Source organism: Babylonia areolata, chromosome 21, assembly GCF_041734735.1.
Source record: "Babylonia areolata isolate BAREFJ2019XMU chromosome 21, ASM4173473v1, whole genome shotgun sequence".
Lineage (NCBI taxonomy): Eukaryota > Metazoa > Mollusca > Gastropoda > Neogastropoda > Buccinidae > Babylonia > Babylonia areolata.
In genome coordinates this window covers 42,401,972-42,471,971 of record NC_134896.1, presented here as the reverse complement: position 1 = coordinate 42,471,971, position 70,000 = coordinate 42,401,972, and the positions used below count along the sequence as shown (strand labels likewise).

The 70,000-nt window shown below is 41.6% G+C and overlaps 3 protein-coding genes across 7 annotated transcripts; 1 reads left to right on the top strand and 2 right to left on the bottom strand.

Annotated features, from left to right (window-relative positions):
- Positions 1–9,169: 9,169 nt before the first annotated feature.
- On the bottom strand, positions 9,170–15,593 carry LOC143296119 (complex I intermediate-associated protein 30, mitochondrial-like). 3 transcript variants are annotated; one of them, XM_076607899.1, is made up of 4 exons: positions 15,496–15,593; positions 13,260–13,835; positions 12,043–12,216; positions 9,170–10,566 (listed from the first exon to the last, which is right to left on the bottom strand). In XM_076607899.1, the coding sequence occupies exons 2-4, from the start codon at positions 13,776–13,778 to the stop codon at positions 10,375–10,377; spliced, it is 885 nt and encodes a 294-aa protein (XP_076464014.1). In that variant the 5' UTR covers positions 13,779–13,835; positions 15,496–15,593; the 3' UTR covers positions 9,170–10,374. The 3 variants fall into 3 exon arrangements, with proteins under 3 accessions (XP_076464014.1, XP_076464015.1, XP_076464016.1); XM_076607900.1 differs by having other exon boundaries at positions 15,389–15,519; XM_076607901.1 differs by lacking the exon at positions 15,496–15,593 and adding an exon at positions 15,111–15,239.
- Positions 15,594–20,670: 5,077 nt separating this feature from the next.
- Positions 20,671–45,227, bottom strand: LOC143295808 (uncharacterized). 3 transcript variants are annotated; one of them, XM_076607441.1, is made up of 9 exons: positions 45,115–45,227; positions 30,735–30,896; positions 30,165–30,246; positions 28,553–28,684; positions 27,795–27,900; positions 26,552–26,609; positions 24,742–24,917; positions 23,327–23,502; positions 20,671–22,016 (listed from the first exon to the last, which is right to left on the bottom strand). In XM_076607441.1, the coding sequence occupies exons 2-9, from the start codon at positions 30,869–30,871 to the stop codon at positions 21,183–21,185; spliced, it is 1,701 nt and encodes a 566-aa protein (XP_076463556.1). In that variant the 5' UTR covers positions 30,872–30,896; positions 45,115–45,227; the 3' UTR covers positions 20,671–21,182. The 3 variants fall into 3 exon arrangements, with proteins under 3 accessions (XP_076463556.1, XP_076463554.1, XP_076463555.1); XM_076607439.1 differs by lacking the exon at positions 45,115–45,227 and adding an exon at positions 37,066–37,225; XM_076607440.1 differs by lacking the exon at positions 45,115–45,227 and adding an exon at positions 37,071–37,225.
- A 1,008-nt stretch (positions 45,228–46,235) lies between these two features.
- Positions 46,236–58,088, top strand: LOC143296628 (uncharacterized). The gene is made up of 5 exons (XM_076608658.1): positions 46,236–46,468; positions 47,487–47,682; positions 48,695–49,761; positions 53,298–53,420; positions 57,930–58,088. Exons 3-5 carry the CDS (start codon positions 48,781–48,783, stop codon positions 58,086–58,088), a joined length of 1,263 nt encoding a protein of 420 aa, XP_076464773.1. The 5' UTR covers positions 46,236–46,468; positions 47,487–47,682; positions 48,695–48,780.
- Positions 58,089–70,000: the final 11,912 nt, after the last annotated feature.

The following is a 70,000-nucleotide window of genomic DNA, read 5'->3' as shown; positions in this document are numbered from 1 at the left end:
CTTCCCGTCAGAACCAGTTTTCAACAATGATAAATTCAAGATTGGAAATGGTACCATAAGTTAGAGTGGGCTGACAAAGGGATGTATTGTTTCACATGACGTAAATGACAATGGGATTTTTCTTTAGAAAAGATGTACATTTTCTGGCATATAACGGCTGCTTGAAAGCAACTAAGAAATACGTAGAATATTCAGAATATTCATGATATACACGTGACATTGAAAATAATATACTCGACACCAAAAGAAAGGATCACGACGATACTATGATGTTTTGACGTTTGATGGTACATTCCCGAAATCTTGCCACAAGTGGTATGAGAAACTAGGAACAAATATTAGTATGGAAATTTTTTTTAACAAGCTTGATAAAGTCAAAGATGATAAACTAAGGTGGCAATCATTTAGCATAAATTATTACACAGAATAATTGGAACAAATGTTGTTTAGGACATGTGTCCCAAGCTTTTGGATTTTCAGACAAAATCCTGTTGTCATTGTTTTCACTGACCCCTTCATGTCGGGTCTAGGCCTGTGTGAATAAACCAGCAGTCAGTTCCCGGGGGCCGCAGCTCCGTGGATTCCCGTCTCCCGTGACACCGGAGCTGTTCATTGCTGCAGAAGAAAGCCAGATGGAAAACAGAACAATGGTCGTTGCAAAACCATTTCAAAGCCATTGAAGCGTTAGCGGTTGGCTTGAAATGGGGTTGTTCCTGCTTACTCTGCCTGTCTCTGTCTGTATCATTCTCTGTCCGTCAGTCTGTGTATTCGTTTGCCCCCCCCCCCCTTCCCCGCCCCCCTCCAGCATCCTCCACACACACACACACACACACACACACACACACAAATAGACATATATAAAGGAACAGTCTGTATGGCAGAGATCAATACCTAGGATATGTGGTAGAGATCAATGAACAGGATGTGTGGTAGAGATCAATGAACAGGATGTGATAGAGATCAACGATCAATGAAAGGATGTGATAGAGATCAACGATCAATGAACAGGATGTGTGGTAGAGATCAATGAACAGGATGTGATAGAGATCAACGATCAATGAACAGGATGTGTGGTAGAGATCAATGAACAGGATGTGACAGAGATCAACGATCAATGAACAGGATGTGTGGTAGAGATCAATGAACAGAATGTGATAGAGATCAATGAGCAACGAACAGGATGTAGAGATCAATGATCAATTAACAGGATGTGTGGTAGAGATAAATGGATAGGATGTGTGGCAGAGACCAATGGATAGGATGTGTGGTAGAGATCAATGGATAGGATGTGTGGCAGAGATCAATGGATAGGATGTGTGGTAGAGATCAATGACCCACAGAACCAGAAGAACAGAAGAGGTCAGTGGATGCCACCGTTGGCATCCAGAATGACGAAAAAACAGACATTCTGATGGTTGGAAGGCAACCATGCTGACCCTTACCGGAAGGCGGCAGAATGTTTAAGACTCTTATCGGCCAGTAGTGTCCCTAAGGGTCTGGGTTCGATTCCAGGACTCTCTTTCCCTGAAGCTGGACTGGAATATCGAACTGAGCGTCTTGTCATTAGGGCGAGACGATAAACCGAGGTACTGTGTGAAGCGCGCACCGTGCGCAACAAAATGGCTGTCTCCTAGCAACACTGTCTTCTAGGTACACAGCTATATAAGCATATAATATGCGCATCCAATAGCACGATGAGATACTGATGCTGCTGGTCAGGCATTTGCCTAGGAGATTTGGTGTAGCGTATATGGGTTTGTCCGAACCCCATAACCCCTTCTTGAGAAACTGAAACTCGGATGGTTGTCGCTGGTGACAGACCAGAAGCCCGGTGGCCATTGCATATGAACGTGTCCAACATTCTTGTCGATTCAGCAACGACTATAAGTCATAATGCTGTGACCCCACCTCCCCCCTCCCCCCCTCCCCCACACACGCCCCTCCTCCTGTCTCTCTGTCTTTAGTGTTTTCCATTTAGATGATTTTTCAAAGTATATTTTCATCAGAAGGAAGGATAAGCTTGCCAGGGGTGACTTAGTATCGACCATCAAAAACAACAACCGTTTTACAAAGCCAAAAGGGGGTGGGTGGAAGAAATACAAGAGAGAGAGAGAGAGAGAGAGAGAGAGAGAGAGAGAGAGAGAGAGAGAGAGAGAGAGAGAGAGAGAGTTTAAAGACCATTTGAGCACGTCAAAGGAAAAAAAAAGAAGCACCTACAGCTTTTGTACCCACGGTTTAAACAAAAACAAAACAAATAATGCATTCGTCCTGCAATGCAAGACTGGTAGAATGAACATCCGCTTGCAGCTCCAGTGACGACAGACTGTCACAGACAAAAGTCAGCCAAGCTGAAATTTTCATGAGAGAAAACCATCACTAGTTACCATCGGAAATGGGGAAGGTCAGAAGTCCTCAACAACGACGCAAACGTGTCAACTGTCCATGCATGAGATGCCACATACCCTGGAGGACTGTGCGGAAGAGACCGATACGTGTGCAGAGTACACTTCTAATGACAGCAGGGAGTGTGTCGGACCAGCGGTATGAGAAAGACGATTGATCAGGACGCACAGAAGAGGTTGAAAAGTAGAGGCGAATTAACAGACTGTATTGAAGACTGTATGAGAGAGATGAAAGAACAGGATGAATGGAAGACTGTGTGGGAGAGATGAGAGAACAACATGAATGGAAGACTGTATTATAGAGATGAAAGAACAGGATGAATGGAAGACTGTGTGGGAGAGATTAAAGAACAGGATGAATGGAAGACTGTATGGGAGAGATGAAAGAACAACATGAATGGAAGACTGGGAGAGATGAAAGAACAACATGAATGGAAGACTGTGTGGGAGAGATTAAAGAACAACATGAATGGAAGACTGTGTGGGAGAAATGAAAGAACAGGATTAATGGAAGACTGTATGGTAGAGATGAAAGAACAGGATTAATGGAAGACTGTATGGTAAAGATGAAAGAACAGGATGAATGGAAGACTGTATGGTAGAGATGAAAGAACAGGATGAATGGAAGACTGTGTGGAAGAGATGAGAGAACAGGATGAATGGAAGACTGTGTGGAAGAGATGAGAGAACAGGATGAATGGAAGACTGTGTGGAAGAGATGAGAGAACAGGATGAATGGAAGACTGTGTGGAAGAGATGAGAGAACAGGATGAATGGAAGACTGTGTGGAAGAGATGAGAGAACAGGATGAATGGAAGACTGTGTGGAAGAGATGAGAGAACAGGATGAATGGAAGACGTTAAGGAACGGATGGTTGTCGTTCTGGCGGATCAGATCCCAGGTGGCCATTAAATATGAACGTATCTAACATTCATGTCGATTCAGCAACGACTATAACTCACGATGTTGTGAAATCCTCCCCCCCCCCCCCCCCGCCCCCCCTCCTGTCTCTCTGTCTTTGTTTTCCATTTAGATTATTTTTCAAAGTTTTTCTTTATCAGAAGGAAGGTTAAGCTTGCCAGGGAAGACTTGATATCAACCATCAAACCAGTGTCAGAGTTGAAGCTATTGTCTTTGTCTCCATGTGCACCTTTGGAGAAAAAAAAGAAAGAAAAAGAAAGAAAGAACGTAAAAGTTTAACAAACCCAAAAAGGGAGAGAAATAAATACATGGAGAGATGAATAAACAGGATGAGGTGAATGCTGTGTGTGAACGTAATTGCCTGCAGCACTTCTGGTCAGAATTCAAAAGAATATTCAAGTGACTGACCGCCTTGTTTTTCCTCATAAATTCATACGACTGTGCTTTCATATCTGTGAAACTGCATGCTTGGTGCATATCTGTTATGCATATGTGTGTGTATGTGTGAATGTGTGTCTGCATGTTTTACATTTATTTGCTTATTTATCATCATTGTTGTCTTATTTATTTATTTTTTTTTTTGTAATTATAGTTGACTTCATCAAGTTTTTGCGCCTTATACATATCATTACTAGTAGTAGTTCTTTTTATGTGTTTATCTATTATTTATTTTCTCTTTTTTTTCTTCTTTTTTTTTCTCAAGGCCTGACTAAACGCGTTGGGTTACGCTGCTGGTCAGGCATCTGCTTGGCAGATGTGGTGTAGCGTATATGGATTTGTCCGAACGCAGTGACTTGAAACTGAAACTGAAACGCATACGAAGCTGTTATATTTGCTGCAGATTCCGGTGTTCAAACATGCACAGCATTTATTTTGGTTTTATGATGATGATAGTCTTGTAGCTTTAGATACTCACTGGACAAAGTAGATCGAGCCACATATTTTCAAGTTGCTCTCTGAAGGAAGATGAAATACAAAAGTAACACGAAAGAATACCCCCCCCCCCACACACACACACACACCACCACCACCACCACCACACACGGGAGGAGAGCGCCGAGAGGTTAAAGCGTTGGACATTTCAGTCTGAGGATCCGGGGTTCGAATCTCGGTAACGACGCCTGGAGGGGAAAGGGTGGAGATTTTCCCGATCTCCCAGGTCAACATATGTGCAGACCTGCTAGTGCCTGAACCCCTATTGCGCGTATACGCACACACAAGATCAAATACGCACGTTAAGATCTTGTAATCCATGTCAATGTTCGGTGGGTTATGGAAACGTACCCAGCACGCACATAAAAAACAACGGAGTATGGCTGCCTGCATGGCGAGGTAAATAAACAAAATGGACATACACGTAAATGTTACATGTCTGTGTGAGTGTGTATGTGTGCATGACAGAACCCTGATTGGAGGTCACAGGAAACGAATGGTGAGCGCCCAGCGGCAGCTATCAGTCGGCTCTACCCAGATAGGCAGCCTCCAGCTAGGCCAATCTGGCTACCGTAGCGGTCCCCGGGAATACACCCGACTGGCACATCCCCAGCCTTCTACGACACCACTTACCAATGGGGGGAAAAAAAGGAGAAAAAAAGTGGGGGTGGGTGGACTTGCTGGCTGGTGAGGGGTGGAGTTGGGGGGGGGGGGGGGGGCTAAACAGAGGTGTTGGAGGGTAGTGGGAGGGGGGGTGGGGGTGTGAGTCTACTCTACTCTGTTGTATCACAGGCAGGGAGGCAAGTCTAGACTTGAAGCAGTCCAGCGACTCGGCTGTGACGACCTCCTGGGGCAGTGTATTCCATTCTGGGATGGTACGGGGTAAGAAAAACATCTGTCTGTACTGCGTCCTGCAGGCAGGTATGTCGTAGTTGCAGGTGTTGTTTTTCCTGGAGCTCAGCCTGCTGTCTGATGGTGTTGGTAGGTAGACTGAGTTGATCATGAGACTATGGTGGAACTTGTAAAACATCTCCAGGCGATATTTTTTTCCGTTTGACTTGTAGAGGGTACCAGTTGATGCGGGAGCTAAGGATGGAGCTGACTGTGACAAGACGTCTGTCGATGTCGGTTTGTGACCCATCTTGTTGCTCGGCGCTGGACCTTTTCGATGGCCTGGATGTCACTGGCTGTATAGGGATCCCACGGCACACAGATGCAGCATACTCAAGGGTAGGCCGAACAAGAGCTTTGCATGCAGTTTCCTTTGTCTTCTTGTTTCTTATCTTCAAGTTGCGCCAGAGAAAGCCTAAGGTCTTGTTGGCTTTGTTGGTTGTAGAATTGATGCAGGATCCCCAGCGTAAGTCGTCTTGGATGTTCACACCAAGGTATTTTGTGGTGTTGACGTTTTCAAGCGGATGGCCATAGAGTTTGTAGTTTGGTGCGATCTTTTTCCTCTTTCTACTGACACTCATGGTGGAGCACTTTTGCGGATGGAATTGCATGGCCCACAGTTTCTCCCAGATGGAAATGGAAACTAGGTCTTCTTGGAGTGTGTGCTGGTCAGCTTCCTTCTAGATTTATTTTGTTGCAAATGGTGTCGTCTGCAAATAATCTGGCCTTAAATTTGATGGTATTTGATAGGTCATTGATGTAGAAAAGGAAGAGACAAGGGCCGAGGACCGAGCCCTGGGGAACACCTGAGTTGACTGGAATGTATTCTGAGGTGACTCCCTCCATCACAACTGCTTGCTGCCTGTCCTCAAGAAAGCTTTTGATCCAGGTGTTGAGCTGACCTTTAATTCCATAGCGCTGTAATTTATGGACAAGCAGGGCGTGGCTGACCTTGTCAAAGGCCTTGGAGAAGTCGAGGACAATTGTATCCCATCGAGATCGTGTTTATAGGTCAGTGTTGTATCCACTTGGTTTCCTTTTTCCAGCTCAGTTGTGTTCTCGTCAATGTATACGAACAGCAAAAATCACTTCTCAGTTCTATTTCCTTCCATCACCTGTCATTGGCATCTTCTGGAAAGCTCTGCATTGTGATTGCTATCTCACAGACATTATACTATACCTAAAAGGTGTCTCCAAATCACAAATTATGTCGAGGGAGAGAATCAAGGGTGGGGGTGGATGGAGAGTGTGGTTTACTTTCATGGCCGAGACATCTGACGAGTCCACGAAGGACGAAAGTTGAGTCGTATCAAGCAAAGTAGAAATTAATTAATGGCCGTCTCCGTTACAGAGAATTCAAATCGTCCACAGCTGCTGTTTTTGAAAGAGTCTACATCTTTTCCTGACCTCTCTTTTTTTTTCTTTTCTTATGTAAACAAATAATTTGTACAGTCGTTTTATAGTGATGGAAGAGTATTTTACCTGCACTTGTTTTCCTCCATTGGCATGGTTATTCTTTAAATACTCTTTAAATACCCTTTCACTTAGTTTTCATAGGGAAAAAATCAATTACGCAAGCATGTAATTCATGCCAAGAGTGGACAGAGAGCTCTGCCGAAACTTGGGCCCTGTCCCCCCACTGCCAGGACAGTGTCGGTGATGTGGTCTGCAGTGCAGCGCTCCAACGACCAAACCAGGTCTTGGAACCATTGGCAGTGACACTGACAGTGTGTCAAGTCAAGTCAAGTCAAGTCAAGATTTTATTTCATGATGGTAAATTGAATAAGCAACAATTGCTTTTTTACATCAAGCCATCAATAAAAAAAAAATTAAAAAGGAGAAAAAAAAAGAAAAATAGGAGAGAGAGAGAGAGAGAGAGAGAGAGAGAGAGAGAGAGAGAGAGAGAGAGAGAGAAGAAACAAGCAGATGAAGAGCAACAATAACAACAAAATGTGTGTGTGTGTGTGTGTGTGTGTGTGTGTGTGTGTGTGTGTGTGTGCACTTGACAGTCTGTGTCCTGCAGTTTGTATATCTCCTAGTGTTTACATATGCAGGAACACATCACTGATTAAAAAACTCAATCTTCTCTCTTTCCTTTTAAAGGAGTCCTGCACACAGTTCTTTGGTCTGTGGACTTCGTTTTTCACATGTTTCATTACATACTGTGTGAAACAGGCACTGCTTGTTGTCCAAACATAAAAAACAACAAACTATAACATGGATTATTTAAAAACCCCAAAGCATGAACGAACTAGTCTCCCACCATGTCTGTTCCTGTCATTCTCACCATCCTTCCTTTCAGCCAAGTTAAACCAAGCAGCAAAAAATGGAGTGCTGTGAAAGAGTTTGGAAAATGACTGGAGTATGAAAACAAACTAACAGACAAAAAAGGAAGGGCAGACAACTTCAATGATCTCCAGAAGTCATTCATCTTCTGCTGGGTCCTTTGCAAAGGAGGAGATGTAACTGTTGATAATGACCAAAGTAAAACAACACATGTTCCATTGGTTAATCTACTTATATAGTCTCTTCTCACAAACTGGTGAAATTACATTCAAAACAGATTGAAAAAAAAAAGGAAAAAAAAGAAAAAAAGAAAAAAAAGAAAGAAAAAAAGTGGAAACTTCATCAAAATGAGTTATACAGACAACAATAACCTAAACTAGACTAAAAAACAACAACCCACCAACAACATTAACCCTTTGAGCCCTGACCACCGCTTTACCGGTGGTAGAGAAAAATGACACAATGCCTAGCCACTGGTTGAGCAGTGCGTAAACACTTGAAGCGTGCAGTCTCAACCTGGCCCGTCAGGACAGAAATCAGGGACAAAACATGCGAGAAAACAACTGTACACAACGCAGCAAGTAATTGATATGCTTGATGATTTATCGGAAGTAGAGTATGACAATGACTACTCTGATAGTGAGGTGGAATTTGAATCGGATGATTTTGCTACAGATAGTGATGCTGAAAATGAATCTGAGCATGCAGAATCAGTTGATCAAAGGAGGCGTGTCAGGTTGAGACTCTGCACGCTTCATGGTAGAAATCGATCTTTTTTATCCAAAGCACATGCACAAAACACAGTGAAAAGGTGCGGCCATGTTGGTACTACATTCACTGACATCAGAATATTACGGTTTTTGTGATTGGCTCTTCAATATAAGTCAACCAATAGCAAAACACGACACAAGTGTTTCACGCACCGATCAACCGGTGGCTAGGCATTATGTCATTTTTCTCTACCACCGGTAAAGCGGTGGTCAGGGCTCAAAGGGTTAAGACAGCAGAGAAATGAAAGAGGAAATGAAACAACAGATACTAAGGAATATAGCTGCAGTAGGAAAGAATCAGAACTCATATATAATATACAAAACATTCTGTTGCCACCAGAGCCTGGCGTGACCCAAAAGTGTTCACACATGCACATTCTCATCTGCCTCGCTGAATCTCACCATCTGCTTCGCTCTCACCATCTGCCTAGCTAACTCTTGCCACCTGCCTAGCTAACTCTCAACATCTGCCTAGCTAACTCAACTATCACCATCTGACTAGCTAACTCTCACCATCTGCTTCGCTCTCACCATCTGCCTAGCTAACTCTCACCATCTGCCTAGCTAACTCTCTCTAACTCTCACCATCTGCCTAGCTAACTCTCACCATCTGCCTAACTAACTCTCGCCACCTGCCCAGCTAACTCTAACTCACCATCTGCCTAGCTAACTCTCTCTAACTCTCACCATCTGCCTAGCTAACTCTCTCTAACTCTCACCATCTGCCTAGCTAACTATCGCCACCTGCCTCGCTAACTCTCACCATCTGCCTAGTTTCAGTTTCAGTAGCTCAAGGAGGCGTCACTGCGTTCGGACAAAACCATATACGCTACACCACATCTGCCAAGCAGATGCCTGACCAGCAGCGTAACCCAACGCGCTTAGTCAGGCCTTGAGAACACACACACACACACACACACACACACAAAAAAAAACAAAAAACAAAAACAAAAACAAAAACATCTGCCTAGCTAACTCTCACCATCTGCCTAGCTAACTCTCACCATCTGCCTAGCTAACTCTCTCCATCTGCCTAGCTAACTCTCACCATCTGCCTTGCAGCTTGTGCATCACACCCAGCAGAAACATCACACACACAACAGACCCATGACAAAATCATCCAGTCACTCTTATCATATATATTGACTCTGCAAGAAGTTAGTTCTTGTCTTTTCCTTTGTTTAGCAGTAACAGGGAACACCCCTTTTTGAGTGTATATTTCTTACAATAAAGCCACTTTACAAACAGACACAAGCATTTCTCCATGATGTGAAGGCAAAATCAGAGTACTGGTATATGGAGAAAAAGCTCTTGGTGAGCCAGCTGCTGATCAGTTTTCCATCAAATATCACTTTCTCTGTGCCTTTCTAAACACCTGACATTGAAAGTTACTATATTTCAAAGTTCTGGTTAAGTAAAATAACAATTTTAACTGTTGAAAGTACACGTCCACCCCCTCCCTCTCCAGTTTTGAAAATACAAGAAGTCATACAAATATTTAGAAATGCTATACTCCTTTTGAAACACGAGCGTCACATAATAATAAAATATGGTAATATTTTATGATAAAGGGATTCAGGCAAAACTATTTCATGATAGATTTTGTAATTATCTTTTTGGCAACACACACACATCATTAATGATAATATACCCCCGGAAACAACCATAGATAATAAGTACTTTAATGAGCTTCAATGTCTGTTATAAATAACTTTCTGTTATAAATAGTTGGCCAGCAGATTTTAACAATAGTCATACACAGATCAAGACAAATGCACAAATATAAGTATGGCCCTAAACATTTTTGTCATCTTCCTGTTTTCATAAGCAGTCAGACATTTCTACTTACAACAGTACTTATAAAAGACAGATGTATGCTAATGTTCATTTGGATTTTTGAATAGAAGATTGCTCATTAGCAGAGTCAATTTTGCAAAACGTTTTACTTTCTTCCATAAGAACTTTGACTTCAAACACACACACAGAATATTGGAAGTGCACAACCAAATGACCAAACTTGCTTTGGTTGGATCTAATTTTCATGCAAGACAAAACACAGGTATCAATAAGATCAGTTAAGATTCAGGCTGATAGTAAGGTGAAGATCTCAAGTGCACTTGAAACTCTGTGAAGCATAACAGCTGAATATACTTATCTATCATTCTCTCTCATCACTCGTAGGCAAACTGTTCCTCATGATTCTCATCATACGTCAAAGATATTGAATCAATTTCCAAACTGAAAGGTCCTTCATTGTCATCCCCTAGGGTGATTCCCAGGTGACTGACTTGATCCAGCTGAATTGGAGCTTGCTTGTCCTGTATTCTTCCCTTACTTGTGGCATAGAATTTGGAAAATGGAACCTGAAAAAAAGAAGACATTACTTATGAAAGTGATCAGTAAAAACAGAAACAACAAAACTATAATAACAACCAGCAGCAACCACATTCAAGTGCATGTGCACACATGTGCATTAGGATGCCTTCTTAGGACATGAAGTCATAGATATAATGAAAAATAATTCTGTATAAATGATGAGTTTTCAGAATCATGCTATCCCCTCTTAATTAATCAAATGACAACGAATATGAAGAATATATATATATATATATATATATATATATATATATATATATATATATATATATATATATATATAAAAGAAGACAAGAGAAGTCAGAAAGCAATATAAAATAAAATGAAAACCAGCAGTGATTTCAAATGGAGGGTACATACGATGGTACCAGCATCTCTAGAACACCAAAACACAGACCTGTGCTTGAAAGGAGAAAGAACTTGCTGAGCAACACACACACACAGACACACACACACACATACACAGACACACACAATCAAACAAAAATATAGAAAAAACAAAACCAGAAAAACAACAAAACAAAACAAACAAACAACAAAAACAACAAAACAAAACAAAGATATTACAGATAAAATTAAAAGTCTTTCTTATTTCAATTTCATTTTATTATAAATTCATGGATGGGAAATCGTGAAACAGTCTGCATGGCAATGCTTAATGTTTTACAAAAGTTAAACAAACTAAAAAAAAAAAAAAAAAAAAAAAATTAACAATTTACTTGCTTACTTGTCATCATTCTCTTAAACAAAATAACAGTACAGAATAATCTAATATCAACCCCACTTACATTACAACATGAAGCAGTCAACACAGAAAAGAGATGTAACTGTGCTCAGTGAAAATATTTGTGTATGACTGAAATTCCAACACTCTGTGTGGAGCATGTAACCATAGTCTTACCATTTTGTGAGGAATGTCTCACAAATGTTATTTAAACATCAAGAGGCAATGCCTCACAATTCAAGACAGATGCACAGACCACAGCACAAAAAGTAAGACTATTATGTAGCTTCACGAAAATGCCACTGATATCCACATCCAGAATCACCTTCACTTGGAGGTGTGTGATGGTCTCTAGGAGGACAATGTACTTTACATCATGGCAGTGAAAAGGAATTGTAGAGAAGGAAGTGAAGGAGCATAAAAAGACAGAGACATTCTCTAAATCCAGTTCTGATTTTGATATCCAAAAACATTCATATAAAAGAAACATGGAATCAATGTACATAATAATTTTCTGATATGTTCAATCTTTCCCCAAGTTTACACTTTTTATGAAAGAGTAGGTAAACATGTAGAACAGAAAAAAACTTTACACACACAGAGAAAAAAAAAGAGAGCAAAAAACTAAAAGAACCAATCAACCAATGAAATAAACAAACAAAACATGGAAATAAAATCATACAAGAATTTGGTCAAATGAGTGTGACTGACAGGATTCTCTCAACTTTTGCCCCTTTACCTTTGCTGTCTGCCAATATGGCCCCCCCTGAGTGAAGAGAGCATAGTGGTACTGATCGTGCCAGTAAACGTCAAAGTGTCGCTTCATGCTGATGACCAGCATATATGTGCGTCCATCTCCTCGAATCTTCAGCAGCAAATGAGTGAATGATGACCAGTCGTGTACATCCTCTGGCTTGAAGGACAGATTTTGAAACACACATGTGTATGAGATAATTAAATCAATCTATAAATGAAAGAAAGAAAGAATGAATATATAAATAAATACAATAATTATGATAAAATTATGATAAAGAAATTCTTTCCATGGTACCTCCTCCCAAAACAAAACAAAACAAAATAACAAAAAACAACAAAAAACAAACAAAAACAACAACAGTGGAAATGCTGGATTATGATTTCTCACTTGACATATTTTCAACATTACTGAAAGATTATGCACTTATATCTCTGATAATACTTAATCTGAGTAACTTTTACTTGCACTGAACAAAGTTTTTTTTTTTTTTTTTTTGTTTTTTTTTTAATTTGATAAAAGTACTACATTTTGTACTGCTGCTTTTGCTCTACAGTGATTGAAAAGAACTATTAGCTATAGACTGAATATTTCAGTATTCAAAAACACTGAACATTTTAGTATTCAAAACATTAAATGCTGAAATGCTGAAAAATTAAATTAATTCACAAAAACATCAGGTACAAGTTTTCCTTTAAAAAATGCTATGATATGCCCTGACCATAGTTCTCTGTGTTTATTTTTTTTGGTGGTGGGTGGGGAGGGGGGCTGCTTCTTTTGTTTTCTTTTTTTTTTCCATACAGTAAAAAAAAAAAAAAAATCCTCTCTATCACTGCATCTGAAACATCATTATAAATTAAAAATACATCAATAGGAACACTGTAATCTATCTGATGCATGTGAAAACACCTAACAATCTTGTGAAATGTATTTTGAGAGAATACAACCTCCATGCAAGGGGAAAAAAATTGCACACACAATTAACACTCCACCACCTAACACCTACACACCCACACCACAACATACATGTACACACATGCACACACACATGCGTAAACACACATACACACTGTCACTCACACACATGCTAAAACACACACAAAATCACCTCCCCGGTCCCCACTCAAACCCTCCCCTCCCACCCAGAAAAAAAAAAAAAAAAAAAAAAAAAAATCACACCCCATGCAGAATCTGACACTTACATATTTGGTTGGTGAGCGTATGCTGCAGTAACCAGCACGTTTGGTGACTCCATCCTTGGGCACCTGTCTGGACAGATGTCCATAGAAAAGACCAGTTCTGTTTTGGGAGAAGACAAAGTTTGCCTGACTGAAGCCCTGTTTGTTATCACTGTCAGCAGTCACCTTCCATGCGTCAACCTTCTCCCGACCATGGAAATTCCACACACACTTACAGTCTTCATGCTGCCCAGCACTGAGGATGCTCGGTTCCCCTCCAAATTTCTGCTTCTTTTCCTGGACCCACATCTCCATTTCTGGGTCCAATGTTTTCTGGCCATCACTAACATGCTTGAGTTTTGGTTTGATTCTCTTAAAGTTGTACCCTGATTTTCTGTCCTTTTCCCAAACACTCATGCAAACCAATGGCTGTCTTGAGATCTCTGTCTGATGACAGAGTACAAACTTAGCTGATGTGTGACTGTGTGAAGGATACAGGGAAAGCAGTTTGCTGTTTGTTTGTCGAAGAAGCTGCTGAGCCATAGTGAACTATATAATGTACTCCACGTTCACTGAGTGCTGTATGGAAGCTGTCTCAAACTGAAAAAGATATAAATTATTTAATATATGAAAATGTATATATATATACATACATATAGGGGGTGAACAAAGAGAAAGAGAGAGAGAGAGGATCAGTTTAAGCATCAAATGTGTGTGTGTGTGTGTGTGTGTGTGTGTGTGTGTGTGTGTTTCATGGAAAGGAACAGATAGCAATCACAGAAATGAATATATGCGGGCACACATACACAATAATAATTAACATTTATATAGCGCTGTCATTCACATGCTTGCATAACTCTAAACTGGGGAAACTGGCAGAGGAGGGAGGCTATCTTGGAAAGAGGTAGGTTTTAAGGCCAGACTTGAGTGTGGAGACCTTTTGAAGCGAATGAGGAATTTCACTCCAAATGCAAGGTCCTGAGACAGAGGAAGAATGGCAGCATATGTATGAATAGGCTACTGAATAACACAGCTTCAACAAATGGACAAGCTGCGCCATTTCACAATTGAGCAAAAAGTATGAAGGGCTTCTACATCAACAGCTGTCAATGACTTTGTGATAGCCTAAGCTGTGCTGTTAGGTAGTGTTCTCAAAAACAGAACAACAGATAATGATAAAACTTTGCTTCCATTGACTTGTTCAGACTGCTTGCTTGCTTCTTTTGTTGTTAATGTGAATAATGGGTATCTTCTACTTCTGAAAAAACCAAAAAAAACCCCAAGCATAATAGAAATAGACAGAACATAATTTCTGTAGGCTTGTCTGGGTTGTTTGAGTCTAACTTATATGTGTGTCTGTGTGACTGTATACATCCATTTATATGCATGCTTAATGCCTGCACCACCCACTCCTCCCAACAACACCAAAACAATATAATCTTTAGATCTACATACAACTATAGTCAATCATCTTGTCGACATAACTTCAACATGAACTTTTAGTTGAAACAACAATAAATTGAAAAAAAAAGAAAAAAAAAGAAAAAAAAAAGGCTGAGACACAGACGTAAAACATTGTGATTATCACTTGACTGTTAAACAAGTTATGTTCATATTACGAGTTTAAGTTAATGGATTGGCAAATGATGACAGAAAAAAGGTTGTAGGAAGAAGTAACTGACAACTTTGACAATATAATGAATATGAACAAGTATGTATGAAAACTATAGTAAAATATATTATACTTATAAAAAAAAAAAATCTTTCAAAAGGTTTAGTCAGTCAATTGCTGGCACCTCTAATTACTGATAAAAATGGTTTACATTAATGTTTGATGGACACACTGAGACAGACACACAGGTTAAATAGACTCACCATGTTTACACACATGTATGGGCTTTAGACATCATGAAGTTCTCTCGAGGAAGAATAAAAATCCAAATCCTCTATCAAAGTATATATACAAAAATATAATACATGATCAATGATGATGAATACATACCAGTTTTCATGTAAATGAATGAACGAATGAATATGTGCGTATGTGCGTGCGTGCGTGTGTGTGTGAGAGTGAGCTTGCATGTGCGCGCATGTGTAACTCCGTGTTTCGCTGGTCAACTCTGAGCGAAAGCAGTGATGAAACATAAAATTACCGAAAATCTTCTTTCCCTTCTCTACCGCCTTCATCATAGTGAACGTAGAGGGTTACGTCCTACTTTAACATTCTTAGTAAATATATGAATTAGAGCACAATGTTTACCTATACAACGTATGTCTAGTTCACACTGATCCTCAGATCATTGCTTTGGTGGGATCAGTGAGATGTTCTGTTTTTCTGTGTCAGTTGGTGTGAAAATCATGAGTAGCTTCCCTTACAATGGAACCGGAAAGTCAAAGGTCAACGGGACATCAAAATTCTGAAGGAGAGATCCACTTTTACACAAAAAATTAAATAGGGAGTAGGTATGCGTAACTGCGAACGATCCAGTCGAAGCGACCAGTTCAACTTGTGTACTGTTCCCACGGACGTATGTAAGTCCGAGACTGTTCCCATACCAACCCCATGATGCATACACTCAAGGCATCAATTGATGATTTGCAAGAGAGACGACAAGAGCTCCGTCTCTTTCCAAAAACGAGTGGTTGAGGGGTCGGTTCATCAAAGAACAAGAAAGAAACAGACGCCGCATCCAGCCTAGACGCTTTGCTGACTTCGTCTCCAGCAATATTGTGGAGAGGTCAGCCAGAAAGTTTCAGTTTCAGTTTCAGTAGCTCAAGGAGGCGTCACTGCGTTCGGACAAATCCATATACGCTACACCACAGCTGCCAAGCAGATGTCTGGCCAGCAGCGTAACCCAACGCGCTTAGTCAGGCCTTGAGAAAAAAAAAAAAAAGGTGAATAAATAATAGATACGCTTACATAAATAAATAAATAAATAATAATTATGATATAAAAAGGTAGTAGTAATGGTAATAATAATAAACTGATAATAATAATAATAAATAAATACATAAATAAGACAACAATGATGATAAATAAGCAAATAAATGTAAAACATGAAGACACACATTCACCCATACACCCACACATGCATAACAGATAAGCTTATGCACCAAACATGCAGTTTCACAGTTATGAAAGCACAGTCAAATACATATAAACGTACATGAGCTCCAACACACACACACACACACACACACACACACACATTACCCTGCACCTCCTCTACCCCCCTCCTCCACACACTCATTTCTGGTCGATGTATCGCAGTTTCCACGGCACACACACACACACACACACACACACACACACACGCACGCACACACACACACACACACACGCACACACACACACACACACACGCCCATATCTCCCACCCCCAACCCCACACACATATATACAAAGATATATATATATATATATATAATATACGTTCCAATATCCTGTTGCTCCCACAGTGTAGGCATGCATACACTCACATACCTCATCCTCTACCCCACCTCCCCCCCGCACCCCCACCTCACACCCACACCTGCACAGAACTCTCCTGACACTTGTGTACACTTACACTCTCACGCATGCACAAACGCACTCAAAAACACAGACCCACACAAACACACACATACACACACGCACAGAGGCTGCCACTGATTGGCCGCAAGAGGGATGGGAAAAGATCTCTGATGCCAAGAACATGGCGTCTAGTGTGTTGCTCAGTCTATTGTATTTGGAAAAGCCCACAGAGACTCTGTTCCGTTTTGAAGAAATTTGCGCAATGTTGGTTTGGAAATTATGCCAATATTTGTTTGATTTGCAAAGCATCGTGCTCTACCTTTCATGTTAGACTTACGGCCGCTCCCTCTCTCTGCTTTTATTTCTTTGAGGCGATCGATGGTGTGATGGCCTTGTACCTGTTCTTTTTGATATTCTTTGACTTTTCTGAGGATTTCCGATTTTCCTAGATGTAGGCCGCTCGTTGGTGTTGCGTTACCAGCAAGTCTGTCAGCTCGCTCATTTCCCTTAACTCCTGCATGTCCCAGCCAGAAAGAACAACAGAACACTAGAAGCTCCAGACATTCAAATATTCGATACTATAACTAAACAATTCATTAAGAAAGTACAAATATATTACAATTGATGTTTAGATAAGCAATTTTGCAAATTCAATAAACTATTTATAGGGATTAGCTAATAAAAACCAACCTTGGAGATTAATATTTTTAGGCACATATTTGTTTCCCATTTCCCCTCGTTTTGAATAAAAGCCCATGGTTGATTAAATGTTATGTAAAAAAAGATCCATCACAGTTCACCCACCCTTCATTCTGAGGTTGTAAATCATGGCAATATTCACACTCTTCAAATAGCAATGTATTTCAGAGAGAAAAAGAGGGGGGCATCAAATGGCCCAGAGGATATAAACTGCATGACATGTGCCAAACAATACCTCGGGTACAATGTAACCTAGGCTAGTTTATATGGGGGCATATGGAGTGATGTCCTAGAGATAACGCGTCCGCTTAGGAAGTGAGAATCTTAGTGCGCTGGTTCGAATCACGGCTCAGCCGCCAACATTTTCTCCCCATGCACTAGACCTTGAGTGGTGGTCTGGATGCTAGTCATTCAGATGAGACAATAAACCGAGGTCCCGTGAGCAGCATGCACTTAGCGCACGTAAAATTCTGTAGAAAAATCCACTTCGATAGGAAAAACAAATAAAACTGCACGCAGGAAAAAATACAAAAAAATGGGTGGCGCTATAGTACAGCGACATGCTCTCCCTGGGGAGAGCAGCCGGAATTTCACACAGAGAAATCTGTTGTGATAAAAAGAAATACAAATAAAATATTCTGGCCAAGATCAGGTTGTACGGGGGCATGTTTTGGACTAGGCCATTTTTATATGGGGGCTTACTATGGACAGGGCAGTCTTGCCTGTTGCACTGGATTCCCAACCCTCTCCAAGTAAAGTCCAATTAAATCTGCATTTTGTAGTATTGTCTCGGTGTATATAGGTATTACATGGGTTTTTTTTTTCATGTGCTGTGGTATGCTATTATGCACTATTGTATATTATATGTACTTACTGTTTCATTTGAGGTGCTTCAAACCCATTATATAATGGGGAGTTTGAGCCATTTCATTACTTTATTATCATCATGTCAGAGATGTTAAGTTGTAGAAACTTTATGTATAGTAAATAACATGTGGCCAACACTTAATCATGGCAGAGAGCCCTTGCACATAATTATATGTTTGTGTGTACATTTGCTGACGTGATTTTGTGCGTCTTTCTGCTTCAACGCTGTGTATGTTTGTGTGTTTACATCCATGTCTGTGATTTAGTCTATTTTTTCGATTTTAGTGTGTGTGTGTGTGTGTGTGTGTGTGTGTGTACTTGCATAACATGTATGCTTTTGTGTGCACATCTATGGATGTGATTTTATATAGTTTTCAATTTCAGTGTGTGTGTGTGTGTGTGTGTGTGTGTTCCATGGGTATCATGGATTAATTTCGAGAACATATGGCTGTATTGAAAAATGTATTTGGTTGCTTATATGTCTGAATAAATGTGAATTTTGTATATAAAAAACAACAACAACAAAATAAAAACCAAAGAAACAAAAACAACAAAAAAGTGTGTATATGTTCTCCCTTATTTCATAGAGACTGAAAATTATGTGTGTGTGTTATGCGAATGAGCGTTTGCATCACATGTACGCATGTGCAGCTGCTGTACAAATTTCCTTTAAAAATTTTACTTGTATTACTTGTTTCACTAGATGAGTGGCTTAATTACGTTCATTCTCCCATGTGTACAGTACATTGTTCATGTGTGTGTGAATGTCCATGCGCATTTGTATGCATCTATGGGTATCTATGGGTATGTGCAAGTATGGTGACTGTAGGATACATTCTCATAACTTACTGTGAGTAAATGTGGCTTGGAGTAATGAAGTATAATTACTGTCATCAAGGAAGTTACTGTTTTCTGTTTCAGTCTGAAACAGCAAATGCCCAATCACAATGACAACCATATAAAACAATAAGTCGCAACTACTCAAATCTTTCATTAGTCTGATTTCAGACTAAAAATGTAAAATGTGAAAAATCCGTTTCTTGCTGACTATTGCATGGGTTTTATGATGATATGGATCAGTGGTGCACAATAGCATGTATGTATGTTTTAATGTGTATGTGTGTGTGCATGACTGTATGCATGAGCATACATGTATGCAGCAGCATGTGTCATTTGTGTGTACAGTTGCATATGTGTGGTGTAAAGAGACATTTTCTTTCAATCTGCATATGTCAGCATAATTATATAAATGTGACTGTGCAAGGAGACATCTTCTTTCAATCTGCACATGTCAGCATAATTATATATGTGTGACTGTGTGAAGAGACCACAGGTTCTTTCAATCTATTGTTCTTGTCCCAGACAAAACAAGGCTTGAAATTATAATAATCTAATTTTAATTCTTTTAGTATTGTCTCTGACCTAAGTTCCTGAAGAAATGTTCAACCATTCAATGTTTTATGCTACACCACAAGAAACAGAGAATGAATATGCTGAAACTGAAATATAGACACACCTTCAAGACTAGTTAAATGTGAGAACAAGACAGAAAAGTTCCCAAACAACGTTCAACCTTTCAATGATTCATGCTAAACCTCTAGGAACATTAACTGAATATGCTGAAACTTGAAATACAGATGCAGCTTCAACACTTGTTAAACGTGAGCAAGACTGACCTTGACCTTTGGTGACAATACAATCATTTATATGGGTGAATATGACATCTGAAATTATATAATCTTTTCCCCACATTTTTACTTTGTAAAAAGTCATTTTTGACATGGCCAGCAAGAAATTTATTTCTTGGAATTGCAAGGTAAATTTGCAGGTACATATAACTGGAAGTGATTGATGGTTGCGACACTGACTCAATCCAATAAGTCAAACAGTTTTATGTGTTCTTATTGATCTTAAAGCATCTGACGACTGTAGTGCAACTTTGTGTGTGGGTGGGGGGTGCACGTGCACACGCCTGTGCATGTGTATGTGACCATTTATGATGTACTCTACAAAACAGAATAAATATTTGTCCAATGTTTCTCAGGAGATTATGATATTTGATGGAAGTAAAGTGAGGTGCTCCAATGTGAAACACATGCACACACAAATGTTGCTCAACAAATAAACAAACAAATATGAGCATGCATATCTAAAAGGCACAAATACACATACCAAAAGGCATTCTTCACTCAAGAAATTGGCATTAAAAAACACACCAAAAAACCCCAACAACAACAAAAATAACACACACAAACTTTCCCCTTAAGGCCCCAATCTCCCTGATCATACAAAGCAAATATGCACACACACACACACACACACACACTGAAATATAGAAACCCATCTTCAGCTGTGCTCAAAGCAGACAAATTTAATCTGTTTCACTCACAAAACTTTCACCAGTTTTCCAAAATGTAAACATCATTGTGAACATCATAAATGGTCAACCAGATCAGATACAGTCAGTCACAAATCAAATGTACATTCACAAATCAGTCATTCAGCTCAACACATAATGAACAATCAATCACTGAGCAAAAGAGTTAAATGTTAAGGCTGATAATGAACATTTTAATTTTCTTCTAGCCTGAAAAACAGATTCAAGCCCCAAAAACCTGAAATATTTTATGCAGAGCACATCATGAATTCAAACAGATTTATTGGGTACACACTTGTGCAAGAGTAAACGCAAGTCATTTTAGTGTCACCAAGAATAATGTATAATAGATGGTACTAACTTGTCATTCGTTCTGCACCACCTTATCAAAGGAAAGTAACAGTTGCACCCTTACAGTTGTCTCTGTTCAGAATATGCACTGACAGTTGTGTAATTCACCCTACATCCAAAAGACCCCTGGGCAGTGACCCTATCTCATACCACCCCTGTCGGACACATGGCGCACTGGGGCCAAGTTACTCTGATTGGGTCGGCTTCCTCTGCTTCTGTGGGGCATCATGGGAGGAGGAGGAGTATTGTAGGCCCCTGGGGGAGGGGCCCCAAACCCTGGGGGAGGGGGGAACGGGGGTGGAGGACCACCAGGAGGAGGCTGGTTCATGGGTGGGGGGTAGCTGGGAGTAGAATAGGGGGGGTACCCCTGGCCAGGAGGGGGTACACTGGGAGGAGGGGCAGAGTAGGGGGCGGATGGGGGCTGGTAGGAGGAGGATGCAGTGGTGGAGCTTGCCTGGCCAGTGGAAGAGCTGTAGGTGGAGGAGGCTCCCTGACCGTAGGGCGCAGCGTTGTATGGGGGTGGGGTGTTGAACTGCCCGGGAGGTGGCGGAGGGTAACTAGCTCCGCTACCTGAGTACCCCCCTGGGTAGGGCCCGGCAGCGGGTGGGGGGTACTGAGCAGGGGCGGCTGGGGGAGGGTAGCTGGGATACTGCTGCTGAGTGGTGTGCTTGGAACCAGAAGGTGTGCCCCCAAGCAGGGACTGGATGGACTGCTGGCCTTCTTGAGACAAGAAGGATGAAGAGTACATGCTGGATGACACGTAGGGATTGACTGGCGCTGCAGACACTCGGCTGCCTGTTCCCCCACTACTGCTGTGGCCCACCTTCAGGTTGGGGGAGGTGGTTCTGGAGGTCGGAGCAGAATCTGCAACAGCAGCAGGAGCAGCAGCAGGCTGTTTAGGTGCTGCGTCGTCTCTCTCTCTGGTTTTCACCTTCTTCACTTTGCTGCCTGCCAGTGAATCCGATGAGCTCTCCTACATGGAGGAAAGTTCTGAGTTAGTTCTATATCTTTAAAAAAAGGAAAAAAACAACAAAATAACACCCAAAGAACATCAACCTGTTGTACAAGTTTAAAAAATCATACAAGAATGTGAATTAAAAAACAAACCAACCACAAACAAGCAAAACGAACAAAAAACAACAAAAACAACAAAAACCCAAGCCCCAAAAACAACTACCACCCCCCCCCTCCCCCTCCAAGAAATTTATGCCTGATAAAGTCATTCAGCATCTCTCAGATGTGTAATTGTGTAAATTGTTCATGATTGTCAATGACAGAGTGGACAGCCTGAATGTGTGAAGCAGGAATGCAAGAGTATAGCTGGGTTTGTAATCCTTAAAATAATATACTGAGTTTCATGACACATTCTGGCAGGACTTTTGAGGATCCAGGACACCTCCAAAAGTGAGTCAGGCTGGGACACAAAAATAAACCATCACTTGCTATGTCATAATTGTTTCAGAATTCATAAATCCCTCACTGGCTAAGCAGTTTGATTTCAGAATTCATAAAAACCTTATTAGCTTAGCAGTCAGAAGTAATATAATCCTCACTAGCTCAGTTGTTAGAGTCTCAGAATTCATAAAACTGTCACTATCTGAGTAGCAAATGTCTCAGAATTCATATAACCCTCACTAGCTAAATCATAAGTGTCTCAGAATTCATAAAACCCTCATCTAGCCACGCAGTTTCTGTCTTGGAATTAATAAAACCTTCACTGGCTAAGAAGTCAGTGTATCAGAATTCATAAAACCCTCACTAGCTAAGTAGTCCGTCTCAGAATTCATACCTGAACTGGGGCTAAAGACTTCTGTTCTGATGTTTTGGCTGCCCCTCCTCTACTCCCTTTGCTGCTGTTGCAGCGAGGAATGAAGATAGGGTGACAGCATGTCATGGCCATAAGACGATTAATGCTGTTGATTTTTTAAAAAGTAATTTCAGACGTCGGATGTCTGGTTTTTGAGTCACAAAAAAATTCAGGCACATATAGTAAACTTGTTGGTGAAAAAAACAAAACCCAAAACACAGATCTACACACACAAAATGACTGAAGGAGATACATACTGAACTCTGGGGAAAGACTGGAAGGCAGAGTTCATGATGGAAGCTTATTGTATTAACACAGATAAAAAATCTATGCAAATGAGGACAGGATCAATTCAGTCTTCAGGGTGTAGGATAAAAACCAACCAACAAACATATCGAACAGTAATAAAAACAGAAAAACAGTTCCACAAAATGTGTATAGACAATGTGTGTTCAGCTCATCCTCTACCTTCTTACCAGTTTCTGTTTGCGTGGAGGGGGAGGGTCCTTGGGAGGAGGTGGGGGTGTGTCCCGGGGGCCAGAAACACGGGGCCCCCGTGGTCCTGCTGACAGAGGGGGGGACACGTCCTTCTCCTCCGCCTGCTTCTGGGCCTGCTGGGCCGAGTACAGGTCCAGTACTTGGTGACAGATGTCTGCAGCAAAGCAACATGGAACCACAAGTCAATGGGATTAGCAGTGTGATCAGTACCTGCTTCCCTTTTGTAAACAACTCAGTAGCTGCTAGCATCAAGATCCATTACATGGGTGACACATGAGTGAGATGACCTGAATAATACAGTTAGAATGTGCCCAGGACAAACTGCAGACACAACAAACCTGTCAGGGAGACTATTTCTAAATTCTACATGTAAACTTACTTCCACTGTTGTCAATCACAGGCTTGAAAGGTTCATGCGGATACTCACTTGATCCAGCACAGGAATAATGGATAATGGAAACACAAAAAACATAAACAAAAAACAAAGAACTTGTTATTGTAAAACTGGCAAAATGCTGTCGGTAGCTTCCTGATTCTAATCTTTACAATACTGCTCGAGTGACACCCACAATGTGCTTGAGGAAATGGTGGTGTAAATACAGACATGTGTTACTCTGTGTAGTTAATATTCAGGTAGGAGAAGTGTAGCCACTACTTTTCTTCAGTTGGCTTGAATTTCAGTTTGCTGAATGTATTAAAAGGTATCCAACACTGGCAATGAGAATATTTTAAGACAGGAAATATATCATGGAATTATTTGTAGACATGATTCCTACAGTTAATCATGGAACAGTTTATCATGGTTATGATAGACAGTCACATTGTCTGTAACAGTATAAGTAATCAACTGTTCATAAATTTTGAACAGCAATCACAAAAACAAGTGAAAGTACTGAAAATAATCATTCTGACAGCAAACTTTATTCCTCTTGGATCTCACAAGCTGATACTACTTTTATGTTTGGACTTCACGATTCCTAGAAATGTTTGTACATTACCCTGCTACCAGTACTTACATGCACACAATGGCAGAGTAGTTAAATGGAATACAAGACCTGTTTTTGCAACTGGTCTGTCTGCAGGGAACATTTTTGTGTATCAATGATGAAGATGTCTATGTTATGTGAATAACTTTTCTAACACTGTGTTTGACAGCAACTGATAGAACGCAGAAGGAACCCGGGCTTATTTAAGTTGTTTAGCTTTTTAAAGCTTGTTAAAAAAAAAAAAAGCTATATTTTTGCACATTTACAAAAATGAGGAAATCATACACTGCTTGCTGAAATTCATTCTAACATTCTCAAGAACTTTTTCTCTTCACTCATCCCATTCAGACAATTTCACACAGTCTCACACCTCTGCCATCCAAAGAAGATGGACATATTCAACCCACCTTCCATCAGTTCCATGGACATGCCCTCGATCAAGTCTTCCCACCACCGAGACTTGCTGCCCGGCACACGACCCACCCAGTCAGTGGGGTCAAACTTTGTGAGTCGTGATGCAAGGTACATCAGAGATACCGCAATGATCTCTGACTCCCATTGCAGGCAGAGGGTAGTGCAGAGACTGAAATGAACAACCAGACATCAGAGATGGTAAAAACATTTCTATACATATAACTATAACTGAAATAAACCAAACCAGCAGTCATAATAGTTGAAGACTGTTTTAGATCAGACTTGTTGAAAACAGAAAAATAGCATTTGGAGGGGAAATCTGAAAATCTTTGTACCTGTTGAAAACAACAAACAGGGCATTCAGGGATAAATTTCAATATCTTCAGTTCTACTGAAAAACGGACTTTGAGGAGGAAATACGATACTCACCCTACACCTTGCTGTTGATGATATATGCTTTAAAAATAAAATCAATGCAAGATGAAGCGATGGCCTAAAGGTAACGTGTCCGCCTAGGAAGCGAGAGAATCTGAGCGCACTGGTTTGAATCCCAGCAGAATCCCCAGTATTTTCTCCCACTCCACTAGACCTTGAGTGGTAGTTTGGACACTAGTCACTCAGATGAGATGATAAACCAAGGTCCTGTGTGCTGCATGCACTTAGTGTACGTACAAGAACCCATGGCAACAAAAGGGTTGTCCCTGGCAAAATTCTGTAGAAAAATCCACTTCGATACTAAAATATAAAAAACCTGCAAGCAGGAAAAAAAAAGAAAAAAAAAGGGGGTGGCGCTCTCAGTGTTGCGATGCGCTCTCCCTGGGGAGAGCAGCCCGAATTTCACACAGAGAAATCTGTTGTGACAAAAAGAGTAATATAATACAATACACACATTTAAATTCTCTCATTAATCAGCTCATTTTTCAGAATCTCACAATGCAGATAGTTCATTCTGGTCTTGACATGTCCCAGTCATTTACTACTGGCTGAAGCTTACTCCACAGCCTCCACAGTGAGTGATTACATGTCTTCTAAATCTGCCATTCAAACTGATGCCAGGACTTTGCAATATGTCGATCTGGTTCACTATCCATCTTTGCTATCCAACTTTTACTTTTGTATTTTAGTCGTTGTTCTTTCACTCTCCTGATATCTTTTAATATCATCCTCAGTCAAAACAGGTCCTTGACTTGTATTTTTCAATGGATATCATTGTATTTCTGACAATCTTCCAAGTTAAATAACTTGTGTATCAGTTTTTTTGTCCAAGCACCAAGTGGATATTGAACAGATTTTGAACCAGATCAATCAAACTGTTCCATTATTGTAAATATTTAATAACCATACTGCCATGTGGATGTACATCATGTGTCCTTAGATTTCCCTAATCCCCCCTTTTGCTTGCTTTCTTTGTTTTCACAAGACAGAAAAACATTTACACCAAATGTGCCTAAAACTCAACAAAAACTATCACTGATTTAAGAAATTTTGATGCTGCTTGTTAGCAATGAAGAAAAGGCACTTCTGCACAGGTATCAGAAAAAGATTATGTGTAGATATTTCCTAGAGTATTTCTTGTTTGTCAGCATCTTTCAAAGTTACATGGAACTCACTAGTTCCAGGTTCCTCAATGCAAATCATTCCATGTAATGTCACTTGTGCTGCTTTGCTTTTTCTTTATAAGATTTAGGCTATATTTATATTCTTTTCAATTTTTTTAAAAATTATTAAAAATTTGAACTTCAAAGGATACAAAGAGAATGAGGATAGGAGGTATAAAAAACACACAAAAAAAATCCTCAGTACCTGTCATTGATGAAAGTCCAAGACATCTGAGCCATTTTCTGGATCTTGTCCTTGTCACCTGCACAGTTTGAAAATAACTGTATACTTCTGAGGAGATGTTACAGGGACACAAACACTTGGAATCAGAGAAATTATTTGTGAGAAGTTAGAGTGCAATATGAAATGGTATGGTATAATGGATATACAAAAAATACTATCAGCAACAAAAACAACAGGCAAACAAACAAAAAGAGCAAAGCTGACTAAAAGTATCTTATAATCAAATCTTCCAAACCAAGATTTCTTAATGCATCACAATCTAAATCACAGAAGTTCAATGTGTATCTCTGTCACAAAAACAACAACAAAAAACAAACAAAAACCAACAAACAACAACAGGTTGATGTTACATTTCTTTATAAGTTGGTTGTTTTTTTTATAACAAAAAAATCCTTTCAGTATTTTGAATGATCTCTCCAACAATAAGAACTGTTCTTAGAAAATTTGCAGTAAAATGTTTAGAGCCCTCAAAAAGAATGTCAAAAGGACAGGTTTCAAATGATCTAACTGAAGTTCTCTCTATAATCCCGTTTGATGTCTCTGGTAACTGATCAATTCCAAAGCAAGGTAAAGATAACTTCACAGATCCAAACAAAAATTTAAAAAAAAAAGAAAAAAGAAACAAACAAATCTAAGAGCTGAACCCCCACCCCATTCCCCTTTAAGAATCCTGTTCAATGCAGCTTTGATTTTGACTCAGATAACAGAAAATCAGTAACTTACCTTTCTTTCACAACAAATCTTAATCACAGAAGAATTCCAAGACGACTGATAACAGCAAAGTGTCACCCAGATCTAAGTTCCCAGCATCAGCTAACTCCCCGTCCATGTTTTCTCAATCAATACTATGTTTCATGAGTTACTTCTTTTTTCCATCCATCATTTATGTTTGTTTGGCAGAATTTGTTAAAATCTTTATGTTAAAAAGTGCTGGGTGCATACAGCGGAGGAACTTGCACAAACAGTTTCCAAGGACAGCCACAGTGATTCAAATTTTAAACCTTAGAAAGTTGATCTTGATGCAGGAAGAGACAAAGCTAAAGCTTCATCATCTCTTATCCTAATGCCAACTTTTAACCCAATCTGTTCAAAAACTGATGCTTTTTGTCCCATTACCTGCTTCCTGACCAGTTTTTCTGGGAAGCCTCAGGCCAGTACCTGAAGCCTGAGGTAACAGTGTTCTGAATAGGTTAATACTTCATACCTTTGATCTGTTTAGCGTAGCTGAGAAGGAAGCTGTATGGATGTTCCACCTGAAGATCAAACTTGATGGTCTGTAGAAGAATCCTTTCCATTGTCATCACTTCCTCCTGAAAATACAGTCATAGGACATGAATTATATCAATAATGGGTGACTTCTGGCCAGATGAATGCTGTGGTTCCAGTACAATATTCCAATTCATCCTCTTCATTAAAACAAAATCTGTCCATAAATTTGAAAACTGCAGAAATAACTGATTAATCTAATGAGGAATTCTACACTTCAATGATCTAAAATTACTACTGTTTAATTTCTAATGCCCACAGAAGTTAAGATCTTAAGATATAAAAACAACAACCACCAACAACAAAGTCTGTAAGTAAATCAATTAAGACAAGAGAGAAAACAACACACAAACAACAGACTTGATCCATTAGGGTCTTTCCCAAAAGTAACAAAGCTATCAGAACTGAGAAGGGTCTGCACAGTGCAAAAAATGTCCTACTTTACTTCCATGGGGTTCACTTTCCAGTTACTTAAAGATAACCCTGGCATCACAGCATCAATAACCCCTTACTTAGTCTCTTCCCCCCTAACTTCCCCCTACCCCCTGTTTCCTCTCTCTGTCAGACAACCCTCTAAGCACGCACACACATGCACTTGCACCCACACACGAGTGACTACAGTACACATACACAAAACACGCACACACACGCACACACCATACACTCATGCACGCACATGCTTACACACAATCCTACCCTAGGGTCTTCCCCAAAAGCAGAGAAGGCATCAGGACTGAGGAGGGTCTGCACAGTGCGGATGATGTCCCTGCACTTTTTGGGGGTCTCCTCCACCTTGCCAGCCAAGAACAGGCAGCACGCTGCCATTACCTGAAACCACACACGGTGAGCTACAACCCTCAAGTGCTGACTGAAAATCTACAAGCTCTGATTTGCTGCAGCATGGTTAGAAAATGAAACCAGCCATGCATTTATCTTCTGCTTATAAAAACAACAACAACAACAACAAAAAACCAAACCAAACAAAACAAAACAAAACTCACAACGTCAAATCAGTTGACATAAAAGATGGGGGAATGATCTGATTAATTCTGCAGAAAAAGCTATAGCATGCACATTATGATTGGGACATCGGAAAAATAAGCAATATGTAACACATTGAGCAATAGTGAATTAAATAAACAAAAAAGAACACTGCATTTATCCCCCCAAAACACAGTACGGCTGCCAACATGGTCGGATAAGAATGGTTATACAGGTAAAACCCACACATAATTATATGAGCAAGTGTGGAGTTGCAGGCCACACATGCAGAGGAAGAAGAAGAACACTGTATCTGATTATTTTTCTTTTTATTAACAAGAAACTGTCTACATAAAATTTACCACTTATCTAATTAAGCAACAAAAAGGTTGCTGTTCGTGTATGTTTGACAGTTTTAAAGCAATGCAATAATTTTGAAGAATATGATAATAATTTACAAAATGTTCACATACACCTATACTATGTAATGTATGCGTGAAATATTGTTACTTGTTTAAGTTGTTATTGCTTTTTGTTGTTGCTTTATACACCTTACCATAATTGTTTCTTTAGTATTAGTTATTGCAGTTATTGTAGAGCACCTTGAGCACTGGAAGGCACTATATAAATTTCCATATTATTACAATGTATGGAACTTTTTCTTGCACATGAAGTGCAAAATTCATATATTGTATGTCTTCCTTTCCACAAACTGAATCAGGTTTATCTGTAACTCTGAGCAAGTCTTATTTGAAGAATTTAGAAAACAGAGATCTAAGGAAACAAAGATTGCAACAGTTAAAAACAAAAACAAAAACAAAACAAATAAAAATCCAAGAAGCAAAGTCTTTATCAGTTCATGGTTCATATGTGATTCCTGTATAAACTACAGTAAACTGAAAACACAGGGAAAAGGATGTGCTGGGGTGGGATGGGATGGAGTAGTGTTACCAGTACCTATCATCATATATACATATATCATTCCAATTAATTCCAAATCAGATTTTTGCTAACAATCAGAAACGAGTGTTAGTCAAACTATATAAATTTGCATTTCATTGTTTACCAATTAGGAAATGATTATTTTGTTTAAATTGAAATTTGGTGTTGACAGATGAAGAGCTTCTAGAGAATTTCTTTTTTCAAATCTACACAGGGCACACACATACACATAATACAAGCATTCACATAAACACATGGACAACCAAATCAAGGTTACCACATATACTCATTTTGTTTAAATATATGAGCCAAAAATTACCACAATTCTTATATAACAAAAGATCAAGATCAGAGATCAGACACAAATAAAAAAAATGAGACTTACATAACGATGGAATTCTGAAAAGCTGTGAAACATGTAGAACCGATGAAAATAGACCACACCAGTAGCACAGGTGTCATAACGCCTTAAGGGTCAAGGACAGTAATTATCACATTATCACAATCTTAGTATAACTACCTCCCAATAAAAAAAATTCTGCACATTAAACAAAGGGCACAACAGTCTAAAGGCTAGAGCACTGGACTTTAAATCTGAGGGTCCTGGATTCAAATCCAGACCGAACCTGTGGCTTTTGGGAGAAGATTTTTCAGATCTCCAGGGCCAACATAGATCTGCAGATATGTTATTGCCTTGAGTCAATTCCTATCAAATGTACATCAAATAAGCACAATAAAGATCCTGCAATCCATGTCAATGTCTGGTGGGTTATGGAAACATGAACATACCCAGCACCGTGCTGCTTAAACAAATTACAGTGAACAAAACCTTCTTTAAATAAAATTCAGCTTACTTTGAGACAAAGACTGTTAAGAGCATTCAGTATTAAACACAGCACTAAAATGTGTACAATAACTGTCAGTGATTCAGTTTATCAGTCTGTCTGAAGGATACAATCCCAATTTGGTCCCAGCATCCAGAATCAGCCTGGCTCCTTCTCGCCGGTAGCGATTCTCTGTGGCCTGATCAATGCCATCTTGAAGTGAGGGGGAATTCCGGATCTCTTTTCTCTCAAAAAACCAGCAAGGCATGGTGAAGATTCACAGTCTTCCAAATCTGTTGGCAAAGAATTCAAACCATTTTTACAACTCATTAACAAATCAAACGGTCTGTGTTCCATTTAACTGCTTAAGTTACATCAGATTAAATGTTTGTTGGAAGACATGTTTCTAAACTTAAGCATTGTCGCTGGGATAATACCTAAACAGGACTGGTCCCACTTATCGGAAGTTATCCACTGACAGATGTGCATGTGTGTCCTGAAACATTTGCTTTTTTCTCTCATTTAGTGTTTACTTTCCACAAATGTAAATACTATCATAATATTCATATTATAATAAAGACATACATCACATCAATTATGTTAAGATACTGATAAAAAGATATTTCTACATTGACAATCCAGTAAGATATTTTCAATTTGGAAACATATCTTTACAACCTTCCCCCATATTCATTATTGAAATCAATTTCTCTCTACTGAAGCTAAAAATAATACAATTATCACTTTTTCATCTTTAATTTTCATTTAAAAGTATGTATGAGTTGTCTTATCTGTATCTTGTGTGTATGTATGCTTCATAGTAGCCTAATGTCTTTGCACTACCTAGGGCTTCTTTCAGTGACTTGAATGCTTCTTTCTGCTCTGGGCCAAAATGAAACTTTTCAGCTTTTCTGGTCAGCCTGCGTAGGGGCTCAGTCAATGTCGCGAAGTTTGGGATAAAACGTGCGCAATAGTTTGCTAGCCCAAGGAAACTCCTCACTTCACTGATGTTCTGTGGCTCACGGGCGTTGATCACAGCTTCAACCTTATCCTTTGCAGGGTCAAGGCCTTTGGCAGTCAGCTTGTGTCCGAGGAACTCAATCTCGTCTTTTCTGAAATGGCACTTGTCTGGATTCAGTGTTAAACCTGCATCTTGGAGTCTGTGGAGTGTCTGCTGCAGTCGCTCATCATGCTGCTTTCTGTCTGGCGCATGTATGATGATGTCATCTGAGAGATTGGCCACACCAGGGATGCCTTGTAACACCTGTGCTATTTCATGTTGGTATATCTCACTTGCTGCATTGATGCCCATCACCAATCGCTTATACCTGTAAAGTCCACAGTGTGTAACGAAGGTAGTGATGTCTCGTGAGTCTGGGTGTAGCTCCAGCTGGTGGTAGCCCATCTTCAGATCCAGTTTTGTGAAGACTCTACTTTCAGCCATGTCTTGCAGTAGCTCTTCAACTGTTGGTATTGGATGGCGTTCTCTCTGAACGGCCTCATTGACACGTCGCATGTCCACACACATACGGATGTCATTGTTGGCTTTCGGCACGATCACTACCGGGCTTACCCAGGGAGTAGGCTTCTCCACGGGCTCGATGATGTCACTGTTGAGAAGTTCTTTGATCTTGGCCTCTACCTTGGTTCTGAGTCCAAATGGTGTTCGTCGTACTGGTTGTGCGACTGGCTTTATCTTGGGGTCTACAGTGAGCTCGACTTGGCGTCCTTGCAGCTTTCCAAACCCTGTGAACAGTGGTTTGAACTTAGTCTTGATGTCTTCGTTCTCATCTGCTGACACGTTCTGAACATTCAGTCCGATATGAAGTACATTTAGCTCCATGCTAGTTTTTCTGCTAAGCAGCGGGTCTGCATCTTCTCTGATCACAATGAAGTCGGCTATAGCTTTGTTTTCACCAGCACACACTTCTGCTTCAAAACAACATACTGTCTTTAGTGGTGTAGTTGATGTGTAGGGGTACAGCTTTTTGTTGCATTTCTTGATTTTGTGTTCTATGTTCTTTGACTTCAGTTTTGACCACAGTTTTTCACTGATTATGTTGATGTCGCATCCGGAATCAACAATACAGTCAACAGGCACACCTCCTACTTGGATAGTGAGTTTACTGTCTCTGACGGTAGTTTCCCTAGTCATGAATACGTGGACCGTCTCTTCATCGCTTTCTGATTCTGAGTTTTCTGCGTCAAGCTGATTCACTCGATTTCTGTTTCCTCTACTTTGCTGTCTACCTTCCTCTTGGTTCTTATTTTTCCGTGGTCTAGCATCTCGATGATCTGTCCTTTCTCTCTTAGATCTAGAACGGCACATTTTTTGGAAGTGATTTGCTCCACCACATTTGCGACATATTTTGCCTCTGGCAGGGCAACTTGGATTACTGCCATAGTGATCAATATTACCACATCTATAGCACTCACCTTTGCTTGACTTGTTTTTGTGACTGTTCGTTTTACTGTTAGTGTGTATTCTGGCCACTGCTCCATTTCCACCCAAATGATCTTGTTTCATCTGTCTAGCTTGTTCATCTACGGCTTCATGTGTTGCTGCAATCTTGAGAGTCTTTGCTAAATCTAGTTCATCTCCCTGTTCTAGCAGTTTGCGTCGCAATCTGTCAGATTTCACTGTTTGCACAACTTGATCTTTTATCTGGTCTTCTATATTATCGAACTCACAACCATCTGCGTTCAGTCTCAGTCTACCCACGAATTGAGCAACAGTTTCCGTGTCATTCTGGGTTAGTTTTCTGAACTGGTGTTGCTGAAATGTCTTGTTTGGTTTCACTTTGAAGTGTGTTGTCAGCGCCGTCACTGCTTCGTCATATTCTGTTGCTGTTCCTTTGTCTGGAAGATTTGCAAAAATGTCTCTCACCTCCTTGCCTGCCGTATATAGCAAGAGTGCTCTACGTTGTTGCCTCACGTTGTCTGTACTGTCCTCGTTGACAAATAAACCAACACTGTCTGCATAGGCTTCGAACTCTTCTATCCACGAAGTCCACTTGATGCTAAGAGTTTGTGCGTCACCTACCGCTTCAAACGCTTGTGGTCGTCCTAGAAGGTTTATACTCGTCGCCATTGTCTTATCTGTATCTTGTGTGTATGTATGCGTGGATGGTTGGTGTTGTTATCATGTGCTACCATTCAAATTGCACAGACACTTGGTAATATTTACACCGGTTTAATCCACCATCTTGATCCAGATATATCGTCACGCTTCCTGTGACCTTTGACTCTTTATAGTAGTTATTTCCCTTGTATTACTATCTAGGTATAGACACGACATGAGTATCTTAATTTATATTGTCCTTAGTATTTCTACCATTAATAGATTACTAATTACTGATGTCTGAATGCTCTATTAACCTCTTGAAAGCCATAATTACATTTGCCGTTTATGGTTGTGGCTATCATGTGCTTGCGTATGTCTATACATGTATACATTTCATACGAGTAAGTTTGTAATCTGACTTAAAAAAAAAAAAAAAATCTGGCAAATAGGTTCAGTTCACGTGGAGATATCTCAAAATTCCGTTCCTTCCTTTTAAATATTCATGCACACACAGAGTTGACAAACTTACTAAAATTGATCAATAAAAATCAAAACCATGGAGAAAGTACAATATAGAAACAAAGCATCAAGATAAATACAGAACAAATGATCAAATACCATATAAAATAACATCATACAAATGCTAAACATTCCCATACAGACAAGCACACATTCTCCCAACACACATACCCCCTTCTCCTCCCCACACTACCCCCTCCACACACAGATATGCACAAACACAACTAAGCAAACAAACTTTCTAAAATCAATGCTTAATAATTCAGAAATCAGTAGTCATAGAGTATGTCACTGAGTGCACTGACAGCCATATAAATGATATATATATATATATATATATATATATATATATATATATATACACACAAAACATCACTAAAATTCTTTAAATTCCACAGATGAGTATGCTTATATGCCCTGCTTGTTGTGCTCAATTATCTGATATTATCACTGCATTCTACTCTTTGAGAATAAATAAATTTGTTTCAACCAAGTTCCACAAAAAGAAAAAAAGCACATACTCCTCCCAACACACACACACACACTTCCTTTCTTTCCACACTTTCAGTTTCACACACACACACTTCCACTCCACTCTTGCACACACACACACACAAACACACGCATGCACACACGCATACACACAGTCACAGACACACACACATGATTGTGTGCAACAACAACATGTATAGAAATCCTTGTAATTAAGATTACTTACACATACATATGTATGCATGATTGTGTGGAACCACAACATGTATATAAATCCTTGTAATTAAGATTACTGAGTCATAAGGAAATTAGTCACAAAGCATATGGCAAAATTACCGGGAAAACAGATGAAAAAATGCCACCGCCATCATCATTACCACAGCCACTACTATTACAATAATCCCTATTACTAGTATTAGTATTACCACCATCATGACTGCCATAAATCCTACCACCACCTGTCCACCACTACCACCAGTCCACCACCACCACCACACTGATCATTACATAGACTCACATTCTTTAATGCGAGTCAAAAAACATTCAAACTGGTCAAGCCACCTCTTCATAACACTCACTCACACATAAGAGGTAGTATTAAAAAAACCTACCCAACTGTTAAGAACTAAATTATGCTAACATTCAATGAAAATATAGCAGACAGGTCAAGGTAGTCTGGGTAAAAACTTTTTAAAAACATTTTCAAACTACTTTTCTTGTAAACACACTGTCAGTCACTGTCAATCATATGTTTTACATGAAAAAGTGCAGTTTACAGAATAAAGCCAGATGTTGATTTGTAAAAGACACTGTACCAAAACTGGAAAACTCTTTTCATGCATTTTGCTTCAAACTAAGAAATACAACATATACAACTCTCATTGTGGTCAGTTGAGTAGAAAAAAATTGCCATAAAAAAACTTGTGACATGGTTGATACTTTATGCATGGAATGTGTACTTCAACTACAGTTCACTTGTCTTTCATAGCTGTCTGATGATGACTATGCCCACTTTGCTTTAAATATATCATGGTGTATCAAGTGCATGAAAATAAATTTAAGTTTCATGACAAGAGGGAAGGACTCTTAAACAGAACTGTACCAAGCCCATTTATCAATAATTAACTTCAGCTGATTGCAGTACACCTAGCCACAACTGTTTATCTGCAAGTTCTTTACACAATTCACTTCTTTGGTTGCACTTTCCTAGACTAGGGGGTGGAAGGAAAAAGAAAGTCACACACACACACACACACACAGTGTACACAAAATAAACAGGAACAAAACACACACACACAATGTACACAAACTAACCTGAAAGTGAAACAAAGCATCAAGGCTAAACAACTGCTTTAAACTTTTTTCATGTGTAGTAGCTGGTTCGGTGAACCAGGTAGTCACTATGTCGTCCTGCTCAATGCTAGGAAGAAGTGATAAGTTGTCCGACCATTCTGAGTATTCACAGGGATCAATCAGTGTGTTGCGAGCGTGTCAATGTACTTCACGTGTACCTTTTCACTTCAAATGCTATCAGTTTTCATTGACATTCCTGCATAAAGTAAAACTGAAAATAGACTGGCCATGTACCATGCGAGTTCTTTTTACCCTCCAAGCAAAAATTTGCTTATCACATGACATGCAAACAGGAGAGGTTGATTGTTGAATAAATGAATGAGCAGTGAACATTTGCCCTGGCACACAGTATCAAAAACAATACCCCTGAGTTATGAATCTACAATGACACTATCTTAAACCAAAAGAGTTAACAAATTTATTTCATTGAAGTTACTTGATAAGTTGATTCATCAACTTCACAGCTTTTCATATTACTGGAGGCACATATGAAATATCTCGATTGTATAACTTATTCTCTTTAAATATTCAATACAAGGAATTTCAAGTTTGGTCGAAGTGTCACTATCAGTGCGCAAGTGTGGTCAAAATACATACGAGTGGATACGAAACATCATTTCCATGTCTTTTCACCGTTGCGTTTTGCCGACGAGGCTCCTACAACGTTCTCCATGGAAGTTGAAAATTTTCGTTGAAATAGGTGAAATTTAGGACGCTAAAATAGGAGATTACCAGACGTTACACAGGTGTATTCTAAATACTTTTCCAATGTTCTAAAAAAATAAATGACACCAGTTCGCAACACTAACTTGACAAAGGAAATTCATTTTCCACCACTTTCAGTCTTTCACAAAACAAATAGCTCCAATCGATTTGAAGGCAGTCGGCAAAAAATGTAATTCCCCCGTTGCATTAAGAGAGTCAACTCTTTTGGCACTTATCTATGGACAGAATTCAGGCATAAAAAGCAGTATCTATTACTATTTAATAAAAAAAAAAAGAAAAGAAAGTTATATTGTTCTTCAAAATCTCACCTTACCTCCGCATGTCAAGTTTTTCGTCGCCCAACAAGAGTTATTTCCCTTGGCATGCCGTTTGACGATCCAATGTCGTAAAATGTAACGGAAGTTCGCACACGCATGTGTACACGAGGCACAATTTCAGTTTCAGTTTCAGTAGCTCAAGGAGGCGTCTCTGCGTTCGGACGAATTCATATACGCTACACCACATCTGCCAAGCAGATGCCTGACCAGCAGCGTAACCCAACGCGCTTAGTCAGGCCTTGAGAGAGAGAGAGAGAGAGAAAAAAAAAAGAACTACTACTACTAATAATATGTATAAGGCGCAAAGACTTGACTCAAGTCAACTATAAGCGTACAAAATAAAACAAAATAAAATGAAATAAATAAATAAATAATAATAATAATATAATTAAAAACAACAACAACTAAATAACTAAATAGATAAAATAAAATAAAAACTAATAATACATAAATAAATAAATTAATTAATAAATAAATAATAATAATAATAATAATAAATAAATAAAATAAATAAATAAGAAAAGACAACAATGATGATAAATAAGCAAATAAATGTAAAAAAAAAAAAAAAATGCAGACACACATTCACACACACACTGACACCGTGACATACTATGCGGCATAACAGACTATGCACCAAACATGCAGTTTCACAGATATGAAAGCACAGTCAGATACACATAAACGTACATGAGCCCCAACATACACACACACACACACACACACACACACACACACACTACCCTGCACCCCCACTACCCCCGCCCTCCACACACTCATTTCTAGGCTACGTATCGCAGCTCACGGTTCCACTGACGGTACGCGCGCGCGTGCACACACACACTGACAAACACACACACACACACACACACACACACTGACACACACACACACTGACACACACACACACACACACTTATTTGTACAAGCACACACACATACGCCCATATCCCCCACCCCCAACCCCACACACATATATACAAAGATATATATATATATATATATATATATATATATATATATATATATATATATATATATGCACACCCGCACGTTCCAATATTCCGTTGCTCCCACAGTGTAGGCGGACATGCATACACACACATACCTCATCCTCCAACCCCCCCCCCATCCCCCCTGGCTCCACCCCCCTCCCCCACACACACATACGCACGTGCACAGAACTCTCCTGACACTTGTGTACACTTACACCCTCGCGCATGCACAAACGCACACAAACACACAGACCCACACATACACACACGCACAGAGGCTGCCACTGATTGGCCGCAAGAGGGATGGAAAAAGATCTCTGATGCCAAGAACGTGGCGTCTAATGTGTTGCTCAGTCTATTGTATTTGGAAAAGCCCACAGAGACTCTGTTCCGTTTTGAAGAAATTTGCGCAATGTTGGTTTGGAAATGATGCCGATATTTATTTGATTTGCAAAGCATCGTGCTCTACCTTTCATGCTTGACTTACGGCCGCTCCCTCTTTCCGCCTTTATTTCTTTGAGGCGATCGATGGTGTGATGGCCTTGTACCTGTTCTTTTTGATATTCTTTGACTTTTCTGAGGATTTCCGATTTTCCTAGATGTAGGCCGCTCCCGGACAGTATGACCATGTAAGGAGAGTGGCATTCCATTTTCAATTTTCTGTATGAGGTTCATTGACTCGGTTAGAATCATGGCATGTTGGTTTCCGAGCATATGGATAGACGATAGCCACTGGAGGGCATGTGTCACAGCTTCAACTTCCATCGTTAGGCCAGAGGTTGTGACATTGTAGGCAGCATTCTCTTCCCTAATTGTTTTTCCATTTTGTTTCGCAGTGAATCCCCAGCCGGACTGATCTTTGGTGACTGAGCCATCTGTGTATATGATGATGTCCTCTTTTTTATTTTATTTTATTTTTTATTTTTATTTTTACTGTTTTCTTCTATGAGTAGCTTCACTTCCGCATCAGTTTTGCCCTCTGGCCATTCCCGACAATGTCTTCCTAGAGTGGGTGAAATGGCTGTGTTGAATAGATGGTTGAGGTTTTCGGGTTTTTTCACCCATTCTTTTGTTTCTTTCAGGTCTTGTGGTCGGCATACTAGCTGGATTGTGTCTTCTGCTTGCCCCATCCATGATCTTCCTCGTCCTAGACGGCTGCCTTTTGGTTCTTTGACTGCGTCATGCAGTGGGTTTTCAGGGTTTTCTGATGTTTTGAAGTTGGTCTTTACCTGTTCTAACTTGTTTCTGGCCTGCACTGAAGGAAGGTCAAGCAGGTATCGCATGGTTTCCGTGGGCGTGTATTTTGTTGTTCCAAGGATCAGCCTCATAGCTTCATTTTGAACTCTTTCTAATTTTATGAGGTTGCTTTGAGATGGTGTTGTTAGCCCAAGTCCGTAGTCGATTACACCGAGGACGAGTGATTGGTATAGCGGGAAGAGGTGGCATTGTTCAATACCTTTGGTTGCCGTTGCTTTTAAGACTGAAAGGCCCTTTTTGAATTTGAGAACAGTATTTTCCGTATGTTTTCTGAAGGTCAGCATCCTGTCGAACTGTATTCCTAGGTAGCGTAGGCATTCGGTTTTCTCGATCTGAATCCCGTCGAATGACACAGGTGGTGGTGATTTGCTCGCGGTTCTGTTGTTGAGGGTACACAGCAACGTTTGGGCTTTCGCTGGATTGATGGAAGATTCTGTGTCTTTGCACCACAATATTGTTTATTTGTTTCTGGACGGCTTTAGTTCTTTCCTGAGCATCTTTCGAAGTTTTGAAGACCAGGCCATCGTCCGCAAGAGTAAGCACCCGAGCTATGCCATTGTTGTTTAAGTCCGCAAAGCCCTTAGTGTAGACATTGTAGAGGACAGGAGAGAGCGGAGACCCTTGTGGCAGTCCCATGGATAGTTTACAAGGTGCAGACATCCAATCTCCGAGGCGTAGGACGACGGTTCTTTCCTGAAGCGCTGCTGCTATCCATCTTGTCAGTGTCAAACTTACTCCATACCTTAGTAGCAGCTCCATGAGGTGCGCAAACTCGACTTTATTGTAGGCATCTTCAAGGTCGATTGCTACTGCTAGTGTTTCTTCTTTTCTTTGAAATCCTTCATATACCTCATATGCAAAAGCAGCTGCATTTTCCCATGTGGACTTGCCTGTTCTGTAACCAACTTTATTTGAAGGGAGAATGTGCCTGTGTTCAAGATCCCTTGCAAGTTTCCTGGCTATCATGCGTTCCATGAGCTTTCCAGCAATGTTTTGCATGGTTAGGATTCGGTAGCCGCTTACCTGACGATGGTCTTTTCCTGGTTTTGGTATGGGTTTTAAGAAGCTGTGTGTCCAGTCCTCCGGCACATGTCCGTTGTGGAAGCTGTTTTGATACAGTTTGAAAAGTTTGCTTCTGTCTTCTTCCGATAGCTCCTTGATGTCGAGTAGCGAACTTTGTCTGGGCCAGGAGCCGATTCGTTCTTGCATTTAGCTATTGCTTCGTTTAGATCATCTGTTGTCAAGTCATCATCGGGTCCAGTCTGCATGAGGGTTTGGTTTAACTCCTCAACATATTTCTTTTTTTCATCTAAGTTACTTTGATCGCTCTGTTGTATGAAACGTTTGCGCAGGGCGGATCCTTTTTCTTCGTTTGTCTTAAGCTTGGTTCCGTCAGTATCCAACATGCCTGGGGTTGTTGTTGTGCACGTTTTCCCTTCCATGCGACGATAAAATTGCCAGAACTCTGTCAATGTTGTGTCATAACTGAGTGCCTCGCAAAACTGTTTCCATTTGTCATTTTTGGCCTCATGAGCAATGGCTTCAAACTGTTTAGTATTTTCTTTCACACGAGGCACTCTCTCTCTCTCTCTCTCTCTCTCTCTCTCTCTCTCACACACACACACACACGTGCGCGCATACACCGCAAATCTGAAATCTATTTTTAGACCAGTGGCATAAACCACTGAGCTGAGCTACTGAGCTCGATTGCATACACATTACAGAATACGTATTACGACACATGCAAACTCACTAATGAGCATCACTCGGCTCAGCCGCGCGCAAGAATGCAAACACGCACCGCCACACGCACACGCACGTTAAAAAAATTGTCATCTCTCTCTCTCTCTCTTTCTGACTCTCTCACTCTCTGTATCTGTCACACACACACACACACACACACACACACACACACACACACACACACACACACACACACACACACACTGACTCGGACACCACACACACACAGACACAGACACACACACACACACACACGCGCGCGCGACACACACACCGGCGTGACAGACGGAGGCACCACACACATAAAGGCTCTCCGGTCCTCCCTCCCTCTCTCTCTCTCTCTTTCGATCTTTTAAAGTCTCTCAGTCAACCTCGATTAAGGTTCAGTTTGGATGAAAATGATTTGGAATCAGATATAACTCTCAAATCCGACCGCGATTTTCCAAAGAGAGCTAGATCTTTTTCCTCTCATACTGGGAACATACACTTCAAATATTTTAACAAATTCCAGCGTGAATAAAACCCCACATTTTGCTAAAAGGTCTGTGGTATCACCTACACCTGTATGGGAACTTCAAAGAGCGCAATTTGACATCGATTATACTGATCTGACCAAAGATGACAACATAAATTTACTTACATCGCATGTACGAATCCATTTGGAAGAGAAATACCTTCATCATCTAAAGATTGTAAATGATAGAGCTGGTGCTGCTTTCGTTATTCCAGACCTTAACTTTCAAAACACATTTCATCTGGGAGAGAATAAGTCCATCTTCACGGCTGAACTCAGCAATTCTAATGGCGTTAAATTTCATGATATCCTTTCCGAAAACTATATTTCAGATTCATTTTTGTGTTGATTCTAAATCAGTTCTTCACGCTGTCGAACTTACCGAGTAAAAGAAACGGTCAGGTATGAACTCATTATTGAAATCAATCATTTGATTGACGAACTCTTCCTTCTCATTGCGGTTTTTACTATTATGAAAAAGTTGACTGACATTTTGGCTAAAAAAGGATCTAGAAGTTCCATGAAGGAGTTAGATTTAAATATTTCGCTTTAACTACAGAATGTTACACCATAGTAGAAAAAGTCCAATGGTCAAAATTTCGGTTTGAAGAAAAACACACCGGTAACTCGGAGTTACATAAGAATATACAGAAAATGTATGGTTTCATGGCAAAACATTACCATCATGATTTTCATAAGAGGGAAATCATTTCTCTAAATGAATCTGCAGATGGAAAAGTGAATTGTTTTAAGACAAAATATGTCAGTAATGTTTCTTGCATCTGTGGTGCTCACATAACAGCCGATCATATATCAACTTGCGATATGTTACAGTCTCACATCCCTGAACTGAAATCATCTTCAGTGTTGACGATCTTCAGCAGTCCATTGCTTATATATGACTTTTTCAACTCCTTGTTAAATAGTCCAGTTGGTTCACTGTTATACTTGTTAGTTTTTCATTAGAAATGTGTCATACTGTTATGCTGCTTTTTTTTTTTTTTTTTTTTAATAACAAAACTTAAATCAATCATTTTCTATATGTAACACACACACACACACACACACACACACACACACTTTCGTACACAGTAATTTCCCCGCCCCCTCCACCCACTCGATTTTTTTCCTGCCCTCGTGTAATATCACTTACAGTGAAAAGACGTAAAACTAAAGAACGAACACACGCGACACACACACAGGCACACACACCGGCGCGACAGACGGAGGCACCACACACATAAACGCTCTCTCTCTCTCTCTCTCTCTCGGTCTTTTAAAGTCTCTCAGTCAATCTCGATTAAGGTTCAGTTTGTGCCGGTGTGTCTCTGCCTGTCTCAGTGTTTGTTTCACCCTCTCTCTTCCACACTGAGGCGACTCTCAATGGCGCCGACTGAACCGGCCGGCGGCACCGGCTGACACCACTGAGCTGACGGACACTGACCGGCACCGGCTGCACTGTGTTGTCTGTCACACACACGGGCACACACACACACTGCCACACACACGCGCGCGTGGCACACACTCAGGCTGGCACACACACTGACACGTCACACACACACACACACACACACACACACACACACACACACACACACACACACACACACCGGCTGACACACAACACTGGGTAAACTAACTCCTATTTTACTGAGCATCCTAAACTGACGCACCGAGGAGCCCATTTTACCGGTAATTTTCAGTTCGTGCATTTTATGATAATTTTTATTTGATAATGATAGTTCTTTTTCTTTAACCCCGCCACTGATAGTTTTGGCAGCCATTCTCCGTTTTCGGGCCTGTGCAGTGCATAACAGTCAGCGGCCGAACGCTGACATCCGCGGCAGTCAGTCATGCCACATAACTTGAGGATCACTGACTCTTTAATTAACGTCACTGAGTGCCCGGCGCGGTGCATATACAATCTTCTCAGTGCCGACTACTGTACACGTTGGCACTGACACACACACACACACACACACGCACACACACACACTGACACACACACACACACACACACACTCGGCAGAGTAAGGTCTGACAATTTGAAAGCCGTCAGTCAGTGAAAAGACGTCTAACCTGAGTCCTCAAAAATGGGGTACTGTACATATGTAGCAATGGGAATAAAATAGTAGTTAGACTGAAGTGCTATGCCGGAGTAAAGGAATTCTGTTTATTCATGCTCCACTGAGTTATAACCGCGTATGGCAACGAATAAAATGTCGCCAGCTCAGTAGGGCGTTTAGTCATATCAAAATGTACACAAGTCCAGATACAAAATCGTATACACCCCGCTGTATATACAGAGTTATGAAAACTAGGCTAATATGCTGATGTTGCAAATATACAAATTCGTCTTTGCGGTCCACGCGAGCTGCCCACCACAGGTTCACTTTCTTTCTTTCTTTCGTTTTTATTTCATCTCGCCCCCCCCCCGCCCCCCGCCCCCCCCCCCCCCCCCCGCCCCCCCGCACCCCTCCAGTTCGCCGTTTACTGTGCGTTCAGTGTTTAATTGGACTATGATGGAAGCTGTGTACTGGCAACATGAATGATGAAATACAGCCGATGTTTTGTAACTTGTTCAGTTTTTATCAGCGCTGTTTTGGATAGTTGCTAACAACCACAACCATTTAGTTTGGACGTCAGACGGGGGCTTCGGACGTGTACATGCACGAGGTGCACGATGTGGTGCGTTTCCCGCCTGAAATACGTCATCAAGTCATTTGCATACTGTAGTAAAACGCAGCCACGTGCCGCAGTTCAAGCTCAGTTTCACATGACCACTCCCCTTTCCCTCTTTGTGACCAACAGCCAAGCATACGCTGACTTACGAAATCCCGCTCAGTTGTGGGGAAACCCCTGTTTACAACTGCCGCCGGTGGCTCTGGGTTTCATTCATCTGCTATCGCCAATGGCCCAGCCCTTTTAGCGTTGCAACGATTTCGCAACACCGAAACCTACAAGTGCCGCTGTTGTGTGAAAAGCTAACGCAACACAGTAGGGCATGGCCCACTGTTCAACCTAACTTCCATGATACGTTCCATCCTTCGTGACGTGTGTTATTTAAAGTATTGACTTTCATACACTGCTCGTTCCCCGTGCGGTTTGCCCAGACTCACTGCTATTTTATTCTCTTTGCTTCAAAAAACTGAGGAGAAAAATGCACACACACACACACACACACACACACACACACGGCACAGTCCCGCGCGTCTTTTTTACCATCCTTTTCATCCGACACACGCAAGTTAAACAAATGAATTTTGAGTCAATGAAAGAAAAGCGAAATAATATGCATGGCTGAAAACTGAGCCGTATGAACACACACACACACACACACACACACACACACACACACACACACACACACTGAAAAAGGAAAAAACCTTAAAAGCAAACAAACAACAAAACCCTGCAAACCAAAAAACAAAAACAAACAAACAAACAAACAAACAAAAAAACAACAACAAAAGACCCCCCAATTTTTTTAAGATATATGCTTCCATCCGTCGGCTAAATCTTATTACTCACCCTCATTTCTTGGTTATACGTTCCCACACCTAAAAACATCCTAAACTCAAGTCCCCCAAACGTTGAATGAAAAGTGTTGCGACAGACTCAGCGATCACAGGGTCATGATTGTTTGACAGGGCCAATCCCTGTGTAAGCCGCCGGGAACCGCGAAAACGACTCTCACTTGTAAAGGTGAAGGTTGTTGCAAGTGTGTCGTTTGCTTTTATCTTGACAAGGTTTCCGGTGATGGGAAAACATGCCAAAGAAATTGTAAAAGACAAACAACAACAACAACAACAGAGAGAAAGAAACAAAAACAAAACAAAAAAAATGAAGCCGCGAAGTTTTGAAATTGTATTTCAGATATTTAAAAGTCGATACTGAGTTACATCTGTTAAAATGATTTCGTACACCCTCCCACCCCCTTCAAAAAAAAAAAAAAAAAAAAAAAAAAAAAAAAAAAAAAAAAAGTATGAGTAATTGAAACGAAAATGTATTACCTCGAATTAGTTAAATTAAGCTGGAGCGTGTATTCATGAGCCTCATTCACTCATTGACATGTGTTGTATGTAAGTACTGGTGGAGTTGGTTCGTCAGGACTCCCCCCCCCTCCCCACCTCCCACATACAGACACACACACAGAGACACACAGACTCGGAGACACAGACACAGACACACACACACGTTCAGTAAAATGTCACAGATGTAGGCCGACACGTTAAATGTTAACAGCTGTAGGCCTGCACCGGTTAAATTTTTATCAACAACGAACCTGCCAAACCTGACATGTAAAGATTCAACAGCACCAGCAACAACAACAAAGGCAAAGAGAAGGAGGAAAATGATAACACTGAAACAAGAATAACTGAAAAGGAATAGAAAGGAAGAAGTAGAAAAAAAATAACAGGGGAAAGGAGAAAAAGGATTTAGGAGGAAAAGATGAAGGAAGGGGTGCATGACGGAATGGAGGAGGGAGGGAGGACAGAGAGGGGACAAGTTAAGCAATCACCACAGTTCGTATCGCAACAGCCACAGCGCCGCGTGATGAGTCGACTTCCATTTTTAGCAAGCGTGTTTGGGATCTCCATTCACGCCAAAACGGAAGCCGGTTGCAACACTCGGTTTGCACTCTCGAACACATGACCGCGTGCTTTTTTTAATCGGACACACTCAATCATACACACATACACGCTCACACACACACACGCGCGCGCAACTCACAGAGAAAGGAATATGTATGCACGTGGCTCATTGAGTTTTGAGGGATTTTTGCGCCGTTAAACTTTTCATTGAAGTTCTCTGAGTGGTACAATGGATATTACTGTCGTCAGTTCACCGGCATTAGGCCTGTGTTGGAGCATCGGTTTTTGAGGTAAGCGACAGAATGTCAGTGTGTGTGATTGTGACGATTTTGCCTGCCGGTTTGCCGAGGTAACTGCATGGAGAGTGATATTGTGGCTTATCAATAGACTAACCTCTGACATTGTTCACTATCGTTTTTTAAAGGCTATAATTACAACATGAATGCAAGGTATATAACCTACAATTCCTGATCGTGACAATTACTTTGAATTCCCATCATTATCTTTCTTCATGCTTTCTGTTTTTCTCTCCTGATTTGGCAAATCGATGGGTACATGCATGTAAATAGCGAGAAGAATATGTGCAGATTAAACACACAAACAAACAAACAAACAAAACAAAACAACTCCCCTCCTCAGATTAACAATACACAAGTATATCTAGCCAACAGTTGGTCAATAACCAAATCTTACAAAAGTTCGGATTGACCCCCCTTCCCCAACACAAGACAAGAATATTGCAGTTTTGACCAGTTAAGGGATTCAAGAAAGAACTGACATATTAAAGTCTTACTCTCAATTAACAAGGTTTCAAAGGCTGACTACAAAGCCACACCCAAGAAGCAAAGATACATGACGGAAAAGGATAAAGGGGGCAGTCGGACATCCTAGTTTATGTATCATATATAATGCGACTATACCCCCCATATATATATATATATCTCTGTGTGTGTGTGTGTGTGTGTGTGTGTGTGTGTGTGTGTGTGTGTGTGAAACTAATAAACGACTGAGAGGTTCACAAGGAAAACTTAATAAATCTAGATTTTAATGGTTGAACTCTTTCAATACACGTAATTAATCATGTCATCACATTCTTATAAAACTTATACTTGAAATACGTGCACATCCTACAATCCACATAAAACAGTAACAATGATTTTCTTATTTTAACTCCCATCTCTCTCTCTCTCTCTCTCTCTCTCTCTCTCTCTCTCTCTCTCTCTCTCTCCCTCTTCACGCACATGAACACAAGACGAACAGACAAACACACGGCGAGAACTGTCTTTACAGTCTCCTCTTACCTTCCAGACGAGGTACAACTACCAGAAGGCTGGAAGAACACCGAACTCAGAAGAACGGAAGCCGCTCGGAGAAAAAAAAAGATCTTCACTACTGAATGCAGAACCCGGGCAAACAGCTCTGCAGAGACACGACAGGCACGACTGCTTCCTGTGACAGCTGCGGGCGAAAAGCCCAGAATCCTGTCGCTGTGAAGCAAAGAAAGGTTAATCTCAGTTCAGTGGCAGCTTGAACTGAGACAGAACGAAACCCACATGCAATCAGCACAACCCGCACCGCTGTCTGGCTGAATGGGGTGGGAGAGCAAGGAGGGGGTTAAAGCATGCACAACTCGATTTGTTATGAGATGTGACACATGTAGAGACAGATAATATGATGTTTATTGTTTTACAAAAATAATACACGCGAAGAAAGCTTTGAAAACTGTGTAATACAGCTGATAAAACTGCTTCTGTTATATTGTTCAACATTATTGTCAAGTTTTACTTCATACGTGGTATCTAGAGTTTGCCTGATAAATACACAGGTGGAAACATTCGCACGAAGTACAACATCCTTGAGCACACTAACATTACTTATGATACAGTGGCTATGAAAATTTACATTCAAAGGCATGATTATAAGTTACATGTACATAAATATGGAGTGGTTCCTACTGGAGGTGCTCCAGTATGGTGATGCAGCATTGTACATTTAAGGTGACATCATTAAATTTTATCAGAACCAACCAAACTGATTTGGCATTCCCCACATTCCAAAAATCGGTAAAGCTACATTTTTGGTTTGCTGTGCATTGAAAAAAAGAAAATATTCAGCTTTGAATCCCTGCGCCCTTCCCCTTCTCCTCTGGATCGTACCCCCTCCTCCCCCACCAGCCCCCGCACCCTAAAAAAAGCCTTACAGGGGCCACAGTTAGCTGTGGTCTCACCCGAAACAAAAAGTACACTCCTTCCAAGAAAATGATCAAAATGGAAGCCTAAAAATGCTTGAGTATAGGGCAGAAACTTTATTTGATGGGAGGTTAAAGGTTATAGGCTTTCATTGTTCACTGAAAATAATGGAAAAAGAAATGTCCTGTTTCACTGCATTTCAGAATCACTTGATAATTTCATTGAATCTATGATAATAGTTATGATCATTACATTTGTGTGGTTGCGAAATAAGGGATATGAAAATTGTAAAATAAAGGGTACGTCAATAAGCGTTTTCCCCCCCAGGTAAACAGAATTACCAACAAAACCAACAACGTAATCCGCATCTCAGATTTTGATGACACGTGAACAACACAGGTCCCACAGTCAGCATGACGTCAGAGGGGGAGGACGAGAGGCGGCAATGGCACAGGGATGACGACGTCACCGCACGTGATGATCTTGACCTCGAGGCCTGCCTGGAAGCTGCGGAGCACCTCCAGGACGAGGTCAGCCAGCACTTGTACAGCGACCCTGACATGTCCCCACAGAACTCCTCCTGGGTGGAAGACGTCATCGAAATGACGTCATCCCAAGAAGTGACGTCAGCCGGTGATCACGCTGAAGAAGACGAATTTGCTTCCGGGGACAACCCTGGTACCTCACGCGAGCTCGGTCAAGGACACAGCGCTTCGCGAGCAAACGCAAGGGTCGACCTCGCCAACGTTTACGGGGCTCACTTGATAGCGGTCCATGGCAGCTCCAGCTTCTTTCCTGTCAACCTAGTTGTGCAAGAACGGTGTGACAGTTCTGCGCAAGACCTTGGTGGCCGCTTTGAAGTTCCACACTCTGTGTTATCAGACTCGAGGCATCAGACTACGTCGGCACCATCATCAACATCAGCATCATCAGCATCATCGTCATCATCATCATCATCGTCGTCATCATTAGGTCTGCGGCAGTCTTGTAGTGGTGGTGGTGGAGTGTCGGCAGACTTCTGGTCGCAAGAAGGGTCGAGGAACTGGGGCAGCAGCAGCAGTAGCCGCAGTACTGACCTGCGGAGTCTGACTTCCCAGCAGGCGTCAACTTCGTCCGATCCTTCGGGGGAGGGGGCGTCAGGAAATCAGCAGAGTGCCAGGCTGAAATCTTTGTTGAAATGGAAGTTGCGGTCAAAGAATAGTAACACTGTCTCTTCATGCGTGGGCGGCCATCGTGAGGATAAGGAGAAGGAGGAGCAGGCGAGGGGAGATGTGCAGACCAGGTCGCGATCCACGAGCAGCGTTGCGTCATCCAGCCAAGACAGTGACGTCACTAGGGGTTTGCCGCCGCGGTCTGTGTCATCTTCTCCGTCATCGTTGATGACAGTGCATTCGGTACGTCGTGGGTCGGGTTGTTGTATTGTGATGGTGTTGGTGTTGAGGTTTTGCTGTTATCATTGTTAGTAGTAGTAGCAGTAGTAGTATTTTGTTTTATTTGTTTATTCTTTTTTTTTTTTGTTCTTTTTTTTTTGAGAGGGGATGATGCGGAGGGGGGACGGGGAGGGGGTGGGGGGGGGGGGGGGGGGGGGGGGGGGGGGGGGGGGGGGGGGTAAGGGCGTCAAGTATGTTGGGAAGTGTTGTTTTGTGTTTGAGTTTTTCTTTGGTTTTGCCTGGCTCATTTGCCGCTTTACAGCGATAAACAGGAACAGCTAGTAGCGTCTGCCGTCAGTTCTCTTTCTCACATGTCATCCTCTCTCTGTCACCCTTTACTGCCACTTACAGATGACCATTTTCATTCACTTTATTTCACTTTCCATGTTTCTGTCCTGCTCCCTCCTCCACCCTCCCATCCCCCACCCTCTTTCTCACTCACTCACTCACTCACTTTATTATCTAATTATAGTTTGTGTGTCTTCGCCATCCCCAGGGTGTGTATGTGAGTTGATGAGTTATTTATCATTTATATTATCTTGTTTTATTTCATTGCATGTTTAATTCATTTTATTGATTTATTTATTTGTTTAATCATGTATTTATTATTTGATTAATGTGTTATGGGACATGATTTCTTTTGTGGTCTTCATTAATTTTAATCATAAAACTATTATAATAATCTTCATAAATCTATTTGAGTGATTGCTCTGTACACGTGTTTAGCTTATCTTATATTTCAGTGTCAAAGATATGTAGCTTTTCTACCTAATCAACATACATTTTATTACTTTAGTTGTTGTATAGCATATTTTCATGGATGTTCATGTTCTAAAAGTCATTGTGCTTTATGTGTTTAATGTTATATGTATTCGGACTAAAAAAAAGACAAGTTTTCCAACGTTTACAGACAACAAACTTGTATCTGATCTTATATATCCGTTCATTTATCAACATTTCGCAGGCGCTTTTTTATATTCAGCTTAAAGCAACACGATTTTTAATACAAATACTATGCCTACGAGCCAGCCAGCATCGGTAGCAATCCATATATTTGAGGGATGATTAACAACAAATCGATAAATAGAGCGAGGTTCAGAACCAGTTGTCCCCCTTCAGTGAGTCGCAGAACTGTTCTTACACCTATCTCACTCAGTCACTTTACAGATATTTTCTTTAGTTTTAACTCTTCCGAAACTCACTTACGACACTCACTTTACAGATGTTTTCTTTAGTTGGAACTCTTACAACACTCACTTTACAGATGTTTTCTTTAGTTGGAACTCTTATGACACTCACTTTACAGATGTTTTCTTTAGTTGGAACTCTTACAACACTCACTTTACAGATGTTTTCTTTAGTTGGAACTCTTACAACACTCACTTTACAGATGTTTTCTTTAGTTGGAACTCTTATGACACTCACTTTACAGATGCTTTCTTTAGTTGGAATTCTTACAACACTCACTTACGACACTCACTTTACAGATGTTTTCTTTAGTTTGAATTCTTACGACACTCGCTTTACAGATGTTTTCTTTAGTTGGAACTCTTATGACACTCACTTTACAGATGTTTTCTTTAGTTGGAACTCTTACGACACTCACTTTACAGATGTTTTCTTTAGTTGGAACTCTTATGACTTATTTTTTGACTCACTTGTGTAAACAAAGTGAGTCTATGTTTTAACCCGGTGTTCGGTTGTCTGTGTGTGTGTGTGTGTGTGTGTGTGTCTGTGTGTCTGTGTGTCCGTGGTAAACTTTAACATTGACATTTTCTCTGCAACTACTTTGTCAGTTGACACCAAATTTGGCATAAAAATAGGAAAAATCCAGTTCTTTCCAGTCATCTTGTTTAAAACAATATTGCGCTTCTGGGATTGGCACAAAAAAATAAAGAATGAAGCCTAATTATATGCAAACTGCATTTACTGTTATATTTATATTTTTTGTATTCTCTAAACTTGGCACTTTGATCCGATATTCTGACCCAACAGCTTTAACAGTCATTATTATCATTTTTTGTTCAAACAGGAACTTCTTTTGCTAAGCATGGAATTTTTATTTATTTTGCAAACGTTTTGGTTCAGATAGTAAAAAGGGGAAATTACTCTGTAATGCTAGTGGAGTTAATTTGCTTTAAACTGATCTTTCTCATCTTAAACATTACATTTTGAAACAAGAGAGGCAAGGCCTTCAAGACTCACTTGTGATGCACTTTTTAAAAAAAATCCAAGCTTTTTATGTATTGAGTATAATTTCAAAATATAATGTTTAAGATGAGAAAGATCAGTTTAAAGCAAACTAAGTTCCCAGCAGAGTAATTTCCCTTGTTCTGCTATCTTCACCAAAACGTTTGTAATAAATAAAACTTCCATGCTTAGCAAAAGAAGTTCCTGTTTGAACAAAAAATGATAACAATGACAGATCCTTTGTTGGGTCGAATATCAGATCAAAGTGCCAAGTTTAGAGAATACAAAAAATATAAATATAACAGTAAATGCATTATACTCAATACATAAAAACTTGGATTTTTTAAAAAGTGTATCACAAGTGTGTCTTAAAGCCTTGCCTTTCTTGTTATTTCTTTTTCTGACTGTGTCTTTCACGCCCCTCCCACTACCTGTCTTTCACTCTGTAATATGAATTTCATTTTATTTTCTTCTACTTCATTTCACATCATTTTGTTGGTTTTACTGATTTAATCTTGTTTTTTTTCCTCTCCATTTCATACTACTTTATCTTATCTTAACTGGTTTCATTTCATTCTTATTTCATTTTATTGACTCACTCGTGTAAACAAAGTGAGTCTATGTTTTAACCCGGTGTTCGGTTGTCTATGTGTGTGTGTGTGTGTCTGTGTGTCCGTGGTAAACTTTAACATTGACATTTTCTCTGCAAATACTTTGTCAGTTGACACCAAATTAGGCATAAAAATAGGAAAAATTCAGTTCTTTCCAGTCATCTTGTTTAAAACAATATTGCACTTCTGAGATGGGCACACACAAAAAAAGAAGAAGAAAAAGAAGCCTAATTATATGCAAACTGCATTTACTGTTATATTTATATTTTTTGTATTCTCTAAACATGGCACTTTGATCTGATATTCTGACCCAACAGCAAGAGCAGTCATTAATATCATTTTTTGTTCAAACAGGAACTTCTTTTGCTAAGCATGGAAGTTTATTTATTTTGCAAACGTTTTGGTGCAGATAGTAAAAAAGGGAAATTACTCTGTAATTAATGCTAGGGGACTTGATTTGCTTTAAACTGATCTTTCTCATCTTAAACATTACATTTTGAAATTATACTCAATACATAAAAAGCTTGGATTTTTTTTTTTTAAAGTGTATCACAAGTGAGTATTGAAGGCCTTGCCTATCTTGTTTCTCTTTTAATTTCGTTTCACAGCATTTCATTTTGTTTTATTTTATCGTTCTATCTTACTGATGAATGAATGAATTCATTAATAATTCAGTCTAATTATTCGTACTTTTGGCAGACGGAGGAGGACGACCAAGACATTGAAGACCGTGTCAAGTTGCAGGAGAAGAGAGAGAAGAACCGTTTGGCAGCCCAGAAATCCAGAGACAAGAAACGGGACAGGAGAGAGAAACTGGAACAAGTAAGGACGGCTACTCTCTCTTTCTCCGCGTCGGGGTCCTGTGTCACTGCTCTGAAAATAGAATACATATCAGTTGGTCCTGTGTCACTGATCTGAAAATAGAATACATATCAGTTGGTCCTGTGTCACTGATCTGAAAATGGAATACATATCAGTTGGTCCTGTGTCACTGATCTGAAAATGGAATACATATCAGTTGGTCCTGTTTCACTCATCTGAAAATGGAATACATATCAGTTGGTCCTGTGTCACTGATCTGAAAATGGAATACATATCAGTTGGTCCTGTGTCACTGATCTGAAAATAGAATACATATCAGTTGGTCCTGTGTCACTGATCTGAAAATGGAATACATATCAGTTGGTCCTGTGTCACTGATCTGAAAATGGAATACATATCAGTTGGTCCTGTGTCACTGATCTGAAAATGGAATACATATCAGTTGGTCCTGTTTCACTCATCTGAAAATGGAATACATATCAGTTGGTCCTGTGTCACTCATCTGAAAATGGAATACATATCAGTTGGTCCTGTGTCACTGATCTGAAAATGGAATACATATCAGTTGGTCCTGTTTCACTCATCTGAAAATGGAATACATATCAGTTGGTCCTGTTTCACTCATCTGAAAATGGAATACATATCAGTTGGTCCTGTGTCACTGATCTGAAAATGGAATACATATCAGTTGGTCCTGTGTCACTGATCTGAAAATAGAATACATATCAGTTGGTCCTGTGTCACTGATCTGAAAATGGAATACATATCAGTTGGTCCTGTGTCACTGATCTGAAAATGGAATACATATCAGTTGGTCCTGTGTCACTGATCTGAAAATGGAATACATATCAGTTGGTCCTGTTTCACTCATCTGAAAATGGAATACATATCAGTTGGTCCTGTGTCACTGATCTGATAATGGAATACATATCAGTTGGTCCTGTTTCACTCATCTGAAAATGGAATACATATCAGTTGGTCCTGTGTCACTGATCTGAAAATGGAATACATATCAGTTGGTCCTGTTTCACTGATCTGAAAATGGAATACATATCAGTTGGTCCTGTGTCACTGATCTGAAAATAGAATACATATCAGTTGGTCCTGTGTCACTGATCTGAAAATGGAATACATATCAGTTGGTCCTGTTTCACTGATCTGAAAATGGAATACATATCAGTTGGTCCTGTGTCACTGATCTGAAAATGGAATACATATCAGTTGGTCCTGTGAAACGGAAATCTTTAGCTAACTGTGGATTAGAGAGAGAGAGAGAGAGAGAGAGAGAGAGAGAGAGAGAGAGAGAGAGAGAGAGAAGCTTTTACTCAAATAATGCTTTAGTGAGGGAAAATTTTCTTTCTCACTCCCTACACTCATCCCACAGACACACAGGGACACACAAAGCTCTCTCTCTCACGCCTCCCCCCTTTCCTCATCCCACACACACACAGAGACACACAAAGCTCTCTCTCTCACGCCCCACCCCCTCCCTCATCCCACACACACACAGAGACACACAAAGCTCTCTCTCTCACGCCCCCCCCCCTCCCTCATCCCACAGACACACAGAGACACACAAAGCTCTCTCTCTCACGCCCCACCCCCTCCCTCATCCCACAGACACACAGAGACACACAAAGCTCTCTCTCATACCTCCACCCCCTCCCTCATCCCACAGACACACGGGGACACACAAAGCTCTCTCTCTCACGCCCCCCCTCCCTCATCCCACAGACACGCAGAGACACACAAAGCTCTCTCTCTCACGCCCCCCCTCCCTCATCCCACAGACGCACACAAAGCTCTCTCTCTCACGCCCCCCCCCTCCCTCATCCCACAGACACACAGAGACACACAAAGCTCTCTCTCTCACGCCTCCCCCCCCTCCCTCATCCCACAGACGCACAGAGACACACAAAGCTCTCTCTCTCACGCCCCCCCCCCACCCCGTCCCTCATCCCACAGACACACAGAGACACACAAAGCTCTCTCTCTCTCACGCCTCCCCCCCTCCCTCATCCCACAGACACACAGAGACACACAAAGCTCTCTCTCTCACGCCCCCCCCCCTCCCTCATCCCACAGACACACAGAGACACACAAAGCTCTCTCTCTCACGCCTCCCCCCCTCCCTCATTCCACAGACACACAGAGACACACAAAGCTCTCTCTCTCACGCCTCCCCCCCTCCCTCATCCCACAGACACACAGAGACACACAAAGCTCTCTCTCACGCCTGCCCCCCCATCCCTCATCCCACAGAGACACACAAAGCTCGCTCTCTCACGCCTACCCCCCCCCCCCCCGACCCCCCCCCACTCACCCTCCCCTCCCCCAACCCCCCCAAAAACAACAACAGCAACAACAACAACAAAGAAAAAGAAAAGAAAAAAGGAGATGATGAGAAAGAAGATTACAAAGGAGGATGTGGAGAATGATGAGAAAGAAGATTACAAAGGAGGATGTGGAGAATGATGAGAAAGAAGATTACAAAGGAGGATGTGGAGAATGATGAGAAAGAAGATTACAAAGGATGTGGAGAATGATGAGAAAGAAGATTACAAAGGAGGATGTGGAGAATGACGAGAAAGGAATAAAGAGAAGGGAGAAGAAACAACGGCAACAACGACAATAAAATCAGCTGGGGGAAATTAACATCATAATATCTGAAAAAGTGAGAGAAAAAAAATCAAGGGAACATTGGAAAACAGCATCATAGAAAAGCAAAGAATTATATTTCTATCATAAGAAAAGAAAACGTGTAAAAATCTGGCTAAAGTCCAATCTGGTGTCGGACTGAGCACTACTACTACTACTGCTGCTGCTGCTGCTACTACTACTACTGCTGCTGCTACTACTACTGCTGCTGCTATTACTACTACTGCTGCTGCTGCTGCTACTACTACTGCTGCTGCTGCTACTACTACTACTGCTGCTGCTGCTACTACTACTACTGCTGCTGCTGCTGCTGCTACTACTGCTGCTGCTGCTGCTGCTGCTACTACTACTACTGCTGCTGCTACTACTACTACTGCTGCTGCTGCTACTACTACTACTGCTGCTGCTGCTACTACTGCTGCTGCTGCTGCTGCTGCTACTACTACTACTGCTGCTGCTACTACTACTGCTGCTGCTGCTGCTACTACTACTACTGCTGCTGCTGCTGCTATTACTACTACTACTGCTGCTGCTGCTGCTACTACTACTACTACTGCTGCTGCTGCTACTACTACTGCTGCTGCTGCTATTACTACTACTACTGCTGCTGCTGCTGCTACTACTACTACTGCTGCTGCTGCTGCTACTACTACTACTGCTGCTGCTGCTATTACTACTACTACTGCTGCTGCTGCTACTACTACTGCTGCTGCTGCTGCTGCTACTACTACTACTGCTGCTGCTGCTACTACTACTGCTGCTGCTGCTGCTGCTGCTACTACTACTGCTGCTACTACCACTACTGCTGCTGCTGCTGCTACTACTACTATTACTACTACTGCTACCACTACTGCTGCTGCTGCTGCTGCTACTACTACTACTACTGCTGCTGCTGCTGCTACTACTACTACCACTACTGCTGCTGCTGCTGCTACTACTACTGCTGCTGCTGCTGCTGCTGCTGCTACTACTGCTGCTGCTGCTGCTGCTGCTGCTACTACTACTACTACTACTACCACTACTGCTGCTGCTGCTGCTACTACTACCACTACTGCTGCTGCTACTACTAATACTACTACTGCTGCTACTACTACTACTACTACCACTACTGCTGCTGCTGCTGCTACTACTAGTACTACTAACACTACTACTGCTGCTGCTGCTACTACTACTGCTGCTGCTACTACTACTACTACTGCTGCTGCTGCTACTACTACTACTACTGCTGCTGCTACTACTACTGCTACCACTACTGCTGCTGCTGCTACTACTACTACTGCTGCTGCTGCTACTACTACTACTACTACTACTACTACTACTACTGCTGCTGCTGCTGCTGCTACTACTACTAATTTGTAACATAAAGATTTTTATGTAATGAAAAAGATAATGAAAGGAGAGTGGGGAAAATATGAGTTAGGAATATCCCATCAAACTGGTACTGCTGCTGTTGCTTCCCATGTTGCTGCTATTGTTATTGCTTCTGCTGCTGCTGCTGCTGCTGCTGCTGCTGCTGCTGCTGCTACTACTACTACTACTACTACTTCCTCTTCTTCTTCTGCTGCCACAACTGTTGATGATGATGATGATGATGATGATGATGATGATGATAACAACAATAATATTAATAATAGTAATAATGGGCCAAGAATATTTGGATGATAATCATAATGATATTAACAACACTAAGAACAAAAATCAACAACACCAATGTCACTAACACGTGTGTGTGTGTGTGTGTGTGTGTGTGTGTGTGTGTGTGTGTGTGTGTGTGTGTGTGTGTTGTGTGTGTTATGTGTGTGTGTGTGTGTTGTGTGTGTGTGTGTGTGTGTGTGTGTGTGTGTGTTGCAGCACGTGTGCAGACTGGAGGAGAGGCAGGAGAGGTTGAGGCAGGAGGTACGGAGGCTGCGTGACGAGAGGGAAACCTTGCAGGACCTGATGGCCGTCCACAGCACGGTCTGCCCACACATGCCCCGCCCCCCTCCTGCTGATGATGCCGCCAATTCCTGACCCCCACCCCCCCACACACACCCCACACGCATAGGTGTGTGTGTGTGTGTGTGTGTGTGTGTGTGTGTGTGTGTGTGTGTGTGTGGTTGAGAGAAAGCGAGAGAGAGAGAGAAAAACCGCATGTGTTAAAGGGAGACCAGCAATGTGTTCATAATGGAGTGGTCGTTAAGCGGATAACACCCCTTGCTTGGAAAAGCGACGGTTCCAGGTGAAGAAAACAAAAAGCAAACTGACGAAAAACCATGTGCCACTTCTATCCACTTTGATGTCCTACAGAAGAACTACATTTAACTGTTCATCACATTTGCTCCAAGAAACATTGCTCCGTGCTGAAAAGAATGGAAGGGTACCCCAGTCCAAAGGACCGGACAGCCGGGGAAGCCAAAAGAGACACCCACTGGTGTATGCATTCTTACAGCATGCAAGTATGAATGCGTGTGTGCACGTGTGTAAAGGCGTATGCATGGGGATGTGTGTGTGCACGATCATGCGTGTGTGTGTGTGTGTGTGTGTGTGTGTGTGTGTGTGTGTGTTCTTTTGCTTAACGTCTATCCACATTTGTGATTTTAGACGAATATCCATTGTCTCCCCCACCCCACCCATGCCTTAAATCATCACTACTTACCCTGTTCCTCTCTCCTCGATTAATATTAAAATAAATAAATAAATAAATAAATAAAATGAAAAATGGAGAAGAATATAAAAGAAATAAAATAAACCAACTAGTCAATCACTACGTGTGTGTGTGTGTGTGTGTGTGTGTGTGTGTGTGTGTGTGTGTGTGTGTGTGTGTGATTTGATTCATATCAGTTTATTTGTTCGTGTTTTTTTTTTTCTTATTCTTGTTTCTATTGGCGGGCGAGACGGAAAAAGAAAGAAGAAAAAGCTGCGATGTAATTTACGCTCAGTCCTTACCCAAGGTTTCTTCTGTCTGTCTGTCTGTGTGTCTCTGTCTGTCTGTCTTTGTGTCTGTCTGTCTCCCCCCCCCCCTCTCTCTTTACCTGTACTTCTCTGCCCCCCCTCACCCACCCCCCTTCCTCCCCTCTCTCTTTCTCTCATCTTTTCTGACAACATGTACTGTTTAGGTATCACGTCATACGCACGTACGTACGATACATGGTACCATGATTGATCCAAATACCGATACTACTGTGGCACTGTGTGGTCTGGTTCAGTAGGGTTTTCCCCACGTGTGTCTTACAAACCCAGTGTGCAAAAGGAGGCCGACCATTGTTGCGTGCTTTGACATGACTCCGTTATGTGTGTCACTTACGATGGCGTCGATAGTGATGAAGTTGTTGGGGTTGCTGTTGTTGTTGTTGTTGTTGATTTTGTCGTCGTTGTTGTTTTGTTGTTTTTTTTTCTCGGATGAAGGTGTTTGCTAATATGGGATGCTGTAGCGTATTAGATTACACACACACACACACACACACACACACACACACACACACACACACACACACACACACAGATGCACGAACGAATAAGCATGTACGCACGTAATGGACTGAAAAGCTCGCAGGCGTACACGAACGCATATACGCACACAAGCACGCACACACACACACATGCACGCACGCACACATGTACTCACACACAACACGACACAACGAAACACATTCGCCATTATTCTCACTCTTCTTCTTCTCTGTGTGATTCTGGTTATCTGCCGGTCTCTGTTTCTCATCCACTCTATCCATCTTTCTTTCTCTATTTCTCCCTCTCTCTCTTTTTCTTGCATGCTTCATTTCCCCAACACTCTCTCTCTCTTTCCATGTAGCTCTCTCGCTCACTGTTTTGCACAGACAGTTGGCGTCGTCACAGGTTGTGACAAACCCAGGCCCAGAGGCCCTGAGTGAACTGCTGTTTGCTGACGACCAAAGCATCCTGTCGAAAGAACGACAGCAAAGAACGGCAGCAAAGAACGGCAGCAAAGAACGGCTGCAAAGACATATAGACAGCCTGAACAGCAGCCTCGAACACTATGGAATGAGGATTACCATAAGTAAGACATATGATGTCAATAGGGCGTACTTCTGAGAAGCTGGATATCACCATCAACTGCCAGGAACTTCAACAAACCACAGAGTTCAGATACTTGGGAAGCAACTTTGCTGTGGCTGGAAGCTGGACAAGGAAATTGAGACTATAGTCCAGAAAGTAAACTGTGTCAGCTATCAACCTGCAACTCTTCTGAAGCACCCAAACAAACCTATGGAAACCAAAGTCAAACTAATCAATGTGCTCTTCGTTACCACCCTGAACTGGACTCTGATGTTTTTATAATCACACACATACATGCATGCACACAACACACACACACACACACACACACACACACACACACACACACACACACACACACACACACACACACACACACACACACACAGAGTTATGCCACGAGACCCAATCCCTTCAAACCACACCCTTCAAGCCGTGATTCTAGCCAGCCTGTTTCTTCAGCTTGCTGCTGCAGGTCAAAGTTCAGGAAGGGTCAGCTGTATTTTGCTGGAGTTTGCGCGTTGTTGATCTGAGGCTGTTGTCAACATCAGTTCTGTTTGATTGACAATGGCACGTGCTGTGTTTACACGGGGTCTCTGCTGTATCAGTTTGTTCCCACTGCTGATAAGATAAGATAAGATAAGATAAGAATAACTTTATTATCTCCAACTGGAGAAATTTGGTCAGGTGCATTATCACAACATAGACAAGTAAACAACATGGGGACCATAACTGTAAAAGCCAACAACAGCCCCAACAAATATTACGAAGATACAAATGTAAAAAATATCACATACATCGTTTCATACATACATCCACACACTGCAGGTAATAACTAGTATTCTTAATGTAAAAACAGAAAGAATTAAGAAACATTATTTGAATATAATTATAAACATAGCCTACTATACTGCACATTGATTATAATAGACAGATAAGAATAAAGATGAATTGCGGAAAACCACAACCGAGATAATCAGCACACACCCGCACCGCACCCCTACTGTTAATTGTCATTTTCATCAATGTGAGATTCCAACCACTTCATCAGTTTTGCTTCATTTGCTTTTCGACGCTTTTCTGCGATAGTACTGAAGGCATACGAGAAGAAATTGAGAGCAGAGTTCAATGGCAGAACAAAGACAGCCAAAGCCACACTGACTTCAATAGGAACTGGAATACCAGCCAGTGCCAAACCCCCCACATAACCCTTTGGGAAACCAACAGAGGAAATGTGTCACAGCAACACTTATCAGTCTCTGAGCTAGTCATGTCCCTTTACTTTGGTCGTGTCAGTAGCCAGTGTATTTTTCTTGACTGAGAGATAGATAAACAGTTGTCCAGCAGAAATCATCAAAAGAATAATGAAATTGGAAACAATGAAAACACCAAAAGAATACGGTTTTCCTTTGAAGTCTTTCTTTGGAAGCAGAGGTGTCGAAGCAAGAACACACCCAATTAACCACGCTACCACAGACGAGCTCTTGTCAAATCGCACTGTGGTGAACGGAATCCGAAGTACAATGAACCGATCCAGTGTGATCAGCCAGATGGTCAGAGCTGACACTTCACTGGACAGCAGAGACAGAAGGCCAGCCACCTTACACGCCACGCTGTTCATCCACATGTTATCATAATGCAGGTATCTTCCACGGAACAGTTCATCAGCTACTCCATGATGGCAATATAGACACCCATGAGAAAGTCAGCTATGGTCAAGTTCATGACAAAAACACTAAATCCACTTGAAGAGGTAATCTTTTTCACCCATAAACGAGTGACAAAGCAGAAAGAATTACCAGCCATTGACAGACAGCCTATCAACCACAGAAAAATTCGATACATTCCTGACTGTAGTAAGTCTTCACAGAATGAAATTTCATCTCTCAGAGAAAAGCAACGAGTTTTGTCAAAGTTTACTGGTAGGAATTCATCACAGCATATCTTATGGTTGTCTGCTGATAAAATGCTTAACTTGGAAAAACCCTTGAATACACCAGGTGGAAAAGTCTCCAAAGGACCTCCATCCAAGTACAGTTGGGTTAAACTTGGCAAGCAGTTTAATCCATTGGAGCTTACAGTGTGAACTGCAGATTGCGTCAGATTAAGCTTCTGCAATCTCGTGAATTTGGACAAGACTTTGAAATCAAGTGCTGTTATCTTGGTGAATGACAAATCTAAATCTGTGAGTTCATTTTGCTGACGAATGTCTGAGGGATCGGAGTAAATCAAAGTGAAAGGACTGTCAGACAGACATAGTATTTTCAGATTCTTTAATCCAACAAAATGTGTTGTGTTGACATGATGAAGTTTATTGCTTGTGAGGTAAAGCAATGTTAGATTTTACAACTCAGTACTGGGCAGGAGGACCAGAGAGCAACGGGCAAGGATCAAAACAGCTCAGCTGTTAGTGTTCACATCAGACAGAGGCATCCCTGAAGCTGTGGCATCCAGAAAACGGAGTTCTCTGATTCTGTGGGCAGAGAAGTGCTGAGGACACAAGAAAGTGTGACCGTGACACAGACAGACAGCAGGACAGATCACGTCACACAACAGTTCGTCGTCACACTGGGGGCAGTGAGGCCAGCCATCACACAGGTGGTCACCGTGCAGACAGGTTGTGGAAGCTCTGCATCGGAAGAACCCTGGGCATGTCATCTCGCACCCTTCTTCATCCTCATGGTCCATGCAGTCATCCCACTGCATCGTGTGTACACTGGAAGACAGTCATAGAAGTCACCAGACAGCGGTAATGGGAGTCAGAGCAGGGCTCACTGACGTTCATTGGAAGTGCCGTGAAAAACCTGTTGCTGTCGAAACGAATGAGAGCAGGAGATGGAAAATTGTCTACCGTGGAGGTAACTCTTCTTAGTCTGCGTTCCGATTTATCGAATTCATCTGATTCGTCCTGACAGTGAGGCACACGATCATACACATTTAAGAAATGCATTGTTGCAGGTGAACATTCTGACACAAGGTGGATGGATACAAAAACTCTCATCACTCTTATCCCGACAGTCCGGTATGATGTCACATGTCACAGTGTAGGACAGCAGGGTGGTGCCATCATGACAGTCCGGTATGATGTCACATGTCACAGTGTAGGACAGCAGGGTGGTGCCATCCTGACAGTCCGGTATGATGTCACATGTCACAGTGTAGGACAGCAGGGTGGTGCCATCATGACAGTCCGGTATGATGTCACATGTCACAGTGTAGGACAGCAGGGTGGTGCCATCATGACAGTCCGGTATGATGTCACATGTCACAGTGTAGGACAGCAGGGTGGTGCCATCATGACAGTCCGGTATGATGTCACATGTCACAGTGTAGGACAGCAGGGTGGTGCATCATGACAGTCCGGTATGATGTCACATGTCAGTGTGTAGGACAGCAGGGTGGTGCCATCATGACAGTCCGGTATGATGTCACATGTCAGTGTGTAGGACAGCAGGGTGGTGCCATCATGACAGTCCGGTATGATGTCACATGTCAGTGTGTAGGACAGCAGGGTGGTGCATCATGACAGTCCGGTATGATGTCACATGTCAGTGTGTAGGACAGCAGGGTGGTGCCATCATGACAGTCCGGTATGATGTCACATGTCACATTGTAGGACAGCAGGGTGGTGTATCATGACAGTCCGGTATGATGTCACATGTCAGTGTGTAGGACAGCAGGGTGGTGTATCATGACAGTCCGGTATGATGTCACATGTCAGTGTGTAGGACAGCAGGGTGGTGTATCATGACAGTCCGGTATGATGTCACATGTCACAGTGTAGGACAGCAGGGTGGTGTATCATGACAGTCCGGTATGATGTCACATGTCAGTGTGTAGGACAGCAGGGTGGTGTATCATGACAGTCCGGTATGATGTCACATGTCAGTGTGTAGGACAGCAGGGTGGTGTATCATGACAGTCCGGTATGATGTCACATGTCACAGTGTAGGACAGCAGGGTGGTGTATCATGACAGTCCGGTATGATGTCACATGTCAGTGTGTAGGACAGCAGGGTGGTGTATCATGACAGTCCGGTATGATGTCACATGTCACAGTGTAGGACAGCAGGGTGGTGTATCATGACAGTCCGGTATGATGTCACATGTCACAGTGTAGGACAGCAGGGTGGTGTATCATGACAGTCCGGTATGATGTCACATGTCAGTGTGTAGGACAGCAGGGTGGTGTATCATGACAGTCCGGTATGATGTCACATGTCAGTGTGTAGGACAGCAGGGTGGTGTATCATGACAGTCCGGTATGATGTCACATGTCACAGTGTAGGACAGCAGGGTGGTGTATCATGACAGTCCGGTATGATGTCACATGTCAGTGTGTAGGACAGCAGGGTGGTGTATCATGACAGTCCGGTATGATGTCACATGTCACAGTGTAGGACAGCAGGGTGGTGTATCATGACAGTCCGGTATGATGTCACATGTCACAGTGTAGGACAGCAGGGTGGTGTATCATGACAGTCCGGTATGATGTCACATGTCACAGTGTAGGACAGCAGGGTGGTGTATCATGACAGTCCGGTATGATGTCACATGTCAGTGTGTAGGACAGCAGGGTGGTGTATCATGACAGTCCGGTATGATGTCACATGTCACAGTGTAGGACAGCAGGGTGGTGTATCATGACAGTCCTGTATGATGTCACATGTCACAGTGTAGGACAGCAGGGTGATGTCATCATGACAGTCCGGTATGATGTCACATGTCACAGTGTAGGACAGCAGGGTGGTGTATCATGACAGTCCTGTATGATGTCACATGTCACAGTGTAGGACAGCAGGGTGATGTCATCATGACAGTCCGGTATGATGTCACATGTCACAGTGTAGGACAGCAGGGTGGTGCTATCCTGGCAGGTGAATAAGGGGACTGAGGGGAGGTAATCACCAGGTGAATTGAACCCGGTGTGTACACGTGAAGTCTGTGTGAAAAGAACAAGCTGATGGGGTCGTTGGCTGCAGACACTGTACTGGTGTGAGCCACACAGAAGGAATGGATGTGTCACGTGACCATCTGGACACATCGCGAAATTTTGTTGTTGGGATGAAAATTGTGTGGTGAACAGTTGTCCTATTTTTGAATGTTTATGATTATTATTTGTAGAATTTTGTGTGAATTCACATATTGCATCAGCTGTGTCAATTCCTTTCGAACAACAATACTTTGAAAATATACTACGTTGTGAGATTGTGCATTCAGGAGGACTTTTATCAGTATACCCCCTCACGCTAAATCCAATACAATGATAAAAAACTGTTTTCTCTTCACAAACGACACTCTCTCTGTACATTTTAGGGACTGAAAGATAGCCCATGGTCAGTCCTATGGTAGTGTAGAATGAAACAGGCCGGTATGGCTTGGTCAGTATAAGAAGTTTTGCATACCAGTCATACTGACACTTCTAAGGTGCCTCCAATAAAACTGCAATATTCTACTACCTTTCCACATCCACGTGTTTCCTTGCTTTCGAATCTGCGCAGAACATCCCTGCTTTCATGTCTGTAGCAACGGTTGCACAATGCCACCGATCCCTGACAGGCAGGACTGCTGAACGGACAGTGTTCTGTTTCATTCCGTCCATCTTCACACTCTGTCCGCACCTTGCAGTCCAGGTGGTGGGCAAAGCTGGAGGAACTGTTCACTGAACAGTTGAACAAACCACTGAGTAAGACCTGGGGTGCTTTTGTTTCAGAGTGAAAGCTAAAGAAAAGTTCGAAACAAGGCATATGGTTGTCGGGAATTTTCTGCAGACGTATGGTAACATTTGCTGTTTTGTACACGTGGGCCCATACCTTCACAAACATGTACAGTGACACAAGGTTAGACCTGTTCAGTTCTTGTGTATACAGTTTAAGAACTATACAACAGGGTGTAATCTGTAGTTCTCGTAAACTCAGCATAATGATACTTTACCAGCCGCCATGGCGAAATGGTTAGCGTGGCGGTCTAACGGCTCGGAGGACGCGGGTTCGAATCTCAGCGGAGGTGGGTTTTTCGGCCCGCGGCCGGCTCCTACCCAGAGTTGAGTGTGCTACGGGCTTAAATGGGGAGACTGGGACCACACAGTCGAGTATCATCCACTATACGGATGCGTCTTTGGGTGTGTTGCTCTAATTACCTGAGCAACACTGCAAGTGTCTGTATCTCTCGGGCCTGGTTGACGCCGGGATATCATTATGACAGGAAGCGTAGAGTACAACCTTGTCACGTAGTCCCAAACCAAAATGGACCTCCATAGTAACATCGTCATCGTCATCCTCCTCTTCCTTCATCATCATCAATATAAACAAAACAGTCCCAAAGTCTGTGGCCTTTCATGCCCTGCTCTCATGGTGACCTCAGTTTCGATACCCCTCGACTTCCGTGCTTGAGGTGAGTCCTGTCAATGTCTTCAGTGTCGGCAGATTCATGGGGGGCTGTTGTTGGAGGGACGTGGTGGCGGTCTCCACTCTGGAAGGGACGCTCACTCAGTCTGGCTCCGCGACTAAGCCATTATTGTCGTTAGGAGGGGGCTTAGTAGGTGGTGTTAAATCAGAACAGGCACCACTGAACACCACCGACGTGACTACGCAGCAGTGCAGGGTCTCCTCTGGTGTGTGGCCTCCTGGCGACCTAACATCGATAGTTTCCTGTGGACTGCCGACACTGGGAGTGTGACAGACGAACCCGGGTGTGGCCGTGTTTAGGGGGCTCGGAATGAGCGGCGTGGGAGTATGTCAATGAAACGGTGCAGATGACGGGGAGTATGTCAATGAAACGGTGCAGATGACGGGGAGTATGTCAATGAAACGGTGCAGATGACGGGGAGTATGTCAATGAAACGGTGCAGATGACGGGGTGTATGTCAATGAAACGGTGCAGATGACGGGGAGTATGTCAATGAAACGGTGCAGATGACGGGGAGTATGTCAGTGAAACGGTGCAGATGACGGGGAGTATGTCAATGAAACGGTGCAGATGACGGGGAGTATGTCAGTGAAACGGTGCAGATGACGGGGAGTATGTCAATGAAGCGGTGCAGATGACGGGGAGTATGTCAATGAAACGGTGCAGATGACGGGGAGTATGTCAATGAAACGGTGCAGATGACGGGACAGCAAGCAACAAAAAAAGAAAAACAAAAGAAATTTTGACAGGCACACGTACACTTCTCATCATTTGAAAAGAGGTGTTAAACAAACTGTAGTTACCTTTCATCGTAAGAGATCCCGATGATGACGATGTCATTACAAGTGGCTCAGTGGTCGAAGAATCATGGTTTGATTTCCGATTGCTGTTTGCTGTTTGCTGGCAGAACAGTGCGATGAAACGAAACAGCCCCCCCAAAACACAACAAACAAACAAAAACAAGGATAGAATCAGATTAAACAAGTGTACCACCCCATTTAGCCATTACACAGACAGACAGACAGACAGACAGACAGACACACACACACACACACACACACACACACACACACACACCCCTTTTCGCTTTCTCTTTCACATCCTGAATAATCATGTTACTGATGTAAGACGTTGCTTGCTTGTACAATAATTGTGTCAACATAGCGTACATATGTTTCTTGCTATGAAGAAAAGTAATATCATTGTATTTCGGAAGGGGGGTTACTTAAGTGGAAGAGAAAGATGGGTCTATAATGGTATAACAATGCCTATAGTTAATGTTTACAGATACTTTGGAATATTTTTCTCCACACGTTCTGAGTTTCACTGCTGCTTGCAAAGACCTTGCCAGTAGAACAAAAATGCTTTGTTTTGCATCATGCGAAGGCTTTATATTCTTTATATTAATTCTTTCCAGCTATTCATTAAACTGTTTGATTCACGAGTTCAACCATATACTGCAGTATGGGTCCGAATTATGGGGATTAGAGAAAGTTTCAGTTCATTGTGAGTCAGTACATTTATTTGCAATTAAGAAGTATTTACGAGTAGATATGCGTACACCCAATGATCTTGTTTACGGTGAGACAGACATATATCCTATGTACGTGAATTCTGCAGTTAGCTGTATTCGTTACTGGCTCAAGCTGATTCAGATGGAAACATTTCGACACCATACAAAGCGTATAAAATGCTATATGAGTGAGATTTAAATGGAAAGAAAAATTGTGTTTCAAATGTTCGTATTTGTTTGCATGAGAATGGTTTTGGTGACGTCTGGGTAAATCAAAATGCTGGCAGTATGAATGGATTTATAAATGTCTTTCGTCAACGTTTGATTGACTGTGGGTGGCAGAACTGGAATGATCACATGAATACAAGTGAACCATTTAATTTGTATAGGGCATTTTGTAGTGCTCATGCTCTTTAATATTATTTGCAAATGAACATGGCCCGACAGTTGAAATATGTAACAACAAGATTTCGATTTGGCATTTCCGACTTGAACGTACACCGATTTAGAAAAAAGTCATGTAATGATTATGAACTGTTATGTCCATTGTGCAGAACATCAAAAGAAGATGATGTACACTTCATTCTCTGTTGTCCAAAACTTAGCGGTATTAGAGCTGAATTTATTAACCCTGAATATTACAGAGATCCTTGTCTGTTCAAACTAAGTTTGTTGATGTCATGCACAAAACCTGATGTTATTCGTAATCTCTCTCTCTTTTTGTACAAGGCTATCAGAGTAAAAAATATTGCCATTTCATAGTCTTGTTTTCATTGTTTATTTATCCTCAAATTGTGTTTATTGTTCAAATACCCCTTCAACCCTTGAGGGGCTATGACCAATATGAATAAACCATTCATTCATTCTCTCTCTGTGTCTCTGTGTCTCTCTCTATATATGTGTATACATTTATATCTCTCTCTCTCTCTCTCTCTCTATATATATATATATATATGTGTGTGTGTGTGTGTGTGTGTGTGTGTGTGTGTGTGTGTGTGTGTGTGTGTGCGCGTGTGTGTGTCAGTGTGTGTCTGAGTGTCTGTTTGTGTCTGTGTCAGCGTGTGTCTATGTGTGTCTGTGTCAGCGTGTGTCTATGTGTGTCTGTGTCAGCGTGTGTCTATGTGTGTGTCTGTGTCAGCGTGTGTCCATGTGTGTCTGTGTCAGCGTGTGTCTATGTGTGTCTGTGTCAGTGTGTGTCTATGTGTGTCTGTGTCAGCGTGTGTCTATGTGTGTCTGTGTCAGTGTGTGTCCATGTGTGTCTGTGTCAGTGTGTGTCTATGTGTGTCTGTGTCAGCGTGTGTCTATGTGTGTCTGTGTCAGTGTGTGTCTATGTGTGTCTGTGTCAGTGTGTGTCTATGTGTGTCTGTGTCCGCGTGTGTCTATGTGTGTCTGTGTCAGCGTGTGTCTATGTGTGTCTTGTCAGCGTGTGTCTATGTGTGTCTGTGTCAGCGTGTGTCTGTGTGTGTCTGTGTCAGTGTGTGTCTATGAGCGTCTTGTCAGCGTGTGTCTATGTGTGTCTGTGTCAGCGTGTGTCTATGTGTGTCTGTGTCAGCGTGTGTCTATGTGTGTCTTGTCAGCGTGTGTCTATGTGTGTCTTGTCAGCGTGTGTCTATGTGTGTCTTGTCAGCGTGTGTCTATGTGTGTCTGTGTCAGTGTGTGTCTATGTGTGTCTGTGTCAGCGTGTGTCTATGTGTGTCTGTGTCAGCGTGTGTCCATGTGCGTCTTGTCAGCGTGTGTCTATGTGTGTCTGTGTCAGCGTGTGTCTATGTGTGTCCGTGTCAGCGTGTGTCTATGTGTGTCTGTGTCAGTGTGTGTCTATGTGTGTCTGTGTCAGCGTGTGTCTATGTGTGTCTGTGTCAGCGTGTGTCTATGTGTGTCTGTGTCAGCGTGTGTCTATGTGTGTCTGTGTCAGTGTGTGTCTATGTGTGTCTGTGTCAGCGTGTGTCTATGTGTGTCTGTGTCAGCGTGTGTCTATGTGTGTCTGTGT

What these genes read in the sequence shown, in the direction of transcription:
- LOC143296628 (XM_076608658.1), top strand. Translation starts at nt 48,781, where the DNA reads ATGACGTCAGAGGGGGAGGACGAGAGGCGGCAATGGCACAGGGATGAC. An exon ending in CGTTGATGACAGTGCATTCG is followed by an intron (nt 49,762 to 53,297) that starts GTACGTCGTGGG and finishes TACTTTTGGCAG; the next exon opens with ACGGAGGAGGACGACCAAGA. An exon ending in GGAGAGAGAAACTGGAACAA is followed by an intron (nt 53,421 to 57,929) that starts GTAAGGACGGCT and finishes TGTGTGTTGCAG; the next exon opens with CACGTGTGCAGACTGGAGGA.
- LOC143296119 (XM_076607899.1), bottom strand. Translation starts at nt 13,778, where the DNA reads ATGGCTCAGCAGCTTCTTCGACAAACAAACAGCAAACTGCTTTCCCTG. An exon ending in TACGCTCACCAACCAAATAT is followed by an intron (nt 12,217 to 13,259) that starts GTAAGTGTCAGA and finishes CTGTCCTTCAAG; the next exon opens with CCAGAGGATGTACACGACTG. An exon ending in CATATTGGCAGACAGCAAAG is followed by an intron (nt 10,567 to 12,042) that starts GTAAAGGGGCAA and finishes TCTTTTTTTCAG; the next exon opens with GTTCCATTTTCCAAATTCTA.
- LOC143295808 (XM_076607441.1), bottom strand. Translation starts at nt 30,871, where the DNA reads ATGCCTTGCTGGTTTTTTGAGAGAAAAGAGATCCGGAATTCCCCCTCA. An exon ending in TTTCAGAATTCCATCGTTAT is followed by an intron (nt 28,685 to 30,164) that starts GTAAGTCTCATT and finishes GTGTGGTTTCAG; the next exon opens with GTAATGGCAGCGTGCTGCCT. An exon ending in CTTTTGGGGAAGACCCTAGG is followed by an intron (nt 27,901 to 28,552) that starts GTAGGATTGTGT and finishes CTGTATTTTCAG; the next exon opens with GAGGAAGTGATGACAATGGA.